At 40.5% G+C, this 72,089-nt stretch overlaps 1 protein-coding gene across 4 annotated transcripts; it reads left to right on the forward strand.

Moving 5' to 3' along the window:
* Positions 1 to 5,673: 5,673 nt before the first annotated feature.
* LOC307004277 (uncharacterized protein) lies at positions 5,674 to 45,846 on the forward strand. 4 transcript variants are annotated; one of them, XM_079623376.1, is made up of 3 exons: positions 5,674 to 6,124; positions 6,823 to 7,248; positions 43,931 to 45,846. In XM_079623376.1, the coding sequence occupies exons 2-3, from the start codon at positions 6,882 to 6,884 to the stop codon at positions 44,482 to 44,484; spliced, it is 921 nt and encodes a 306-aa protein (XP_079479502.1). In that variant the 5' UTR covers positions 5,674 to 6,124; positions 6,823 to 6,881; the 3' UTR covers positions 44,485 to 45,846. The 4 variants fall into 4 exon arrangements, with proteins under 4 accessions (XP_079479502.1, XP_079479501.1, XP_079479504.1 ...); XM_079623375.1 differs by lacking the exon at positions 43,931 to 45,846 and adding an exon at positions 18,036 to 19,056 and having other exon boundaries at positions 5,698 to 6,124; XM_079623378.1 differs by lacking the exon at positions 6,823 to 7,248 and adding an exon at positions 27,120 to 27,378 and having other exon boundaries at positions 6,105 to 6,124.
* The last annotated feature ends 26,243 nt before the right edge of the window (positions 45,847 to 72,089 follow it).

Here is a 72,089-nt window from a genome sequence, read left to right on the forward strand (position 1 = left end):
CGTAGTGATGACGCAAGTGCCATCGCGCGACTCTAGGAAGTTTGTGTTCGTCTGTCATCAACAAAGAAAGAATTAAAAAATGTCTGCAAACTGGAACGAAGCAGAGACCAGGAGCTCCTTACTATCCGCGCTCCTTACTATCCTGACGTCACGTGTCTTTATGGGATCTTACCGGCATGTGTGTGAACGCACTCACAGATCCCGGAAAATCACTGGCAGTGTGAATGAACCAAAATCCCGGGTCACATTATCCGTGTATTTTCCGGAATCTGTGTGAAAGGGGCTTAAAATGAAGTAGACGATACAAATCCTGTGAATTTGTTTGCTGGCCCACAGCGATGCAGAGGACGGCGCAAACACTGTAGTTATCAAGGTGGACTCAGGTTCATACGAAAGCACAATCACTGAAGAAACGAGAGGGAAATCGTGCTGAAGACCAGAAAAACGGTCCAGAGAACAAGAGAGAAGACCCACGCCTCACGAACGCCTTAAAGGAAGCGAGATGTTACTAGTGTTCTTTCCACTAGAATTTCCCAGCCATCTTACATGACACTTACCAAAAGAGGAAATCACCCCACATATAATTCCCGCAGGCTACTGTTTACAGCAGTCATCAAAACGCTGATTAACTGGGGTACAGGAAGCAACACATTAACCCACTATACCGCACACCCTCCTGACCCACCACTCAATACAGAGACAGTTTACATACCTGAAGGGTGGGCAGACACCTACTCTGAGCTGATGAAATGCACCGTCGGAAAAGTACTGATGGAAACGCTACAATTCAAGGAGATGACAACACATCAGTAGCGTTCTAAACACAATTTAAACCGACCACTACCAGCACATACCTGAGGCGCTAGTGGATGACGCAGGAGGGGAAGGACAAGACGTGACGCATCTCAGGGTACAGCCAACCAGCATTAAAGGATTAGTTCACTTTTAAAGTGAAAATTCTGTCATCATATACTCACCCTTAAGTTGTTTCAAACCTGTATGAATTTCTTTCCTCTGCTGAACACAAAGGAAGATATTTAGAAGAATGTCGGTAACCAGACAGTTTTTGGTTCCCAATGACTGCCATAGTAGGAAAAAAATATACTATAAATGGGGTCTGGGGTGGCGTAGTCGATTATACATAGTACACCTTGACTAAGACAAGATGATAAATAAAGACTAGATACTGACTTGACGATGTCTAAACAGGAAAAAAACAGCAAACTCACTATTCTCATTAAACAGGATTCAGACAAAGTACTCACAAGACTGTCACAGACATTAACACACAATGAACCGGCACAGGACAGCAAACACAAGGGGATTAAAAGGGCGAAACTAATGAGGGGAACAGGTGACACTGACTAGGTAATAATGACAAGACGAGGATAACAAGGGGGCGGGGTACGTAACGAGACAAGACAAGCACATGGCCCAAACAACAGGCCATGCGCTTGTACACAAAACATGGGTCTGCCATGATCCTGCCACAAGACCAGGAAAAACAAGGACATGATGGCAGAATCATGACAGTAGCACACTGTAGTAAGCTAGATCGATATTGAAATGCCATATCAATAAATGTGGTCTCTACTGGATTACTGACGTGCAAAACAACATGTAGTGAATAAAAAAGATGCAGGAAAACGGCTGTTTTAGGATTAGTGAGTATAATTCTGTGACATTTTATGATTTACACAGACCCTAGTTGTTACTCAGAGTAATGTTGTAACTTATCTCCGTGGTGGAACATTTTATTTTAGTGAAGCATAAATCACAACTTAGTAATAATTTACGTTGTAATTAAGCGACCTTTGAACCTACACACAGCTGGTGCAACAGGCTGCAGAATAACATCTGAAGCTATTGCGTTTGTTGTGATTATACTTTATACCACATTATCTGAAAACCTTTTGAATAAGTTTTGTGAAAATAATAACCTAGGCATGTGAATGTTTGAACTGCAATTTGCCATAAGATAAGAATAGAAGCTGCCATACATTACCACAATTACAGAATTAATGTCATGCATGTATCTTGTTTGAAATCTTGAATGCAATTCTGTGTTTTTGTGTTTTCATAGGTTAAACACAGTCAGAAGTTAAGTGCCCCACCGCTGCGCCCATGGGTTACTGCCCAGAAGGATGGCATTATCTTGGCTGCACACTGCACCTGCATGGCGGGATTAGGCGAGACATGTAGCCATGTTGGAGCGGTTATTTTCGCCATCAAGGCAGCTGTTTTGCTCCGTGAGTCCCAAACTGTGACAGAAAAAACTGCATATTGGTTACTTCCAAGTGGACAACCAAAGGAAAAGTACCTTGAAGTAGAAAACATTGACTTTCATTCAAAAGCTACAATCAAACACAGACTGGACACAACATTTTCAGAAGGGAAACCAATACAATACAAGGACAAACAAAAGCTACCTGATGTGTCAGAGCCAACAGATGCTGAGATCGCTACTTTCCTGGGAGAGCTACATGCTACAGGTGATAAACCAGCCTTGCTGTCTGCCATGAAAGACTATGCAGAGTTCTATGCTCCAGTGTCAAACACCGATACTGGCCAGCCCCGGAGTGAGCTATTCGATGAACAGTGCATTTCTATGATAAGCGAACAGTTACTCTTACATTGTAGTACCTGTCACGGTGTGGGTTTTGTTCCCTGTTGTCTGTCATGTGATTCCCTGTTTGCCATGTGTCTTGTTAATTGTCTGATCATTGTTCCCATGTGTTTCTGATTAGCCACGCCCCCTTGTTATCTTGTTTAGCTTGTTTGTCTATGTATTTATACCTCTGTGTTTCAGTTGTTGGTTGTCGGTCGATGTTTGTGTTTGCTGTAGCTTGTAGATGTTTCCTGTTCCTTTCCTGAGTTTCCTGTTCTGTTGTTTATTAAAATAAAGTAGTGCGTGCACGTGGATTCTCTCTCCCTGACGGAGACACACAATTTGTGCTGCTGGATTCATCTTGTGGTCGGTCGATCTGTTACGCTGAGGCATAGATGAAGCGAGAGAGAGAATCCACGTGCACGCACTACTTTATTTTAATAAACAACAGAACAGGAAACTCAGGAAAGGAACAGGAAACATCTACAAGCTACAGCAAACACAAACATCGACCGACAACCAACAACTGAAACACAGAGGTATAAATACATAGACAAACAAGCTAAACAAGATAACAAGGGGGCGTGGCTAATCAGAAACACATGGGAACAATGATCAGACAATTAACAAGACACATGGCAAACAGGGAATCACATGACAGACAACAAGGAACAAAACCCACACCGTGACAGTACCATTGCAGTTGACATTTCTCAAAAGCAAGCTGACACAATAGAACAGCAGACAAGGGAACAGTCTAAAAGTAAAGCCTGGTATAGATTTAGGGCTGGCAGAATTACAGCCTCACGCATGAAAGCTGCTTGTTCCACACCACCTGAGAATCCATCACAAAGCCTCATCAAAAATATTTGTTACCCTCTAAGCGCAGGCTTTACAAGTAAAGCAACCACTTGGGGGTGTGATCATGAACAGCAGGCACTAACTTGTTATCGTCAGCAAATGCATTCACACACCAATTTCAGATGCGAGACCAGTGGTTTTGTAATAAATCCAGAACTGCCTCACATAGGTGCTACACCAGATGGGATAGTACATTGCGACTGCTGTGGTGATGGTGTAGTGGAGGTTAAATGTCAGTTTTGTGCACATGATAGCATAAGCCTCAAAGAATGTGTTGATGGCAGATTCTGTTTGGAGGAATCTAATGGCAAATTACAGCTCAAACATTCACATGCCTACTATTTTCAGGTCCAGACACAGATGCTTGTATGCAATAAGGAGTTTGCTGATTTTGTTGTATGGTCAGAAAATGATGTACACATAGAGAGGATAGAACCAGAAATTGGACTTTGGGAAGTAATCAAATCAAAATGTAGGGATCTTTTTTCCAAAGCCCTTCTCCCAGAGCTTGTGGGCAAACTTTTCTCAAGGCCATGTCCATCAGCAATGCCGACTGACACAGCTGATGTGACTGAAGTGGATCCCTCTGAAAACCAATCCCATCAGACATAATCTGTGTGTGCAAGCAACCATACAAAGTTTGTGCCCGTGTGGTGCGTTGTCATAGTGAGGACTGCCTTCATATATAGTTCCATCTCTCATGTATGAACATGAAACGTATGCCTAATAAGGGGAGCAAATGGTACTGTTTGGTGTGTAGAGCTAAAGTGTGATGGTAGGTACAGTATGACACATGAAATGAGGATTTGATGTAACAAGTTTTTATTATAATTTGTATGTGTATTTACAGTTCATTGTATTCTGTCATTCTATAACATAAAATAAAAATTCAGTACCATTTTTAATGATTGCCTTAAATGTAATGAATGCTAAAATGTAAGATGACTATTAAATAACTTTGTCTTATTCCATACTGAACCTGACTTTTGTGATTAAGATGTTAAGGTAACACTATACATGTATTAACAATCCGTTTTACAACCAAACACATCTAATCAAAAGGTACAACTGATATGCCTATAATGGTCTTTAGGTGTATTTTTTGTTTGCTATTGTGTTGCTATTCGCACTGAATAAGCTTCTGTTGCGACGCAGTTTCAACTTTTGTAACTTTTGTTTCATTATTGTACAGGGAATGTCAATAGCTATTTTTTTATTTTTCATGTTAGCGTTATTTGGAAATGACAATAGTTGTAGTATTTCATCCTTACTGTTAATTGACATTAGTCCCACTTACGTTTCAAAATACAGCAATTGCTGCTGTTTTGCCAAATGTGCCTTTGCGCCACCTGGCGATCATTTTGCGAATTACTTTGAAATGCGACTGGTTTATTTTTGCCACGGATAGGCATTCTGGTTGACTACCTACTGTACATGACATCATGACTTTGTATCTGTACATGATATCATGAGTATCGCCTTTTTGTTACATTTAGTGAAACTGACTGAACATTAATTGAATAAACACACACACACACACATATAATGTATATAACATATAACACATCACACAACGCATTTTCGATAAAGGTCACATAATGTTTCTACATTTTTTCCCCTATAAAGGCTTTTGTGATGGAACAAGAGAATGATGACATTTTTCCCCTTAAACTTGTTTCTTCTTTAACTGATCAACTCTTTTACTTTTGAAAGAAAAATGTTTATTTAAATGACAAATAAGCTGAACTTAAGGTTGAATCTTACATTTAAGTTGGAATCTTAATTTGTGCATGTATTGATACACAGCCAGCCTGTGTAAACCATGAAACCAATACAGATTTATAACAGATTTATGTTTTTGTGAAGGAATAAGAGAATGTCCCTTTAGATTGTTTCTTCTCCCCTGTTTTTTAAATAAATCTCTCAGAAGGCACAGATGATGCAGTGATCCCAATATATATATTTTTTCCGCTAGTTTGCTGAGATATGGGAAGTTTTGTTCATGATTTCTCCACCAAACTAATTGTGTTATTGCTTTAATCTTTTTATTATTATTTAATTAACTGTATTATTAACTTACCATTGTGTTATTAAATGTATTTCGCCAATACATTCAGCTCTGAATTGGGGCATTTTTTATATATTTTTTTTCTACGTAAATTTCTATGCACTTTTGTGTTTTTAGACAGCAGCGTGTGAACAGGACTTTTAGTAGATTGAGGTGTGGGTTAAATTATTCTCTGTGCATTGTAGGAAAGCATGTTTCTGGCTTGTGTGAATGTGGGAGTCCTGAGACAGTAGCTCTAGCATGTTTTCTTGGAATGCAGAGGGTATAGGGCAGAAAGAAAGATATTATTTATTAAACTGTCAGGACTTGGAGTAAAAGGCTTTTTCTGTTTTATCTTTGTTTGGACACAGTGACGAGAATAGACTGATCTCCAAGGCAGTTCTTCAATTCTTGCATGACACAGGATTGTATGTGAAAATTTAGTACAAACTTTGACCTGTGGAGGGCAGTAATACGCTTTGCAGCGTCTACACTGCCGGAATCTTACAAGAAGAAGAAGAACAGGACTTTTAATTTGGTATCCGAGTGTCGCGACGTCACAAGGCTGCGCCGCGGTCTCGCATCTGGTGTGATTCGGCTGAAGAAAGGTTTGTGTTTTAAGTATTTAAGATGTTTAAAGTGATATAAACCGTTTATGCTGGGTACACACCAAAAGATAATCGGGCTGATTTTTGAACCCCGAGGACAAACGCGCGCACGCTCTGGAGATTATCACGTAAAACGAAACAAAATACACACACACACACACTTGCAGGAGAGTGTTAAGGGTTCAGTGCGGTTCTATAAATGGATTAAACAACTCTTTTTAAAGAGACAATAACTCCAATAAAGAATAAATAAAGAAAATAAGCAGGGTACAATGTTTTTTTCACATGTATTTTCTGTGAAAATCATTTCAAACACTATCATAGCAATTTCTTCCTGCATTGTCTGCCATGCTTGTTCTGAAATCTCAAGATTTCCTGTGTTCACAGTCGAGACTCGGGTTGAAAATCTGTTCGTGTGGTGTGCTCTCTTTGTCACATCATGGCACACAACACACTATAAGGAGCAAAACGGTTACATCTAGGATTTTTTGTCCTCATGTTTGTGGTTTATCACATTTTGAAAATCTTATAAAAAATCTTTTGGTGTGTACCCAGCATTAGCCATCTTCAAAGTTTTACAAGCGACACCTAATGAATTAGGCAATATTAAGTGTAACATTGCATTGTTTTATGTAACATTTATTATGATTTAGTTTGGATTTATTTTTCTTTCTGTTAATTATTCAAATTTTAAACAGGACAAACACTGAAAAACTTCTGGTGAAGCAACTGAGGTCCACGTGACACTATTATAAAGATGGTGTTTATTAAAGTGGAGAGTGAAGACATGAGGATTGAAGAAACATTTAGTGTGAAACAAGAAGAAACTGAGGAACAAACAAAGATGCCGTTTATTAAAGAGGAGAGTGAAGACATGAACATTGAAGAGACATTCAGAGTGAAACATGAAGACATGAAGATTGAAGAAACATCCAGAGTCAAACATGAAGACATGAAGATTGAAGAAACATCCAGAGTCAAACATGAAGACATGAAGATTGAAGAAACATCCAGAGTCAAACATGAAGACATGAAGATTGAAGAAACATCCAGAGTCAAACATGAAGACATGAAGATTGAAGAGACATTCAGAGTGAAACATGAAGAAACTGAGGAACAAACAGGTTAGTTTCATTCTCAAAGTTGAACTCAAGTCATCTGATCCCTATAAAAATGTCCAGCTCTACAGAAACTATAAATTATATTTTTTAGAGGTGCGCCCATCCGATATTCTGTATAAATTATTTGCGGTATCGGTCAGACGAGACAGATCCAAATCCGGTATTGTGCCAGTGTTTCCCATAGGAGGAGAATTTACTTGTGGTGGTGGGCATGGGGAAGCGGCGCAGCGCCGTGTTTATTGAGCGGGTTCAGAATAAACTAGTCAATATTGGCTACTGTTTTACATAATAATAATAATTTGCTAATTCAATTCAATGTTTGTGTGGTAGGTAATAGCCATATATTGTCAATATTATAATATCAAGCAACCATAGATGAATCTGCAAATTTGAAAAATCGATTTGCATTATAGCCTGAGGCAAGACAGTTTCTCCAGAAAAATAAACAAACATGACTATCAGCCTGCAGTCATTAGTAGGGCTGTAACGATTTACGATATTAAACCGAAATCGCGACACTCAGATCCACGAACCTGTGTCGCTGTTTGAGAAGGCAGATCGCGATCGACACACCCCTTCCCAGACTTCCCAGTCTTTATCGTCCAGAATAGATCCTAGGGATGTGACGGGGTCTTTTACATATTAGGTATGGGAATTTCAAGCAAAAATAATATTCGAAGATCGCTGTGTATCATTTGATTATTATTCAAAAATCGCACCTCTCCCCCCCCACACACACACACACGCGCGCAAACACCAGAGCAAGTGAGCAAAGCGTGCGGTGTGTGTGTGTGTGTGTGGCACCGGCGCGCGCGTGAACTGGAGCTCACCTCATAAACGAATCGAAACTTATATAGAAAGCTTGAAATACTTTTACTTGATTTAACATTAATTCAAAACATAAAGAAATGGCTGCTTAGGCTAATTCGTAGGAAGTGTGCATTTCTCTATATAGGCGCGTTCACTTTGTGGCAAGCGTTATTCCTGCGCTTGAGATGCGGGTCATGCGGAATAGGCAATATATTATCTGTGGTTTACAGCACAGACAGTAAGCCTCGGTTACCTCAGAAGAATTTTTAACATGCTCGAATCATCTCCACAATGGAGTATAGTTCTGTTTGTTTTTCAAAAGTATTTTGTTACAAGAAAACAGAGTTATAGCTTTAGCTATTTATTTATTTGGCTTTTAAAATCCTCCCTCCTCGCAAGAATCGCGGTTTGTATCGAATCGTGGGTCAGAAATCGGGATACGAACCGAATCGTGGGTTTGCTGTATCGTTACAGCCCTAGTCATTAGGATAGTTATCCTAAAAGATGATTTTGTCCATCTAATCATGTAGCCATTACTAGTCCGACAGCATGACGGCCAAGTCAGCATCGGTCCCTCCTCCTCCTCCTTTAGCTCACGCCAGCGAGCGAACGCTGGACCAATATTGATCCTCGTCCGGCCTTTGATTTTATCACTCTCCCTTTTTCTCTTCCTAGTCTCCTCCAACAAAACCTTTGCCTCCTTCGGTTTAGTTGCTGCTTCGGCCATGACAACAACATACAGATGCTACCAGCCGGCAAACAAACGCTAGTTGGGCTCTCGCGTCCGAATCAGGGTTATTATAGTTTTGCATTATTCATTAGTTTTTATTTTTATTTCGTTTTAACTTTGTGTTTTCAAATTCAGTTTAGTTTTAATTAGTTTCTAACGTGGGTTTGCTAGTTTAGTTTATTTTTTATTTTTTGAAAATGCTTAGTTTTAGTTGAGTTTTAATTAGTATTAGTTTTAGTCTTTGTCTCCGACAGGCTGCAATCGGGAGCCCGACGCGAAGCGGAGGGATCTTGAGCAGCCTGAAGGGGTTGTATTCCCAATAACTACCGACTCGCTATACATTATCCCGCTAATTACATGGCTACCTATCAAATAAATCACTACTTTGAAACAAAATATTGATTTAAAAAGGAGTTTATTGATAGTTTGATTATTGCTTCTGCTAAGCTTCCGCCAAAGAAAATAGTGCGCTCCGTCTACGGTTAGAATTCTGTGAGTCCATATAGCAACGCTCTGTTTTTCATGGCAACGGTCTGTTATACTCCGCAGCGGCAGCGGTCTGTTATCAAGAAATAACAGACCGCATTCTACATTGGAATTCAACCAAGCCATGTAATAAAACAAAATATAAACTTAAAAAGGATGGGACAAATGGGCTGCCAATGTAGATCAGAAGGCCGTTGAAAAAGAAAAGAAATAAAGTATTAACGTTAAATCCCGAGATGTATCGAATCAAAAGGTACGTCGGTCCATCGGGCAATTGCCCGAAATGCCAGATTACCATTCCAGCCCTGCAGCTTATAACGTTAGTGTTTTGACAACGACAACACAAATGCATTTTAAGTTACCTCAAACTTGCGACTAGTTAACTTTTTAAAGAAGGCCCAATTGCTTCTCATATGAACATTATATTCAGAGAATATAAAATATTTGTATACCACTTGTTATGTGTGTGATTGTGTAAGTGATTGTGTAAAGGTGTTTATGAGATACCAACCTTTTGCGAACTTGCTTCAACTTCGCGTCGAACACGTTCACATGGAGACGTTCTCTGGAGTGTGTGTGTGTGTGTGTGTGTGTGTGTGTGTGTGTGTGTGTGTGTGTGTGTGTGTGTGTGTGTGTGTGTGTGTGTGTGTGTGTGTGTGTGTGTGTGTGTGTGTGTGTGTGTGTGTGTGTGTGTGTGTGTGTGTGTGTGTGTGTGTGTGTGTGTGTGTGGCGCGCATGCAAGCGAGTGACAGAGAGACGGAGGGAGAGCAGAGCAGGGAAAGGAAACACAGCTGAGCGAATTCTCTGCGTGTTTTTAAATAGCGTCGAAGGAAAGACATTGACAAAGACGAAAACTAAGGACATTTAGTCTAATTTTATTTTATTTTAGTTAGTTTTGTCAACCACACATTAGTTTTATTTAGTTATCGTTTTTTTTGTTTTGCCTCGTTTTTATTTTTATTTCAGTTAACGACAATGTTTTTTCCCATCTAGTTTTCGTTTTTTCATTCGTTTTCATTAACGATTATAACCCTGGTCCGAATTTGAGGAAGTGAGGGGTGGTGGGAGAAGTGAGGTATGCCGTAAAGCAGTCGAATATTATAGTTCTTTCTGTGCTTGGGTTACTACCCGAACCCCCAAGTTCCGTCGTGCCAGTAAAAGCGATTCGTGTCATTCAACCTATTGTAAGTCGATGTACCATCACAAGGGTCTTGGAAATAATTATGAAGGTTGAAAAACTACTTGGTGTTGCTTTAAAGTCAAAATTAAAAATTATGTGTTCTGAGTTTGTCACACCACAGAAAAATGTGTTATTAGCCACCCAGACAAATTTGAATGATAAAAAAAAGCTGCCAAGTATATAAATAAGCTATCAAAATCTTTTATGTTGTATTCTCTGCTCTCAAACACTGGGGGCGTGTCCGCTGGCGGCGCTGAAACCACGGGAGGATGAAGGCCGAAGCGGGATATAGTTGTTTCAGCCCCATTCACCAGTAACGGCGGTTTCCTTTCGAGAACGGTCACTTCGTATTGCGTAGCTATACGCAGTGGGGGAACTCCTTTCCTCAGATTATTGAAGCTTTTATGTAAAACGCATTGCAGCTGCACAGAGAGTGACTGCTCACTCATTGGCTGTGTTCCAGCAACTGCAAATCGAATGGCGAAGGCGCCTGCCCATTCCTGGCCCAGTCACCCCCTGTATGCATTTCCCCCCGTTTCCATGTTTCCCCAGGTCATCAAACGGGTGAGGGAGAGCGGATGCCCAGTCCTCCTAGTGGCCCCTCTCTGGAAAACCAGACCTGGTTCAGATGGTGAACAAAGTCCCATGGCCTGTCCCACTGAGGAAAGATCTTCTCCCACACAGGCGAACGGGACGATCTGGCACCCCTGTCCCGACTTATGGGCCCTACACGTGTGGCTCCTCAACGGGTACCCTGGGACCTCCATGAGAAGGGCCTGGACACAATTTCTCAATTTCATTCCCCGTCCACGCTCAAAGTATATGTGGCAGCCATAGCAGCTTATCATGCTCCGGTGGTTGGCCAATCACTGGGAAAGGAACGACTTGGTCGTACGGTTCCTGAAGGGAGCAAGGAGGTTGAATCCTTCCAGACCCCCTTCTATACCGTCTTGGGACCTCTCCACGGTCCTTAGGGCCCTGAGGGGTCCGCCATTTGAACCGCTTCAGTTGGTTGACCTCAAACCACTTTCGCTAAAGACTGCTCTCCTGATGGCACTGGTGTCTATCAAGCGAGTGCATTTTTTTTTAATTGCCTTTACATTATATATATATATATAGGGTGTAACAATACATCGATATGGATCGATGCATCGTTCAAATGTCTATCGATACGATGCATCGATGCCACACATAAAATATCAATATACGGTACCTTTATTTTGACACTCTTCACATCCTCACTTTTCTCAGCTGAAATAGACGCCTGACAAGATTGACTGAACCTTTTGTCACAAAAGCCAGTATTTTCCACTGTCAAGGCATCGGAAGTTTATGTTTTACAGCAGAAACGACAAGACCCGAAAAGTCTGTTTTAGCGAATCGGTTTGCAGTATTCAGGTCAGGTGACAAGGCTGCTAGTCACTTTGAAAAGACGCGCTAGCTGGGAGGAGTTTCGTCAAAGCTGACTTAAAGGATTAGTTCACTTTAAAAAAACTTTTGCTGATTATTTACTCACCCCCATGTCATCCAAGATGTCCATGTCTTTCTTTCTTCAGTCGAAAAGAAATTAAAGTTTTTGATGAAAACATTTCTCCATATAATGTACTTCACTGGGGACCAAACGGTTCAAGGTCCAAATGACAGCTTCAGTGCCGCTTCAAAGGGCTTTAAACGATACCAGACGATGAATAAGGGTCTTATCTAGCGAAGCGATCGGTCATTTAAAAAATAAATAAAAAAAGTTTAAGTTTTATAAGCGCAAATGCTTGCCTTGCTCTGTTCTGTGATGCGCGTTCGTGAGGTCACGTAATACGCAATTACGTTGAAAAGGTCACAAAAAAAACTCCATCTTATCTTCTCCTCTAAGTTCAAAATCGTCCGACATCCTTGTTTTAAAAGGTAACTTTCTTTTTTTGTAAACGCCGTTTGACTTTGTTTGCACGTTCAACTTGTAAACACTGACTCGGTACTTCCGCCTACGTCAAGCGTGACCGTTTCAACGTAATTGCGTATTACGTGACGTCACGAACTCAGCTGCAGTTTGATTGATATTCAAATACCCCAAAAAAAAACATGATATGAACATGAACAAGAATGGAGTTATCCGGTTTTGCAAATGAACTCTTCTGTTATAGATTTCATTTGCAAAAACAACGGATTACTCCGGTCATGTTCATATATCATGTTTTTTTTGTTTTGTTTTTTACTTGTAACTTGTAACAAACCACTTGTAAATGTCCCAATTGGGAGAGAATTTTCTTAGTTTAATTAAACTTTCATGTTATATATTTTTGGATTCATTTGTAATAAACAATAACTGGTTGTGTACACTTGGCACATAATATCGATTAATCGATCGATATAGCCCTGAATCGAATCGTAATTGTATGGCAGATTCTTTTGAGGTATCGGCAAATATCGTATCGCTGGCTGAGAGAAACGATATGGTATCTTATCGTGATGAACTGTCCGATTTACACCCCTAAAATATATATATATATATGTGGGATACCTCAAGGGTCCATTTTGGGACCCATTTTGTTTTCGTTATACATGCTTCCAATTGGCGCTATCTTTCAAAAACATAGAGTATCATTCCATTGTTATGCGGATGATACACAGATATATGCCAGTAAAAAAGGAAGATAATTCATTAGGGCCTCTTTTAGCATGTCTGAATGATTTGAAAACCTGGCTGGCTGCTAATTTTTTGCATCTAAATGAATGCAAAACTGAGATGATTGTGTTTGCACCCTCTATTGTATCTGAGTTCCCCTGTGTTGATTTAGCCCCTTTATCGATGTATGGTAAATCCATGGTGAAAAACTTGGGGGTAATTTTTGACAACTCCCTAAAATTTGACAAACAAATTAACGCTGTTGTACGATCAGGCTTCTTTCAATTGAGAACCTTGACAAAAGTCAAACCATTTTTGTCATTTGAGGATTTAGAAAGAGTGATGCACGCATTTGTGACCTCACGTTTAGACTACTGTAATGCCCTGTATGCAGGGATTAATCAGTCGACGTTGACACGCTTGCAAATTGTTCAAAATGCCGCGGCTAGATTGCTGACAGGTTCTCGAAAGCGGAACCATATCACTCCAATTTTGCTTTCATTACATTGGTTGCCAATCCGTTATAGGATTGATTTTAAGATTTTGTTGTTTGTTTTTAAATCTCTAAATGGTATGGCACCACCCTGTCTCTCAGAATTGTTGCAGATATACTCACCATCAAGATCACTTAGGTCTTCTGACCAGAAACTCTTAACTGTCCCAAAGGTCTAGACGCAAATTTTGGGGTGATCGTTCTTCTTCAGTGTTCGCTCCGAAACTCTGGAGTAGTCTGCCTTTGCATATTAGAACTGCCTCCACAGTGGTATCTTTTAAATCTTTTCAAATCTCATATTTTTTCTCTGGATTTTTAATCTAACTCTAATTGCTGATATGTTGGTAGCTTGTTTGCTTTGTGAGAGTTGATAGATGTATTACACTGTATAAATGTTTTGTACATTCGCTTATTGAATGCTTCTACAAATTGTACAGCACATTGGTCAACTACTCGTTGTATTTAATTGTGCTTTATAAATAAATTACCTTACCTTACTTAAATGGTAAGAATATGACTAATGACTACTAATAAATAAACATTAGGCCTTTTTATAAAGCTGCAGTCGGCAGGTCTGGCAGATTGAGTGGATTTAGCCAAAGTTTTGAATGTTTACAACTCTCATGCCCCTCCCCCACTACCACCGAGCACCCTCCCATCGAGTTTGTGCTCGTCAGTGCGTGTGCACCCGATTTTCTGTGAACGCGCGCCCGTCTCTTCAGCATCGATCAACACCATGGAGTACTTACCATGTTTTCTTTTCCTTGGTTGTTTTGGACCGACCTCCTAGCTCTGGTTGTTAACCGAGGAATTGAAAGCTTGTTAGTAGATTTTCTCTCCGCCATCACGCTTCGCACAAGCCAACACACCTGCGAACTTCAGGCGTGTGCATGTGATATTGTAACGTGGGGGAGGGGGGATCTGTGGCATGCGCACGAACTGTGATTGACAGTCATATCTCACACCCCCCTGTGCTGACTGGACCAGAAGAATCGGGAGCGGTGGATTTTTGCAAAACAAATAACAGGCTCCAGGTGGAGGTAGAAGCGCGTTTTTTTTCCTTCTAAAACTGGCTGATTTGTTGTTCTGTCGAAGCATAGCTTCGGTTTCAGTGAATATGATAGAAAAAATCTTGCCGACGGCAGATTTAAGCTACTAAATAGCAGTCCCAAACTAGTTAATGTTAATACAATGTTGGTATGAGCCACCAATATCATTTAAAAAAAAATAACACAAAGTGAAAATAAAGTGGCATTTTGGGGTTAATATGGAAACGACAGTTACCATGGTGAATACACATTACTAACAAGAACTGTTAATGAAACATGGAAACTGCTCCTGGTGAATAGAATGAGCATCATACCTGCATGTAAATCCTTCTCAGCTAACACACAACGTACCAGTAACGTGATTTATTGGTATTTTACTTTTATTTCGTAACTTTCTAATTTACAACGTGACGACGTTGCATGCTCAGTTTCTTTTGCACTTTATATACAATGAAGTAATATAAAGCGCGTGCCGCCTCATTTGCGCGTGCAATTGAAGTGCGCGCTACGAGCACAGTATAATGGCGGACAGGACAGGAAAGTGCGTTTTTCTGAGGTGAAAGACTTTTTTTATTTCAGCGTACACTTACGTCATTGTCTGGTAGTTCCTGTTGTGCTGGGTTTGTCTGAAGTAGTCGTGATTCGCCTTTCATAACATTACATGCTCTAAACTACGGAGCCCCTAAAGGGACGTGGTGGTGGAATTGTTTTTAGGATGGGAGAAAATTTTTTTTTTTCAAATCTTTTGTGTTCCCTCGCAAAACTTTTGCGTTCCCCCAAGAAACTTTGCGTTCCCACGCAAAACTTTTGCGTTCCCTCGCAAAGAAATTTGCGTTCCCACGCAAAACCTGTTGTGAGCTCGGACAGACACTTCCTGTTTAATGTCCCGCTGGCAGTGTTTCAGAGCTCCGTACGTTAATGGAGCGTTTCATAGTGTTTGAACTTGGACTCAAATATAAAGAAATGCAGTCAGTGCTTAACTCAAGGAGATCAGTGAAGTTAGCAATATATTCACATAGGCTACTCGAACTTCCCGGATCAATATTCTTGAGCTAAACGTTGTTAAAACACAAACGACACCTATTTACAATCACCGTAACCTAGACAACCAGCTACAACCCAATTCTCCATATAATTGTTAGGCATTGTTACGAACTTTAAAAGCCTAGGGAATGTACCGTAACATTTACATATTGATATGCTGCTGGATGTGAAGTGAGGTGGAAGAACATGACAGACAATCTTTGAGAGAGAAAAACTACTGGTTCATTTATTCACATAAAAGCCGAAGCCAATAGATCCAGTAAAAACAATGATATGTACTATGTACAATGCAAGGAAAAATAAACAAGTATCGATAATTGGGAAGAGAACAAAAAGTGGCGCCAAAGGAAAGAACATAATATAACAAAACAATCCTTAAGCTAACCCTCATCCTACCCAAAGTAAAATGTGGAAAAGAAACCGAAATCTTCACGCACGCGGCGCTTAACTAACTACCTACACAACAAAAGTACAAAGGATGGCGCTCACCCCTAACCTAGTGTGTATAACAGAGGTAAGACATCCCGATGGGCAGTGTATACCGCGGCACACTGACCTACCGTTCATCTTCCCATAGATCATCGTAATGCCTCTGTGTGATGAAGAGAAGAGTAAACAGACAATAACAAATCTTTCAGATGCTGAAACAAATCAAGTACTCATAACACATCTGAACAAAAACACATAGCACACCACTCAGTTCGCTGCAGAAACTCGGTTCACTACACAAAGCTCAGCACGCTACGAGAGAGAGCATGAATGAACGCGCCATCCTTTTAAACCAGCTGGACGGCCTTTGATTGGTTCTTGAACGTCGCCTCAATGATGACTGACGTCCGACTCAGCCAATCAAAGCAATCCTGCGAGCAGAGATAGTGAGCTAGAGACAAAAGAGAGACAATGAACATAATGGCCAACAAGTGCGAATTACCCCAACGTATACAAATCAGTGAAAACAAAACACACGTGGAACGTAACAGGCATGTCCATAATAATCGTATTGTATCTCAGCCAGTCCGCTGTCGATAGATGAGATGTTTTCTGGTTTCTCACTCAACTTGATTCTATTGGACCCTGGTGCGTTTGTGTGCATATTACGTCATCGCAAACGTGCACGGCGCATGATAGAAAACAGAACGCGGGTCAATATATTGTGTTTTATATTAATTTGGTGTTATTATGCGCAGTTGAGTGAACAAAGGTTGGCTTCTGCTGCTTGCAAACGGACTCTTTTGAGGAGACAGTGGATTTCCAAATTTGTTTCCCTGATTCCACGCGCTATGCGTGAATACACTGCAGGCTCACTCTCGCTCGTATCCAAGGTAAATCATCAACACTACCATCCCTTACATGCGTTTAATTTAACTAAGTACATCATAATCCGCTAAAACGCATGCGCAGGTCACTTTACTTCCTGAACAAGCGCGCACCCGAGTCCATGTTGCTTTCACATTCACGCGAACCGCGGCACGATTCGAGAGCAACCGAACTCAGACCACCTCCTCCAGGTAGTCTCTGGTTCGGTATGCCAGTGCGCACCCGGCTCCGCATGACAGCGTTCACATTAGTCATGCGAAATGTGCCCGTTCCGAACCAAACTTCCAGTGTGAAAGTCCACCAGTGCTCTGCAGAGCTTTCTCACTCTGGCTGCTAACGAGTATCAGTCAGTCCCTCTCTGCCGCTTCTCATCTCCCAGGTGGCTTTAATGGTCTCTTCATGCCAATTACTGAAACAAGACACAGGTGTTTGTCATTTGCACTTTGACCCACTTATGCCGCTCTTGTCTCCCGATTCTCTCTCCCGTCACAGACCTCGCTGAACCACGGCCCCCTTGCCACATTCGCCGGGGAGCCGTCTGGCCTGCACCCCTTTTCTTTGGATAGAGGCGATAAGGGGACACGCCTGTCAGTACCCTTTAAGTTAAATCCAGTTCCGAATAAACATGAGCGGTGCTCAGCCGAACAAGCAGTTTGTCAATCCGCTGCATTGGATACGCGTCAAACTTAGTTCCACCAAGTCAGCATTATAACATATTAAGAGAAGGACTGTTAAACAGATTGTAAACTAAGGAAGACAGAAGGTAGTGGCGAGTGCTCAGGCTCTGGCATTCTCTGTGCTGTCAATATAAAAGTTTGCCACCCTGTCAAAAATAAGTCCCACACAACAACCAGAGAGGCAGGACTTTTGTGAAGGCATACTTCACTTCTGAGTTCATATTGATGGTACAAATGCAACCTGGAAACCCTTCAAGAACTAAGTTTGGCACCCCTGGTGTATAGGATCTAACATGCATGTTATTATTTTTAATGTTTTATGAGTCTAAATGTTTGTGCTTTGTGGCATTGAACTGGGATTAACTTTTCTATCTTTTTTCACCTCAGACCTGATGCCATTGAAAAAGGAGAGTCAAGATCGGAATGAAATGCAAGAGAAAGATCAGTACAAGACACATCATGATTTCATAACTGAAGAAAAGTCTTTGAATTGCTCACAGGCTGAAACAACTTCCTCACAAAAAGCGTCTCAAAAGACAGGGAATATTGGTAATTTCACCTGCCACCTGTGTGGACTAAGATTCAAAAAGCAGGGAAACCTTGACGTTCACATGAGAGTTCACACTGGAAGGAAGCTTTACCCCTGCCAAGAGTGTGGAGTAGTTTTCAATCAACAAGGAAACCTTAAAGTCCATATGAGAATTCACACTGGAGAAAAGCCTTTCACCTGCTCTCAGTGTGGAAATAGTTTCAGGCAAAAAGGAAACCTTAAAAACCACATGAAAGTTCACACTGGAGAGAGCCCTTACACCTGCCAACTGTGTGGCATGCGTTTCAGGCAAAAAGGAAACCTAACTTACCACATGTTAATTCATACTAGAGAGAAGCCTTACACCTGCCAACAGTGTGGAATGAGTTTCAATAAGAAAGGAAACCTTACAAAACACATGATCATTCACAAAGAAAAGAATCATTTGATATGCGAACATTGTGGAAATACTTTTAATCAACAAGGAAACTTTAAAATCCACATGAAAATTCATTCTGGGGAGAAGTGGAATAAAGAAAAGTAAAATTAACATTTGTACATTAGTGTTTATACAAATGCAAGTATGCCAGGCCGACACTTAACGTACTGATACAGTCATTAATAAATGTTTATTTGCTTGAAAACTAATAAATGACTCTTCTTTAAAACATTTCTTTAACACTTGCATGTTTGTGGTTTTGAACACAGACCTTACGTCACGATGCATCAATAAATTATACTGATGATTTACCATTGGTTTGTTCATGATTAACCATTGATTGAGATGATGCTAAAACAAGTTTGACATTAACCCCCAATTTCCACCAGATGCGTTACGGCTGCAGAACGACTCCGCTGCGTGACAGCTCCGTGTTCCGTCGTCCGTCAATACCCACCAGGTCTGGATTTGTTGCAGGACGGCTGCGGCCGAGGACCAACGAGATCTCGCTAATTCACGTGTGATCGCGCGATATGTAGTTTCGATAAACAGAACCACCAAACCAGGAACAGTTTTCCGCAATGATCATCATATTTTCCGCCAAATATGATCCGCCATGATCACGGTGTATTTTATTTTGAAAATTAAACGGATATTTTATTTTGTTTTGTTCTGTTTTTTGCTCGACTTCCTGTCCTGCGCACTCTGCCCTGTAGTGCTGCGGAGCTCTCCGGCATCCGGCAAAAATAGAAGCTCTGCGTATCAGCTCCGGAGGGCTGCGGATCGCCGGAGTCGGAACGCAGCTGTTCTGCATTCAGTGGAAATACACACATTGACTTTAATGGAAACCGATTGACTCCGCCGCCGTGCGTGAGCCGTAACGCAGCCGTAACGCATCTGGTGGAAATTGGGGGTAAGACCTCTTTCACACGGTAGGTCTTGATGCCCAATTCTGATTTGTTGCATATATACGATTTCTTTGAACGTCCGTTTACACGTTCTTTCTATTTTTACCCATATCCGATTCATGTGTTTACACTAGCCATACTATCTGAAACATCACGCATGCTTAAAGGGGGGTTCTTGCACCATACACAATCCGAGATGGACGAACGCGCAATATGTGTAATGCTAGCTCTGCGATATATGCAAAGTTCGCCAAACATCCCCATGATTTTGAGGCAGAGGAGGTGGAAAAGGGCCATAATTGCATATTGTGGCGGGCTTTAATGAGGAGCATTGAATTCGAAATTTTAGGATGAGCAAGCCAACGTTTGATATGCAGTGTCAACGTTTGTCCATATTCCTCTCCTACGACGACACAACGTTTCATCTGGCTATCCCTTTGTAGATGCGCGTTGGGGTTGCTCTCTGGTGGCTTACAACGGGTGCGGGCTATCGCACATTGGCACACCTGTTTGGGATAAGCAGCGCATCGGTGTGCCTGATAGTCAACGAAATCTGTCAAGCCGTGCAAAACGATTTGTGGCGTGAGTACATCCAGCTTACGCAGCTGGGAGAGCTGCATAACGTCATAAGAGGTTTCAAAGTCCGCTTGGGTTTAGCTATTAACAGACTAGCTCGTGTCACATGGGCTTACATGTAAAAATTTTTACATATATATATATATATATATACAATAATTTTTTTTATATTTGGTTCGTATGAGTCACTTAGTATTTAATTATAGAATATCGAATAGGTTGTGCTATAATTGTCTAAAAAAATCTCTGTTTTCAGTGCTGATGCAGTGGTTCATGTAACATGTAAGGGTGGCGCTGCCAATAAAGCACCTAAAAGCTGTCACAAAGAACCGACAAAAAAGTAATGATTATGAATATGTAAAATATAGCAAGGAGACATTTTAATTGTTTATTAATAAACAAGCGTTTTCTGTGTCGGCTGCAAAGATGAAGTTGGCGATGCTGACTCGTGATCTTCGCAGTAGTGAACGCGCCAGAGAGAAATGCACATTTCAAACGGATTATATAGTTTTCTTTCATTTTGAATGGTTCTGTTTAAAAGTAGAGATTTCAAGCGTTCTGTAGATAATGTATATATTTCTCAGGTCTGTGAGGCAAGTAGGCTATGCTGAGTTTCGGTTAATTTATGAGATGAGCTGCAGTTCAGGCGCCGGCGCCTCTGTGTCGTGTTTATCTATTGTCTGCTATATTTACTTTTTATTTATTAAATCCAGGTAATTGGTTGATGAAACATTGATTCAAATTAAAATACAATTAATACAAAACAAAATTCACTTTGTGGTTTCTGTTTGAGGTCTTTGTAAAAGTTTTAAAGCAGTCTTTTAGTGCCGCTTTCAGGGAACTGTCACGTCCGTAACATTGTTTTTTCCTCATAAATGCGAAAAATAAAATAAATATTTTATGTTCTGTGGAGAGCCAACCCTTCTTCATCCGGTGGGTAGTATTACTTTTGGTTTGCGCAGTGTAATTCAAAGAATTACAAAAAAATATTTTGCCACCAAAAAGTTAAAGATTTTTTGTGTCATGTCCGTAACGCATTGTATTTCCCTCATATTAAATATAAAATACATGTGTAGACTTATAGTTTTCTGATGGCTGGACTCCTTTATTAAGGGAGTAGGATATATAAACAGAAGTTTCAATATATTAAATGCATTTTCTGAGCCCTTTTCACCATTTACAGTTGAAACTCGAAACATTTGAATGTTGTGCACAAGTGCATGTATTTCAGTAATTCAAATTAAAAGGTGAAATTATATAACTATATACATATCTATGATTATACTTTTCAGAAGGCTAACATTTCTGTATTTAAAATCCTTTACAAAAAATGTATTTCATGTAATATTCTAATTTTCTGAGATTTTGAATGTGGGGTTTTCATAAGCTGTAAGCCACAATCATCAAAATTATAACTTTTGCACGATATTCTAATTTTTCAAGTGTCACCTGTATTTTAGGAAGTTGTGCCAGGCTGTGCTCTCTTTTCTGTCATGTGTGACAGCAGTGAGACAGACACAGCCTCTGAGTCAGGATTTCACCAGCAGTCAGGGAGAGCAGGGTGTTCAGGGAGAGGAACTCAACGTGTTCAGACGCTTAGCTCAGCCCCACAGTGAGCATGGTAGTGCTCTGAGCTGTCCAAAGTGCACAACATTTTATGATGCCTTCATTAAACTGAACCCAGATCAAGTGGTGGAACTAGAGAGAAACACTAGAAAACAGAGCATAGAACCGCTCTGGCATGATGCACGCAAGCTACGCATAACAGCAAGCACAGCCAGCAAGGTGCCTCAGCGTGAGACAACTGACCCGGCTAAGTTTCTCACTGAACACCTCTTCCCAAAGTTCCAGGGGAGTGTGGCCACAAGGTATGGGAAGGAAAGCGAGGGACTTTCTAAGGAGCAGATTAGGGAGAGGGGCTGCATAGTGATGGACAAAGGGTTGGTGGTGTGTGCAGGAGACCCATGGCTGGCACCAAGCCCTGATGGTATCATTGATGACAAGCTGCTTGAGGTAAAATGCCCTATCACACTCATTGCTTGCACATAATAATAATAATAATAATTAGTTACATTTATATAGCGCTTTATCTGAGACCTCAAAGCGCTTTACATGGAAGGGGGAATCTCCTCAACCACCACCAATGTGCAGCATCCACTTGGATGGTGCGACGGCAGCCATATTGCGCCAGAACCCCCACCACACACCAGCTTGGACAGAGGCCAAGGGGCAAATTTGGCCAGGATGCCGGGGTTACACCCCTACACTTTTTCAAAGGACATCCTGGGATTTTTAATGACCACAGAGAGTCAGGACCTCGGTTTAACGTCTCATCCGAAGGACGGTGCTCTTTTGACAGTATAATGTCCCCGTCACTATACTGGGGCATTAGGACCCACACAGACCACAGGGTGAGCGCCCCCTGCTGGCCTCACTAACACCTCTTCCAGCAGCAACCTGGTTTTTCCCAGGATTCTCCCATCCAGGTACTAACCAGGCTCAGCCCCGCTTAGCTTCAGTGGGAAACCAGTCTTGGGCTACAGGGTGATATGGCTGCTAAGCTGCCACTCACTGCCACAAACCAAGACATCAGAGTGGAGGGCGGGCAGTACATTGTCAACCCAAAAGGCCCCAGTGGTTACTACAGGCAGATACAGTTAGGGATGCACTGTCTCGGGCTGAAAACATCCTGTCTTGTTATTTGGACCCCAGTACAGCACCTGGAACTTGATGTGCCTTATGACAATGGTTTTGTCTCCACATATATGCATAAGCTACGTAGCTTTTACTTTAAACACATGCTGCCAAAAGTTGTGGATGCATTTGTAGAGGGAAGACTGCAGTTGAGTGACAGCTACATGAAAATTGTCTCAAACGCAGCTTAATAGTGCTGATCTGAAATCAGTTTTACAAGAGAAATTGTTCTTTTTCTTAAAGCATAGGTTGTTCTTGCCTTTTTGATCACTTTTTTCACTTTTTACAGCAAATACATAAGTACATTAAAAATGGAAATCGTAGTCTACAGTACTTTACTCATCAGTCATTAAATCAGTTAATCAATAGTTGTTGGTGTTCATTACTGAACATATCATTTCATTTTATAATTACAATGCATGTGAAACATTATGATACAAGTGCAACACTACAAATATCAATGCATGTGTTTGGTATTTTAATATATTTAATAAAAAGTAATCCCGTAGGTAAAAGTATAAAATTAAAGGGATAGTTCACCCAAAAATGAAAATTCTGTCATTAATTTCTCTCCCTCATTACGTTCCAAACCTGTAAGACCTTCGATCATCTTCAGAACATAAATGAAGATATTTTTGATGAAATCCGAGAGCTTTCTGTCCCTCCATTGACAGCCTAAGTAATTAAAAATAGCTTAATTTGTGTTCCGAAGATGAACAAAGGTCTTGCAGGTTTGGAACGACATGAGGGTTTTTAGGTGAACTATCCCTTTAAGTTGTGGTTAAGTCCTGCTTTATTTTGGTACAAGTGGTTTCCCCAGATTTGAAAGTGCTGCACAAACAATTAATATTTTATCTATTGTGCAAAGACTGTTATCATTTCTCAGTTTGACCATACTGACTGGCAGGGTGTTCCTGAATGTCCTCAGTTTTCCTATGGCCCTTTCCATGTGGATTCTCACTCGGGACATTTTTCTAGAGTGTGTCACATCTAATCCTGTCAATTGTTTTCTTACCTTTGTAGATGCTGGTACAAGAAGATGAACACATTTGGTGGCAAAATATTCAGGAAAATTGAAGCCCCGATCAGCCATTACATGGTCTCCTTGTTCAAGAAGGTCAATTAACCCTGAATTTTTTGTTATGACCTTGTCACTAGCATGACCACCCCAGACTTTTGATAAAAATGTAATAGCTCCTGTTGGACTAATACCAACAAGGAACTTCACAGTATTATGTGATTTGTAGTGGGAGTATGTGACTGCCCGTGTTTGTAAACTAGTTGGGCTCTCAATGAATACTTCAGTACAGTCTATTATACATCTAACTTGTCGGAAACCTGTAGTCTTGAAGAGGGTGGGGAGATTTCTTCTGATATCTTTCCTGGATGGCCACCGGACAAGGCATTGTAACTCTTTAGCCATTACATCGAGCCAACGATGTTTGAGACCGTTCCACAACTCACTCTGAAGCGAAAAGCGAGGTCTTGATGAGTTAAGCCTAGACGAAGCTTCATCAGGACCACAAGAAACTGCTCGGGAAGGGTAAGTATGGTTGATGATGCGTTGCATGTTGTTGTCAGGTAAGTGAGGAGGGTGAAAAACACAGAAGCAGACGGTAGACCAGTGTAAAAATGAGTGTGCTTGTCATCATTTAAAATAAAATCGGACAGACTGCCAATCATACGATCTTGTAGTTGTTTTTCTTGAGATTCTAGTTTCTTCTCCAGTGAAGCCATTTTTCTTTTTAATTCACTGTTTTCAATTTGTAGCTGGTCAATGTCTGCCATTGACAGATCTGTACCCACAGCAGTGCATCCTTCTTCAGGGTCAGCATGGGTGACCTCTAAGGAAGGTCAATCAATATACTCAACCACAGATGGTCTCATCTGTCTCCTCTGGTATCGCTCCAACTTCTGTGAACCATCAATGGTGTTTTTATGAGCGAAAAGTGATGGAACATAATCTGGATGGCATGGGTCCACTGATGGCGCACCTAAAATAAAGACAGAAAGGGTTTGTGTTGACAGTATTGCACCTTGCTAAGCATCATACATACATGCTTTGCATAATCCATAACTTTTCTGGTTTCATGTGCATTTCTATGATATTGATTAACTTAGAAAAAAATATTAGTAGCCTACTAGTACAATGAAATTAGGTCAAAGGCAAATTTATTTCACAATGCACATTGTTTTAAAGCAGCTTTACAGATAAAGTATATCAGTGAAAATGTAGTAAAACTTGGATTTTCCAAGCCTATATGGCTAGGAACTACTCTCTTTCCGGCGTAAGAATCAAGGAACTGTGCGGCCGTACCATGGGTGCAGCAGGCGTTATGATATGACGAAGCACCTGAAAATAGTCCCCAGCTCGGTAACTTCCAACATGACCGGGACTAAGTTTGTGTATTTTTTAGGCGGCAAATTAGGTTTCCTGTGCGATTAGCCATGGTTCTGAGCTCATCTTCAGTGTATTCCGGTTCAAATAAATACGGTTCGGGATCAGCACCAAAGTAAATGTCATCTAAATCGTCTCTCACAAATGTCTCCATGCTACAAGGCTCCCTGTGCAAGCAGGTTGTCACGTTGGTTTGTTGACGGCAAGTGCTTCGTCATATCATTACGCTGCTGCACCCATGGTACGGCCGCACAGTTCCTTGATTCTTACGCCGGAAGGAGAGTAGTTCCTGCCCATATAGGCTTGGAAAATCTCAACTTTTCATTTTCCGTCGATCTTAGTACACGGTTTAACTACAGAAGAGTCAAGTTTTAAATAGGAAAAATATTGAAACTCGTTGGTCATTTTGAAAGAAATGCTACTGGACTCATCAGAATCAATGATCTATGCTAAGCTATGCTAAAAGTGGTACCGTCAGACCCGGAGTAAACGGTAAGACTCAACTGTTTAATTCTGGGGGAGTTGTAAAATGAGCCTATTTCCAAAAAAAGTGGAGTATCCCTTTAACCTATGTCTTCGTCTTGGTCGGATTACTGCTCCCATTTCACCAGGAGGCATATGCCAGGAAACCCGCTTCCTAAGTTACACCTGCTTTTAAGAGGTGGAGAATTTTAAGCTCAAAATAGAGGCACGGTTTCACCGGCTTTTTCTGTACATAACGCGGAATACATAATTAGGCGCAGTTTAAGCTTCCCCTCCCATTTTCGCTCTTTGTTGGGCATTGCTAGTTACAAGCCTTTTTCGAGGGGGTGCCATATTAGTTATTTATTGAAACTGACTGAACATTAATCGAATAAACACACACACACACACACACACACACACAAATACGGTTGAATCTTTAAGTTGGAATCTTAATTTGTGCATGTATTGATACACAGTCAGCCTGTGTAAACCATGAAACCACTACAGATTTATAACAGATTTATATGTTTTTGTGAAGGAATAAGAGAATGTCCCTTTAGATTGTTTCTTCTTTGACTGATCAACTCCCCTGTTTAAAAAATAAATTAAAAAAATCTCTCAGAGAGCACAGATGATGCAGTGATCCCAAGATTTGTGTTGTTGTTGCTGCTAGTTTGCTGATGGGAAGGTTTGTTCATGATTTCTCCACCAAACTAATTGTTATTGCTTTAATCTTAATTGTTTTAATTGTCAAAGTGAACTGTATTATTATTAACTTACCATTGTGTTATTATTAAATGTATTTCACCAATACATTCAGCTCTATTTTCTCTGTCATCTTATATATATCATTTTTTAACGTAAATTTCTATACACTTTTGTGTTTTTAGACAGCAGCGTGTGAACAGGACTTTTAATTTGGTATCCGAGTGTGACGTCATAAGGCGGCGCCGCGCTCCCGCATCTGTTGTGATGTGATTCGGCTGAATAAAGGTTTGTGTTTTAAGCATTTAAAAAGCGATAGAAAATCGTTTTCAAAGTTTTGCAAGCGACACCTAATGAATTAAGCATTATTACGTGCAATATTGCATTGCTTTATCTAACATTTATTAAAGTCGTGTGAGCAAAATAACAATGAAAACTCATGAGTAACCAAAGGTGTTTCAGTTCGTTCACTGGCAAGCAGTAACTTTTTCAAAATGATTCGAAGCGTTATATTTATATCTCTGTCTCTAATTCTACAAGTCATTGAATAATCAAACTGTCAAATATATTAAGTGTCTTTATAATTTGCATTATTTTATTAATGTGTAGTGCTAATTTGATTTAATAAACTGTACATTCATTCTGACTGACTCCCTTACTAGTTTGCTGAACTACCTAGCTAGAGCTGATTGAGACACACACAGATATTTAATTTTGATTTATTTTTCTTTCTGTTAATTATTCTAATTTTAAACAGGACAAACACAGAAACACTTCTGGTGAAGTGACTGAGGTCCACGTAAAGATGGCGTTTATTAAAGAGGAGAGTGAAGAAATGAGGATTGAAGAAACATTTAGTGTGAAACAAGAAGAAACTGAGGAACAAACAAAGATGCCGTTTATTAAAGAGGAGAGTGAAGATGTGAAGATTGAAGAAACATTCAGAGTCAAACATGAAGACATGAAGATTGAAGAAACATTCAGAGTGAAACATGAAGAAACTGAGGAACAAACAGGTTAGTTTCATTCTCAAAGTTGAACTCCGTCATTTAATCCCTATTAAAATGTCCAGTTCTACAGAAATTATATTTTTTTTAGAGGTGCGCCGATCCGATACTCTGTATAATTTTTTTGCGGGATCGGGTATCGGTCAGACGAGACGGATCCAAATCCGATATTGTGCCAGTGTTTCCCATAGGAGGAGAATTTACTTGTGGTGGTGGGCATGGGGAAGTGGCTTAGCACCGTGTTTATTTAATCAAACAAAGGTTTATTAAATATTTATTTCAGAAAATACTCAATATCATTAAATTCATATTATACATAAATTAATATTCATTAAAGTATGCTACAAGCATGATCAAATATTTTCATAATGAAATATTCAGATTTCCAAAACTATTTACAAAGGTGACAGTTTCTGTCTGAGCAATGCCATTTTCTCTGCTTTGTAAAAACAACAAAAAACTTTATAAGTCCTGCCTGTATGGATAGGCTTCAGGGCAGGTCCGTTTATACTTATCCTTAAAGGATAATTCCGGTATTTAACACCTTGAGTCTATATTGTAGTTTGTTTTGGATGAACGAGTTTTTGACTATAATAGAATTGGCCATGGACCCATTTAACATTGGAGTCAATGGGCATGTCCGAAAATGTCATTAAAACAGCCAATAATGTTCGTTTACAAAACTGTTAAACTCACCGAGTGGTTAGTGGTGTTAGTTGATGATTATAAACAATATATCGTCGCAATATATGATTCCAATCCGTTTATTTTGCTATAGTGGAACTATTTTTTCAGACACTTCACAACTGTGTAACTTCCGCTCAATATTTGAATCTGAAGCGTTAGCACACTCCCGACCACTTGATGGCGATAACCGATGTTTATGTCTCGCGGGACACTCACGGTCACAGTCGAGTTCAACTTCATATTGCACTGGTCAGTGGTCACGTCTTTCAATATTTCCAAGGTTTTGTTTGTTTATTTCGCTTACTCTCCCGGAGCACAGTTACTCTGCTCGCTAGCCTACATCGACTACATCGACCAAATGTAAACCCCCTTTCCGTTTCCGGTAGCGCATTTATATTAACGAGCACTCAGTCCTTCAACAGAATTCAATGGGATTTTACAAAATGACGAATAAAACACGACAGAAACTGTATTTCGCAACACTTTTTGTTTCTGGAACATCAACTAACATCACTAATCACTCGGTGAGTTTAACAGTTTTGTAAACGAACATTAATGACATTTTCGGACATGCCCATTGACTCCAATGTTAAATGGGTCCATGGCCAATTCTATTATAGTCAAAAACTCGAGAGAGGAACCATTGTCAAAAAAATGTTGTCCACCACTCTTGTTCATCCAAAACAAACTACAATATAGACTCAAGGTGTTAAATACTGGAATTATCCTTTAAGCAAAGTGCTCTCCTTGGAAGTTTATTTCGCATGTCAGTTTTGATCTGAAATCGAAACAAACATGCATAACCATTTTGCAGTGGCGGGCCGTGCATTTCACACCTAGGCCTTCAGTGATGTCCACCCTGAATTAATAACTTTTAATAATAGTGTAGCAGCGCACGCACATACTCTATAATTGTTGTGAAATTCCTGTTTTTATTTTGCACCGGCAGTTATAGGGTTAATGCGGTGAGTTCGCGAAAGGCCGGGTAGAGAGAAACGAGCAATTGAGTTCGGCTTTTCTGTAAGTTACAGTGGTTCTTGCGTTCCGATTATAAATTCAGAAACGGATCCTCATCTCTGTCTCCTTCAATGGCTATAGTATTAATGTTTGAAAAAAAAGAAGTTGTTTCGATCATAAATTTACAAGAAAAATTAGGAAGAAAATCATATTCAGCACGGACAAAAACAGGGGCAAAAAATGCATTATAATGATTTTTTGGACATACTCTCCAAAACTGATTTTTTTACACAAAATCCATCCTAATTTATTTCCTCAAAAAGACTTGAATTACTTGGTTGTACAGGTTGTCTGTGCTTTTCAGTCCCAACAACCTTTTCTATCGCCATCGAGGCTAATGTGCTGAAAGTCGAGTCTGTCCCGTCGTATTTCTGTCATAAGTTTTAATTCGCGTTAGTGCTGAGAGTGTCTGCTCGACAGAAGCAGTAAGTTAACGTTAAACAGGGAAAACACAGCAAAACATGACGATGTGTAACGTTACAGCCGACACAAGCTCTCACACAGATTATTGAACGATATCATTGAGATCAGCGGGACTTTTGCCTTCAAAATTAGTCCTGGCATAACTTTACATTGCAGTCAGTTCTGTTTTTACCCGGGACAGATCGATAGAGATCCGTGACTCTGCGTAAGCTGAATAAGGGATTTTTTCCGGTAGGTTTGAACCTGCCGGTGGTCGAGGAAGGAAATAAACATTATCTTGTGGGTTTAAAAACTATTAAATCTACAGGTATTTTAGTTTACACAGTTCGCTACAGATGCGGTTAGCTAGCTCTGACTACCAGTAATAATAGTACACGCTCTGACCATCCAATCAAAGGGCGTGAAAATGCTTACGTTATTGTATGCCTGCTAGATGGCCCCGGTGCAGTCAACTCGAAATCTGATTGGCTGATCAAATCTGACCGATTATCTGATTGGTTAAAGCAACAGTTTCATTGCCATTCATTTAAGCTACAGGCGCCCGCACTATCGATTCTGAAGGCCTCGAAGCAGATATATTTGACCCTGGCAACACATGATGGCTGAAATATGATTGGATAAAAGCACTAAAATAAATATACACTACTGGAAGCAGCGCAACCAAGAGAAAAGCTATGACATTATGAGAACGGACTATTGGGAATAATTTAATACTCATTCATAAAAAAATATATATTAAAGTGCAAGTCAGTGATTCTCATAGTGTTTAGGCCAGCAGAGAAGGCCTTGCTGGCCCTGACGGCCCACCACTGCCATTTTGTAAGATAGGACAAGAGAAAATGAACTGACGAGTCGGTATCGTGCGCTGTCTGAGAGAGCGCTTCTGTTGTGTGTCATTCAGCGCGAGACCACATTGAGTTATTTATTCACAACTTTCTCGGTGTAATAACGTGATAAACACTTTGTGAAGAGCCTGGTTGACTATACAGGCTTTGACTTCTCCGCGTCTGACTCGATCTCCTCCAGTTATCGATAGCAAATTGTGATTGGATGGTAATTTTGTTTTGTCGCGTGACAAACTACTACTCGCTTTTATATGATAACCTAGCAAAGACAATTTAGGAGGGAAGAAATACAGGACAAAATATGATTTTTTCATAATAGGTCAGGACAATAAAAAATATAGCTGAAAGACTGTCATACAGGAGATGAAATACAGGAACAGGACTGTCCTTAATTTACCTCAACGTGACTTTCATATGAAGCTTAAGTCAACCATTTGTATTTTTTCATCAGTCAGCAAACAAGAGAAAAAAAAGAGAAAAAGCACGGACTTACTAATTACGAAACTTTGATGTGGTTGAACAGGTACACAGTCACACAGTCACAAATAATCACAGTCACATGGTTTCAGCGCGTCCTCTGATTGCAGTGTTGTGACGGAAATAGTGCACGGGAGCACATGCGCTAAACAGTTTTGTAAAATGATATATGATCAAATAAAAATTATTGATATATAATTTTACAAAACTGTTTAATGCATGTGCTCCCGTGCGCTATTCTGTCTAGGCCTATACTTTCTGTCGTGCACTGGAGGATATGTCTGCTGCATTACTCCAAAACCAATCACTTAATGTATGGAGCTCAACCCAGCCATGGCTATGTGTCTGGTTCTCAATTGTTTGACGGGCGTAGTAACAATAACTGAGTGGCGCAAATAAAAATAGCCTACACAACATAATATACAAATGAAATAAACAGTGCTTTATTTTTTCAGCTAGGTGTATTTAACAGTAGCATTCAAATTAAAAGAAATTAAATGAACAAATATAAAAATAAAACACTACATAGACATCACTGTATAAATTATACATTGATTCTATTAAAGCTACTTTTAAAGTTCTCAGTCAAGAGCAGTGAGTGATTTTCTCTTTGTGTTTTGCTGTTTTATTAACATTAAAGGATTAGTTCCCCCCAAAATGAAAATTGTCATCATTTACTCTCTGAAGTTGTTTTAAACCTGAATAAGTTTCTTTCTTCTGTTGAAAATAAAAGTTATGTTGAAGAATGTGGGTATCCAAACAGTTGCTGGTCCACAGTGACTTCTATAGTTGGCTATATTTTCTTCCCTATGGAAGTCAATGGGGACCAGCAACTGTTTGGATAGCCACCTTCTTCAATATATTATCAATATATATATATATTTTTTTTTGTTCAGCACAAGAAATAAATTAATACAAGTTTGGAACAGCATTAGAGTGAGTAAATCATGACAATTTTCATTTTTGGGGGAACTATCCCTTTAAGGACAAGCGGCAGCATGTTTACTATTAGGCCTACTGTCGCTTTAAGACCGGCGCACCTAATGGACACGCACCCTATTTTCTCTCAAATGTGTGCTTTCACTTTAGCATACCTGCAAACTAGTCGCTTTTCGGCGAAAATCGCCGTTTTGAATGGGAAAATGTCATCCACGTGAATCGTGTAGATCCGAAGAGTTGGTTTTTTTTTGGGGGGGGGGGGGGGGTCGTCTTCACACGAGTCATTTGGCCAATCACAGTCAAGATAACGGCAGCGCCCGCACCCCTAGCTGCAGCTTTCCCGTGGATGAATTCATGCTTTGGACACTGATTACTTTTGAGTTAGCCTAAGTCCTGTTATCTGTCAACAATATAATTGTTTTCTCTAACGTTGTTGTTAGTTAACATGTTTAACATTAACGTTATATTGGTAAGTAAGTAAGCTTGTCGGCTAGTCAGCTAACGTGAGATCAGCAAATTGTGTTGTTACTGTTAGCCTACAATTTGTAATGTAACCTTTTTCAGACCTTCTGAGTTTGCAGGTATGCTTTAGACATAACCAACTGTGTTTATGTAAACCTTGTGTGTATGTATTTGACAGTATTTACGCAATAAGACTTGAAAGATAACTTGGTCCAGTAGTCAGGCACGGGTGTATGCGCTCAGAAAAGCGCATGTTAGTTAGAACTGCGCAACAGCACGCAAATTAAATGTTTGACAGGCAAAGCTTTAATGTACAGGCAAATGATGAACTTGTACTGCAGTGTCCCGTGAGTGTAACTCTACCGCTGCATTAACATGTGATGTGTGAATGTATGTCGCGTTGAGATGGAGGTGCCAGAACTGAACTGATAGAATGCGCTGTAACACGATACTACGATATTTCTTCAAAAGCAGATCGTGGAGGCATTTTAATCGTCCACGATCAAAAAACGTGATATCGCACACCCCTAGTGTGACGTCACCGTCGGCTGAAGTGACTACAACCACCGAGTGTCAAAAACACTGAGCAGCCTATGATTTTCAGCGTGAATGCAGTGAAAAACAAAACGCATCTAAAACGGGACATTGACTGTACAAATAGATTTGACAAGAAATCTGAGGTATATTTTTACACTGCCAAAAGCTACAGAACAGAGAAACAAATGGATCGCTGCAATTCATAGAAACAACTGGACTCCAGGCAGCAAAACGTGGATTTGCAGTTATCATTTTGTCAATAGGGTAAATTGCCCTAATGTGGGATATTTTTTGCACTTCAGACTTCGGTGACATATTGCGATGTGTAACCAAAACATTAAATCCACACCCAAAACCATTTTTAAAAAACCAGTATGTCCTAATCAAATCAAAAGAGAAAATTCAGATAACCCATTCATTAGAGAAATTATAGACATATTAGTGCTCTTGTTGCAAGTCTGAGACAATCTGCAGCTTCCTAATGTGGGACAGTTGTGTCCCCAATGTGGGACACTGAAAAATCCATGATAAAAGACCAAAAATCACATTGATACATGTAGAATAGTAAAGTCTTATTTTATTTTAGATTCTCTCTTAAATCTTAGTTAGTAATTCTCTTGGTTATGGATGGATGAAACATGGATAACTGAACATCATCAGACCAATAGTACAATTTTATCTAGTTCAGTTTACTTAACAACAAACACAGCTTGAACAAACTTTAATTCATAAACGTGCTGTTAACTCCAGTTGAAAATGTTTAATCCTAACAGTCTTTTTCTCCAACCTGAACTGCCTTAATAAAAACAAACTGCAGAGGTTTACTTTGGACTCCTACAGTTCTGGAAACAAGCAGTCCTTGCATGTCAAGACACCTTTATCATCTATAACCCCATTGTTCTCTGCACAGCTTTCGTGGAACCGTTGTGAACAGACTGGACAAGAAAGCCAGTTCTATGTTACCGTACGAATGCTGGCAGATAGCACAAGCATCCTGGTTCACCTGTCTGGTGTTCTTTGTAGTTTTTTGCTTTTCCCCCTTGTTCCCTTTGTTCTTAACCCTTCTCTCTTTGATGAAAGAAAATTGGGCATCGCTAGTCAAATCATAGGAGGGAGGCTTTGTCCTCCGGCGGCTGGTAGTAGGGTAACTCTGTCACTAACCTTCGGATGGTCTTCACAAGGTGCCTCCTGTTTGATGATTGCTCCACCCTCAAATATGATTGGACATTTGATAGGTCATGTGATTTTGATCACATGACACCACAGCTTTGTCTAACCCATAGTTTCACTGTCAATCATGTATTTATGGGGGACCTACAAACACTAGACCTTAGATGTCCCACATTAGGGCAATTCACCCTTTGTTGAATTTTTTCAGATAAAATCATTCCCTCTGTATAGTATTGTCATGTATTTCAAGTGTAAATGAACACTTATTTCCCGGGCGTTGAAATCAGGCACATGAACGTCAACACGATTCCTGGCTCCATGTCAGTATCCATGGACCACTGGATTGTAAGGAACACTATATTGAGTAATCATTTGTTTTACTCCCGTTTTCGCAGTTTCCTCTATTAAATCCAGTCATGCAGCAGCTTTTTTACCACTCAGTCTGGCTGAGGGGGCGTGTTACAGTGGGGAAATTATGTCAATGCATACCCTCTATTAACTAAGCACTATATATTTTTTAATACGACTAAATTTGTATTTAACATCACAATTTAATAAAAACATTCTAAGTTAGTAATTAAAACAATATATCGGCACTTTTATGTGTTAGTAAGGCCTCAGAGAGGGCCTAAACTTTTGTAAAATATTTACAAACTTATAAACAAGTTTAATTAATAATAGTTTTTTAATAAAAAGCCATCAGTTCTAATGTTATTTTAGGAATTTATGACCTGACACTAAACATCTAAATCTTTTTGAGTAAATCAACCCTTCAAATCTGCCTATTTATTTGTGAAGATGTCCATTTTCTCCATGTTAGACCTTTTCAGCTCTGTGATTATTTGTCCAGCTATTAAACTGCCCATATTATGTCATTTGAAAGGGGGCTATTGATAAAGTAGCTAGCGCTATTGGCTATGGAAAACGTCACGGGTTACTTGCGTAACCCATGTTCTCTGAATAGTAGGGGTGTGACGAGACCCTTATTTCACAACACGAGATTTTGCACAGTATTTTATATAAACCCTCAATGGCAAAATTCATGACTGGAAAAATAGTCTGCCGGTGCATTTTGAAATGTTTTAACTAATCATCTTGTAATGATTTATTGTATTTCAGTTATATTGTACGAGTATGAATGTGTCTCTTCAGACCTGACTGTACATGAATTATGATCTTTCAGAACTTCTGATTGAGGCTGTGTGTGAACTCCTAATTTAACTTTATCCACAAATTGAACAGAAATATAAACAGTATAAATAATACATGTATTAACAGTTTTTTCTTAGTCTTAAGTGCAAACAGATGATGCAACCATCATCAAAGTACTCTCTTGATATTTAAAGTGCAAAACAGAGAGCAGAGCCACAACTACACTGTCCAGAGATAGGTTTGATATTGGGAGGTAGGCTATTGTATGTAGCCTAATTTGCGTGCATCAGGGAGCTCACGTTTTACTTTCGGATTCGTGATTGTGGGTACTGCTCCGTGTATAGGGAGTGGCGGTGCTGAGCGTGCATTCTACAAGATAAAACATTTATCAGACGCTTAGGTTTGGTTGCGCAATGAATCCTCCGCCATCTTCATGCGATCAGTGAACGGATTCCTGCTGCAAAGTGTCAGAGCAGAAAAATGTGTTGGTTGAGTGAACGCTGGCGTGTCTTGCTGCCGCTGCTCACCGGACGTTTGTTTTGAATTACAGCTTGGACTATATGCTAAGTAAACTATTAAACTTGAAATACCTCTACCGCTGTGGTATTTGCGGTCTATGTTTGGCAATATTCTCGGCTTACCCTGCTGCTGACTGCTTCCACGTCAACTGTAAACGCCGCCTGTCTACTGCCTGCTGTCGGAGCCTTTTGGCGATCCTGCAGCATCATCAAGGCGGCAATATGTGGACGTTTAAAATGCTACTATGGATTATCCTGCCATTGGATTATCGTAATTCCACGGCTCTTACTCAGCAGCAGAACTCCACCGGCTTCGATTACGCTCCACGGGATCTTTTTCTGTCTCAGTCATCGTGACATTCTCCGCCGACCAAAATGCATCCACCGTGGATCCCGCAGGAACTTCTCGTACAATAACTCTAATTCCATCAGCTCCTTCTGGTCTACTGGTCCCCGCACACCCCACAACATAGAGAGAAAGGTTAACCATAGTGTTTTAGCTCCTCTGCTAGCTAGCTCCTCTTTAATGCCCGATCTCTCTCCAATAAAGCCCTGTTAATCGCGGACATCATCTTGGATTCAAAACTCGACTTTCTGTGTCTTACTGAGACCTGGCAACAGCCCCTAGGATTACTTCCATCTTAACCATGCATTACCTACTGAGTTTGTTTACACCTGCAAACCACGCCCCGGTCTCGCTCTAATCTATCGCAAGAAACCCAGTTTCAGTCTCAAAGCCGTCCTCGTTTGAAATCCTGACCGTTCAACTGAATGGTCGTACCCCAACTCTTATTGGCCCTCATTTATGAAAAGTGCGTACACCAAATTTCCAGCGTACACCCAAAACCACGGTGACTTTGCGATTTATCAATATGGACGTTGGCGTACGGCACGCTCAAATCCTACGCCAGCTCAGGAGGTGGTGTACATGTACGCACGTTTTGAGTTAGTGCTGAAATGCGCAGAAAAACAATTCCTAACACCACAAAACGCACTGACAAACTAAAGATATGATATATTATGACCCACTGTAAAACAACAACAACATAGAAATTATAAACTTCAGTGTTTATTTTTGTGAGTTAAGCCGGCAGGTGCGCACGGACTGGGTTCAGTAATGAAAGGCTTTCAATGACCAAAACATAATTCAGACTGACAAAATAATTAAAATGACATTCTTCTTCTTTTAAATAATAATACTAATACAAATAATAATAATAATAACAACGACATTCTTCTTCTAAATAACAATAAGCGTCATTAATAATCAAAATCATAATACTAATAAGAAGAATATTACAAATTGTCATGCAATTATTCACATCATCATCACTATTGTACACCCCATTACATGTGACGTCATGCGAAATTCAACGCTAATAGTTTCAAAACACGTGCTGTAAAATAATGCATTGTGATAGGTAATTTGCTCAACCAACCAGCGATTTAAACTGGGTTTCCACCGGAGAAGTTTCTCCTCCTCTCCTCTCCTCTCCTCTAAATGTGATAAGGTGGAATCACATTTCCACCTTAGTTAAATGACAGGCAAAATATGCATTTAAACCCTATATAACTAGAAAAAGGTGAGGGATTACATTGGACATAAAAAAATTAAAATCTTTTACAATTTAATGGGGTACAATGTTTAGATGGTACCTACAATTTCTGGTAAGCTATGGTTTTGTATTATTGCTTGACACAAATTTCACGATTTCAATTCAATTCTTGTGATTTGATAATATTGACTCATTTGGATAAATATTAGGTACACAAGATGGGTGTTCATTTTCTTAAGAAAAAACCCCCTCACCTAATGCTGTAAATATAGAGCCCTATAACAGCTGGTAGTAGCCTATAATTTAAGGTTAAAAATAACTCAAATTAAATATAATGCGTTTATTATAACAACTTTATTTAATGATGTAAAAAAATATATAATAAATATGTAATATAGTGCACATATTTAGCAAAATACTCTATATAGCTCTTTTTTCTAGCCAACGAACGTTCTATATATGGTCATTAAATGGCTTTCCTGAGGTAAATGTTATGACATAATTGTTCTCCAGCTGTTATTGACCTCTTTTCGCAGTTGAAAAACACTGATTGATCGATATTATGTATGAGTATGAGGAATATACATTTCGGTAATTTGTATGTATCTCTCAACATTGTTCATTCGTGTTTATTCACTAGTAGCCTAGAGATGACCGGTTCACGTGCCGCTTGAACTGATGCACTATAGGATATGTCACGTCACATTTACAAGCGGGAAAAAATATTGTTTGAATTTCGTAATAAAATTGACAGAATCTGAGAGCTGAGACTTTTTATATCATAAGTAACCTGCTCTGTCTTGTCTGTCGGTCTCCGTGTCCTCTTTGCTTCGCGATTTTTCTGTGCGTGAGGAAATGGATGTGTGGCGTGTGAAAGTGTAAGGGTGCGTTCACACCGGACGTGAATAGCGCGTCAGGCGCGAGTGATTTCAATGTTAAGTCAATGCAAAGACGCGTTACGCGCGTAAAAAATAGAATCCATATGAGATCTCACACTGGAGAAAAGCCTTTTACCTGCCAACGGTGTGGCATAAGTTTCACTCAAAAAGGAATCCTTAACAGGCACATGAGAACTCACACTGGAGAGAAGCCTTTCACCTGCTCTCAGTGTGGAAAGAGTTTCAGGCAAAAAACAAACCTTAAAACCCACATGAGAGTTCACACTGTAAAGAAGCCTTTTACCTGCCAACAGTGTGGAATAAGTTACAAGCATCAAGGAAAATTTTTAATCCATATGAGCATTCACACTGGAGAAAAGCCTTTTACCTGCCAACAGTGTGGCATAAGTTTCACTCAAAAGGCAGCCCTTAAGGTCCACATGAGATCTCACACTGGAGAAAAGCCTTTTACATGCCAACAGTGTGGTATGAGTTTCACTCAAAGAGGACACCTGAACAATCACATGAGAAATCACACTGGAGAAAAGCCTTTCACCTGCCAACAGTGTGGAAAAAGTTTTGGCCGAAAAGGAATTCTTGACCGGCACTTGAGAATTCACTCTTGAGAAAAGCCTTAAGCAGGCTAAATTGTTCATTTCATATATTTTTGTTGTTGTTGTATTTGTCCTATTGCTTTTTATTTATTTACTGAACTTTTCAACTCACTGTCGTTTGTTGAGTGTACACTTAGGGCCCCCAGAAGTCTAGGACCAGCACTGAATTCTGCGCACGTATTTTGAACTTTGTTTTACCCCTAAATGTAGAAAGAAAAAAAAACTTTGCCATAAGTATATTGCGAAGTTCTTTTTTCTTGTCAACAAACAACAGTGAGTTTAAACGTTCAGTAAATAAATACAAAAAAGCAGTAGGACATTGAATATTTTGTTTGAATGAAAAGTCAACAAAGCCGTCAAGAACAAATGATGATTAAATCCGCTAAAGTCTCGGAGAAGGCTCTGGAAGCTAGCTACCTTGTAGCTGAAATAGTAGCTAAAACAAAGACGCCTCACACTATTGCAGAAACTGTAATTATGCCAGCATGTACAGCAATAGTGCTAGGGCCTCAAGCTGCAAAATAAATTTCAAAGGTCCCGCTGTCGGATTGTACAATAGGGAGGCGAATCAATGACATGTCTGTGGACATTGAAGATGTCGTTTTGGGGAAAATCAAGACAAGTGGACATTTTTCTTTACAACTTGATGAGTCAACGGACGTGAGTGGGCACGCTCAGCTCTTGGCAAATGTTCGGTTTGTGGATGGGGACCGTATTAGAGAGAATTTTTTATTTTGCAAACCGCTGACAAACAAAACAACAGGAGAAGAAATTTACCGTGTGACAACTGAGTATATTGAACAGGGAGGATTGAGTTGGAAGAACTGTATTAGTATCTGTACTGATGGTGCAGCTGCAATGACGGGCTTTGCCAAAGGTTTCATTAGCAGGGCCAAACAGCAAAACCCTGACATCCGAACTTTTTGAACAAGAACTTTCGGACGTGCTTGATAGAGCAGTGGACATTGTTAATTTCATAAAGGCGCGCCCGTTAAAGAGCCGTCTGTTTTCGATTCTGTGCGAGGAAATGGGGGCAGAGCATCAGTGCTTGTTGCTACACACGGCAGTCCGCTGGCTGTCACGGGGGAAGGTTTTGGGCCGATTGTGCGAGTTAAGAGAAGAACTCAGAGTCTTCTTGACAGAAGAAAAATCTGCATATGCAGAGCTGCTCGCAGATGAGGAATGGTGCCTAAAACTTGCGTATTTGGCTAACATCTTTAAGCACCTCAATGAGCTGAACATTAAAATGCAAGGCAAAGAAGAAAACCTCCTCTCCTCGTCTAACAAACTGCGTGGCTTCAGATCTAAGCTCACACTCTGGCGTTCCTTTGTGGGACAGGGCAGGCTGGATATGTTTCCCCTGTGCAATGTGCATGTAAACATCAGTACACTTTCTGATCTCATAAGCCAGCATCTGAAATCTCTCGATGAGCGATTTAATCATTATTTTCCATCGGAGTCTTATGCACAGTTTGACTGGGTCCGTGATCCTTGGAGTTCAAGCGCGCTGGAGACTGCAAAGGACTGGCCACTGCCAACACAGGAGCAACTGATGGAGATCAGGGAAGACCGCACATGGAAAATTAGATTTGGTGACATGGAATTGGACAGGTTTTGGATTTTCAGTGAAAAAAAAGTGTATCCAGTGGCTTCAAGTAGCGCTGTTGCTATTTTGCTACCCTTCTCCACAACTTATCTGTGCGAACTGAGCTTTTCAAGCCTGACGTACATCAAGAACAAGTACAGGGAGCGACTGAGGACTGTGGACCAGGAGCTCCGTGTCTGCCTCTCATCCATCCCTGCCAGGATAGGGCGGCTGTGTGCGTCGCACCAGGCTCACGTCTCTCATTGACTGAAAAAAGTTTGAGAAAGGCTGGTCTAATGTACCATCTAATGTAATGTCTTATAACCAGTGGTAGGCCTACTTAAAGGGATAGTTCACTTTGAAATTAAATTTTGGTATGTTTTATCTTACCTCAAGGGCATCCAAGATGTAGGTGTCTTTTTTTCCACAGTAGTTTCAATTTTGATATTTTTAGGTCAAACCGTTCTTGTCTGACAGTCATATCATGCAGGTCTACGGTCACTGTCTCAAAGAGCATGCACAGAGAAGTCCAAATTAAAACAATTCCCCATCGTAAGTACACATTGATGGCCTAAGACACGAAATGAGCGGTTTGTGTGAGAAAACGAACAGTATTTATATCGTTTTTACCTCTTATACACAGCCAAGTCCAAGTGATCTGAGGGCGCGGGCGCTTCTTTCTGTGTGACGTGTGCGCAGACTGGTGCATAGATATATATATACACTAGATTTCGCATTAAAGACATTCGTTCCAATGAACTGCCGTAGCCAAGGCGACATCTAGTGTATACATCTATGCACCAGTCTGCGTACACGTCACACACCAGGATGCGCTCGCGCCCTCAGATCACTTGGACGTGGCTGTTACACGTGGCTCCGTCTCCGTAAACTTTTTCTAGTGCACGTCTCTAAACTTAAACAAAACTCAGCGAATACTATTCACTCAGACATGAGATATATATCTCTATAATCATTTAAGTGTGTAGTTTTAAATTATCTCATTCAAAACTAAAACAAATATTCTCTGTTTATGTAATCTATATAAAAAGAGAGAGAGATCAGCCGTTCTCATTATCGTTCTGGCAGCTCATTACTCTGCTAATTTGACACGCCCATGGAGAGCGCGCGCTATTCAAACGCAGATAATCTGAGGCAACACATGCAAACCAGTCAACGCCCACAACCGCTGGAAAACACACTCGCTGTGAGGAATAATAATATCATGATAATCCTGGAAATTTTACCTCAAACGTGCTGGAGTAGCCTAACAACGGATCCAGCTGCAGATCATCAGTAAGTGCTTTGTTCTAATCGCGATATGAAATGGTGTCTGTAAACCGCAAAAGACTGTTTAAATTTGAATCGCGTTTCTGTGTTTGAATGAATGCACGGCACATATGCATGCGTTTGTTTACTACAGCTCGCGCGTGTCTGTGTGTGAATGAATTAACCTTTAGTTTAGCTTTTAGCAAACTATCTATATTGCCTACTGAGATGAGTAAAAATCGACTGAATACGTTGAAATAAAATGTCTTTGTATAAGCAACATATTAAACTGCAAATTAACATTTATGCCCTAATATATATTATAAAAGACGATATGTTACAGAGGAAATATGATTTTTTTTCCATTTTGGATAGATTTTTTTTATTTTTGTGTTTTATTAGTGACAAATTTGAGGAGAGGATAGCCTACATCCAAAACTTTCTGAAAATACGAATGAGAATTAACTGCACAATTACTAGAAATGTTTACCTTGGATATTATACAATTTGCAAGCATACACAGTTTGTGGAAAAATACACTTTTTTTCAAGATGTTTCCAACTCTGAACCAATTCTGTAGTAATATATATATATGTGTGTGTGTGTGTGTGTGTTGTCTTTGCATTCTTTCTTGTGGCTCAGTGACACCTGAATGAAATGCTCATTAGTATGCAGCATTAGCAGGTCTTTGTCTTCAGGTGTGAATGAGGACATTATTCATGACCTTGTTGGATCATTCACGCCCACCTGCATATTGCCTTTCCAAACAAAAAGTGTCTAACAAAATTTAAATCAATCTATTGTTTAATGTGAACGATTAGCCCGATTGATTTTCAGATCATTTTGAAGTAAACACTCTAGGCGACAACATCCATTAGTCAAAAGTATTGTGGGAATATGTGAAGTTGGTCGTTTGTGGTCTTACATCAGAAAATTTAAGTTTGAGTTTTTTGAATAACCACGCATAAATAATATTCTCTCAAAAATGCAAACATGTATATGTTGCTCACATATTATGATAGCCATGTTGGTGCTAAATAGAGTGTAATTACACCTTTGCCATTAATATGTTTATAAGCAACTGAAAAAAATACAAATATCAGGGCATATCAAAACATCTCAAGGACCCCAAAAACACCTTAGACTCCAGAGGGTTAATAATGTGTATTTGTAACATTTGCTGGTCAAGACTGGAATGGTCCCCAGAGGGTTAAAATAAATCACATGTACACATAATGTTTTTGTTTTTTTTTTACAGTTTTTACTGTTTTCTTGGGGTTTCTTAATTTTAAACTAGTTGTATAGCTGTAGTTATATGCAGCGTACGGAGCCCGGGAAGTCACCTGTGGGAGAGGAAAAAAACAATCCGTGGCGACGGTTTTGCAATCTGTCCGCACAGTTTACAAACCGTACTCACGAATTCTCAAACTGTTCCCTCGGTTTAACAAATCGTGCCCACGGATTAATAAATCGTACCACGAGTTTCTAATCCGCGCTCTCAGATTTGTAAACCGTGCATTCAGTTTTTGCAATCTGTACCCACAAATTCATAAACCGTGCCCAGGCTTTCGCAATCCGTTCCCACGGGTTTGTAATCTGTACTCACAGATTTGTGGCCCCTCCCCCAGTCTGTGTCCAGACTCATTCAACCAGGCCAACTGTTTAGGTGCAGGATGCAGTGCATTGCGTTTAAACTTTTTTTTTTTTCAAAAAGGAAAATTTCTTGCATTTTCAAAAAAAAAGACATTTATTTGTATCTTTTAAAGTCCTTTTTTTAGGGGAGAAAAAAACCCTCAGTATAATAGAATAAGCAACAAAAAAAAAGACATAAAAAATTACAAACATTTCCAAAACTGTAAAAGGTTAGGTATAAAAATAAAACATATTACTGTCTTAAGTAATTTAAAGTTATAAACGCTAATAATAATAAATAGCCTATCATTATTATTATCAGTCTACAAGGCTACATATTTAGAAGACGCTTTTATCTAAAAAAGGAACAAAACAGTCAAATGTCAGTCATAATACAGGTTAGACCATAATACATCATTGAGTATCACAAATAAACACAAGATTTTGACGCATATCCAATGGCGCCTGAAATGAAGTGGAGTTTCAGTCTTTCTCAGCATGTAATTGGCTGTTCGCTACTGATGTCACACCTAACAACCTAAACTCAGGATCAAAGCCTGAGCTGACAGAAAAAGTTGATGATCAGCATCATGGTACCAACAAAGCCTGGTTTGATTGGTTTGGTTTTGTCAACTCGAAACTAATCCTGTAACCCTGAGTTTGTTCAACTACCATCATGGTACAGGCCCCTGGTGTATAGGATCTAACATGCATGTTATTAGTTTTAATGTTTTATGGGTCTAAATGTTTGTGCTTTGTGGCATTGAACTGGGATTCACTTTTCTGTCTTTTTTTCACTTCAGATCTGATGCCGTTGAAAGAGGAGAGTCAAGATTGGAATGAAATGGAAGAGAAAGAAGAAAGGTCTTTGAATTGCTCACAGACTAAAACAACTTCCTCACGAAAAATGGCTCAAAAGACCGGGAATATTGGTAATTTCACCTGCCACCTGTGTGGACTAAGTTTCAAAAAGCAGGGAAACCTTGACGTTCACATGAGAGTTCACACTGGAAGGAAGCTTTACCCCTGCCAAGAGTGTGGAGTAGTTTTCAGTCAACAAGGAAACCTTAAAGTCCATATGGGAATTCACACTGGAGAAAAGCCTTTCACCTGCTCTCAGTGTGGAAATGGTTTCAGGCAAAAAGGAAACCTTAAAAGACACATGATAGTTCACACTGGAGAGAGCCCTTACACCTGCCAACAGTGTGGCATGAGTTTCACTAGCGAAGGAAACCTTACAAAACACATGATCATTCACGACGAAAAGAACCTTTTGACATGCCAACGGTGTGGAAATACTTTTAAACAAATTGGAAACCTTAAAGTCCACATGAAAATTCATTCTGGGGAAAAGTAGAATAAAGTAAATATTTCTACGTTAGTGTTTATACAAATGCAAGTATGCCAGACCGACACCTAACGTACTGATACGCTCATGAGATCGCGTTACACACATTATTTGTAACAGCAAGATCTATAAATGATATGATACATGTTTATGTGTGATGAATAGTTTAGGCTTGAGATTAGGGGATGCAGAAAGCTTTGTGTAATGATTTATTCATGCGTTTACTGCAGTGTAAGTGCAGACTGGTGAGGGTCTTCTCCGACACACATGTAGTCTTTAACCACTGTGCACCTGATGTGAGCTTCAGTGGAAGGTAAAACTGGTTCACATTATCACTAGATCCCACACAGAACAAGTCTGTGCTGAAGAGTGAAAGGACTTAAAGGGTAAGTTCGGTATTTTACACTTAAAGCCCTGTTTACAGATCGTATCTGATGAAATATAACGGTTAAGATTAAAATTTGGACACATGCTCCTGTCCCGAGAATTTTAGTTTTATTTAGCTTTCCCCCCCACCCCCACAATGGTTGTCTATGTGCACTGGCAGATTCCTTCCTAAAACACATTAAACTTTCGTTTACAAAGACGTGAAACTCACCGAGTGGTCAGGGGTGTTCACTGATACGGTCCCAAAAAAAAACGCTGAAAAAGATGCATTCCAACAGCTTTTATCGTAGTGTTTGTCCAACTCCATTGATTGTATTGAATGTGCTGTGTGAGGTACGTTATTCCTCCGCCGCTTCTTCTTCTGCTTTTTCTGTGTATTAAATGAAATGCCAGCGGTTTGCTTGCAATCGGCAAAGGTGCATTATCGCCACCAACTGGTGTCTATTATTCAAGCTCTCAACGGAAGAATCTGGGTGTGACGCGTTTGGCAAAATAGGTCCACAAACGCTAAATAAAACTAAAATTCTCGCGACAGGAGCATGTGTCCAAATTTTAATCTTAACCGTTCTATTTCATCAGATACGATCTGTAAACAGGGCTTTAAGTGTAAAATACCGAACTTGTCCTTTAACATAACCCACTGCAATCCCCTGACTGCAAGTCATTCATAAATGTTTATTTGCTTGGCAACGAATGAATTACTTTTCTTTAAAACATTTCTTTAACACTTGCATGTTTGTGCTTTTGAACACAGACCTTCTTATAACTTTATGATGCATCAATAAATTATATACTGATGATTTACCATGAGTTTGACAATTTTTTAACCATTGATTGAGATAATGCTAAAACAAGTTTGACATCCAGAGATTAATAGATCAACTAGGAGGACTAATAACGTAACCATCTACTAATGATCTGATTTTATTTATTTCATGATTTTACTATTTTTTTAAAAGATAATTTAAAACATATTTGTAAATAATTGGCATATCACTTAGTAATAATTTATGAATGTATAGTCATGTTTTGACCACCCACCAGGCTGATGGAGGACAGTGTTGAGTCATCATTAAAGCAGTACTCGGTTAGGCAAGTGGTTATGAAATAACAAACACAAAAACTTGGTATTGCAGTGGTGTGGAAAATGACTGCTTTACTTGAAATGTGGTCTGTAAAAGCCTCATAAGGAGTCTTTTTTTTATCATACACTGTTGAAAAGTTCTCACCAGTCAGAATACAAAAGTTTGAAAAACTTAATTTTATGACCTTCTATAGACCCTTTTACAGCCCACGTGATCAAATAGTTGCGCGCGCATTTTGGCAACGGAAGTGGAAGTAATAACTTTACAAAACTTTGAAGCTATTTATAACACATTTTTTTCATTATGACAATAATTAATTCTTCATTTACAATAAACTGCAAGGTGTAAGCTTTCAAATGAGATCATACTTGTGCTTTTCGTGCAAAGGGTTCATGAACTGTATCTGTTTCAGTTTACGTATGCCATTTCTGGGGATTTTTCAAAAGTGGCGTTGCAGCTTAACAGGTTAATGGTTTCAGAAAATGAAGCAAGGTTTGCCCTCGTTCATGGTATTACACACTCCTGTACAGTTGGTGGCGGTATACTACAAAAGAGTCATCTGCCTAGAAGAAGAAGAAGAGTCAATGGGGCTGTAATCGTTAGGCGATAGGGCTAAATAGATCTGTGTGTCGTCTGCATAGCTGTGGTAAGAGATTTGGTTCTTATTCATTATTTGGCTCATTGGGAGCATGTACAGGTTGAATAGGAGTGGTGCAAGAATTGAGCCTTGAGGGACTCAGCATGTCATGGATTTCCACTGAGACGTATGGTCTCCTATACTTATGTAGTGGTGGGCAGATCGAGGCTTCGTGAAACAATGAAACAGTTGAAGCAAATGTTTCATATTGTGTCGAGGCTTCGTGAAACAATCCGACACCCGTCTCAACGGTGACACCAAGTGGTCATTTGCAGGTGTTGATCTGAAACAACATTGACAACTAACCCATTAAAAAATGAGTTTTTTTTTTTATTATTGTATTTTTCTAATATGCGAAGCTTGTAACCTGTAGGCTCCTCACTGTGCATAATGTTATTTTGGTCATGAAAAATTAATATTAATAAAAGAAATCAAGCCACAATGTCTAACCTTTTCATAGATTTTTATTCAAAAATATTCATTTATCTGCTGTGAAAGGACTTAGCCTACTTCTTTTTTTTTTACAGATAATTTCTCCAGCCTTTGAAAATATCCTCTCACAAGGGACACTTGTTGTTGGCATACAAAGATATTTTTTTGCAAGGACCTACAAATGAGGAAGCCTATGTATCTATCTATTAATCTATGTATGTATAAATCTATCTATTGATCTATCTATCTGTCTATATATATATTTCTATCTATGCATCTATTAATGTGTCATTATATATACTCTGTCTGTCTCTAGCCTATCAGTCAATGTGTAAATTTAAATGTAAGCCTAAAACTAATCACTATATCACCAAAAATCCGCTATCTCAAAATCAAACTCCTCTCACAAAAACCCATGAGGTCAATATGCGTTGATTTCACTTTTATACAGATGTGTGGTCTGTTCCCGACCGTGTCAATCAAACGCTGATTCGGCGGCTCACACCTGATGAAACACTTCGAGGCTTCGTTTGGCCATAGTCACGTGACATGGGTGTTTTGAATCACGCTTCGGATCAGTGTTTCGAAACATCTGCGCTTCGGGATCTCGAAAAGCTTCTGAACGACTGTTTCGCGTCAGCCATCCCTATACTTATGGTCTTTTATGCTAAAGCTCTGTTTGCTAATTGTTAAACTGTGTGACAGGTGTTTAAACATGTGATGAGTCAGTGTGCATATTTGAATGGCAGTGTGTTCCTTGTGAAAACTAGTATAGAGATTTTCTGCATTGAAATTGTCCCAAATGCAGAGAATTGTGTGTAGTGTTTTGAAAAAAGTTTTAGAACTGCAATTTGAGTGTAAAGCATGAATTGTGCTTGTAGTTTAGCAGAATGGGTTCAGGGGGTTGGTGCATGAGTTACATGTTGTGGTCATTGTTTCTCAAGTTACCAGTATTTGTGTGTAAACAATTGAGAAAAACTGTAATACTGAAATGCTCACACTGTGTATGTTTTGGAAGGTGGTGTCATCCTCAATTATGCGCTGCTGTATTTCTCGTAGCCTTATGGAATTATTTGCAATCACCATATTGATTATATCTTGTTCTGGAGTGAACATTCTTCCTCTGCCCCCACAGTGTTTCCTCTAGGATTTTTTCCAGCTGTGGTGGCAGGCCCATTACCCCAGGGGGAGGGGCGCCGCCCATGAGTGATATTCCCATGGTCCACGCCCCCTTGCCCCAGGTGTTTAAACCTCCCCTAAGTATTATAATTAGGGATGGGTATCGATTCAGATGTTCCAATTCGATTTCAATTCGCAAGCTCTCAATTCGATTCAATTTCGATTCTCGATTCGACTCAATGAATATAGATTTAACACAAAACCTATATTTATAAAAAAGAACAGTGAACATAAGTTTACGAGTGGTTAATTAATAAAAAGAAATTAAGAGCCAGTATATTAAACTCTTATTATTTTAGGTACACTTGGGTACATTAAAACAGAACCCAACCATATACAGTCCCCTCCAAAAGTATTGGAACAGTGAGGCCAATTCATTTATTTGTTTTGTAGACTGAAACCATTTGGGTTAGACATCAAAAAATTAATATGAGACAAGAGAACAACATTTCAGCTTTTATTTCCAGGTATTTACATCTGGATCTGATACACAACTTAGAAGATATAACCTTTTGTTTAAACCCACCCATTGCTCATGCGACCAAAAGTATTGGAACAGATTAACTTAAAATAGATTAAAGTGAATAAGACTTAATATTTAGTTGCAAATCTTTTGCTTGCAATAACTGCATAAAGCCTGTGACCCATTGACATCACCAAACTTTTGCAATCTTCTTTTGTAATGCTTTTCCAAGCTTCTTTCAGTTGTTGTTTGTTTTGGGGGGTTACTACCTTTAGTCTCTTTTTTTTAGCTGGTAAAATGCATGCTCTATAGGGTTTAAGTCTGAAGATTGACTGGGCCAGTCTAAAACCTTCCACTTCTTGCCCTTGATGAACTCCTTTGTTGTTTTGGAACTGTGTCTTGGGTCATTATCTTGTTGCATGATGAAGGATCTCCCAATCAGTTTGGTTGAATCTTTCTGTAAATTGGCAGACAAAATGTTTCTGTACACTTCTGATATCATTTTGCTGCTGCCATCATGTGTTCCATCATCAATAACGATTAATGAGCCCGTCCCAGAAGAAGCCATGCAAGCCCAAGCCATGACAATACCTCCACCGTGTTTCACAGTTGAGCTCGAAGCCTCTGTACTTTTGTTCATGAAGTCTTCTGTGAACAGTAGATTGAGATACCTTCACTCCTGCCCTCTGGAGGTTGTTGCTGATGTCACTAACAGTTGTTTTAGGGTCTTTCTTTACAGATCTCACAATCATTCTGTCATCAACTGCTGATGTTTTCCTTGGTCTACCCATTCGAGTTCTGGTACTTAGTACACCAGTGGTTTCTTTCTTCCTCAGGACATTCCAAATGGTTGTACTGGCTATGGACAATGTTTGTGCAATCGCTCTGATTGATTTTCCATTTTCTCTCAGCTTCACAATTGCTTGTTTTTCGCCCATAGTCAGCTCTCTGGTTTTCATGTTGGTTACACGTCTAATTATAAATGTAGTCTTTACAGGCAAAACCCAAATCTGAAACTGAGCGCAGACATTCAGTGCTATTTATTGTTTGAATAATCAATGTAACAGGACACACCAGGGCAACAAAACACACCTGTCAGTCATATGTTCCAATACTTTTGGTCGCATGAGCAATGGGTGGGTTTAAACAAAAGGTTATATCTTCTAAGTTGTGTATCATATCTAAATGTAAATACCTGGAAATAAAAGCTGAAATGTTGTTCTCTTGTCTCATATTAATTTTTTGATGTCTAACCCAAATGGTTTCAGTCTACAGAACAAATAAATGAATTGGCCTCACTGTTCCAATACTTTTGGAGGGGACTGTATATCAAATGCATACAATGCATAGACAGGATTTTGATGCAAGATGAAAAACAGTCTCATGCCTTGATCAAACAGGATCAGGTTCTTTTATGTTTAAGATAAAACAAACACAAAATCTCACTGCATTAGAGTAACATGGAGGCTGCAAGCCTATGAAGTGTAGGAAAACTAATACTGGCTTTTGGGTGATATATAAATAAATATGGGGAAAAAAATCGATTCATAGCCTTTGAGAATCGATATTGAATTGACCACATTTAAAAAAACGATGAATCGAAAAATAGTTTTTCTAGTTATAATATGAAAGGTTTCAATTTACAGCGGCAAAGCGATTATGTGCATCCCGTGCGCCGAATGATGCACTTGAAGCAACTCGAAGTCAGTTATTGAGCCTTTTCTTTTAACAGTTTTAAATTTCAGTTACAGTGCGCATGAAGAACAATTCATAGTGCTCTCTACTCCAGTGCTGTAATCTAACAGAACTAACGCAATAAACTCCAGTAAGATAAAGTCATTTTATGCAAACCATAGACCTTTATCTACAAATAAAGTATAATAATGTGAACATTGATCTTAGAGAGTGTCATCGTGTTACTCGTAACCGAACGCGACGCGCTGTTTGAATTGTGAATGGAGAATGACTAAGGAGAGATGAGTTTTCATTAACTTTTACTTAATTTCATTAACTTTAACATTATGCTATCGAATGACTTTAGAAGTCTTGGAATATAGTGCAGGAAAACTTTATGGTGCTTCACAATGTTTTTTATGCCTTTTAGTGGGGCTTAACAATAACACAATAGTATGCACAATATCGGAGCTCACTGAGAAGCTGCAGCCGTGGCGGGAGGATTTTTGGTGTGGCGGCCCACCACGGCAGAATGAATATAGCGGAAACACTGCCCCAGCATCTGGACGTCTAGCAATTCTGTAAATTAATAATTTCAGTATTTTTACATGTATGGTATTGTTGTGTTTCTCATTAGACTATGGCAGTGCTACAAAACTTAGTGAAAAGTGACTGTACTAACCGATTCTCATTTCAAAATGTCCTTATGATGCTTGCTACAGTGTAGCGCCTCCAGTTAGGCTGAACCCGTTGGCCAGCTTCCCTCAGGGTCATCCCATGGTTGATTACATGGTCCACTATTGTAGCTCTGATGTCATCAGTTATTCTATTTCTTACTCTTCTTACCCTTCCTCTTCCCCCTTCTTGTCCTCCTCTTGCTCTAACTTCACCTCCTTGTCATCCTCTCCCTCTCGCTTCTTCACCTCTGCGTCCTCTTCCTCCTACTTCTTCACCTCCACGTCTTCTTCCTCCTCCTCTTTCTCCTACTTCTTCACCTCCACATCCTCTTCCTCGGCCTCCTCTAATTCTCACTCTTCCTGCTCCCTCCATTTTACTCCACACGGACAGCTTACCTGTTGCTTATTTATAGTGCTAAGATTGCAAAGTGACCTAATTATCCAAAACAGTTTTCACATGTGTAAATAATAGCCATAAATGTGTATAGTTTTGCTAGGAGTGTGTTGATCATTTGGAAATTGAGTGTAAAGCAGTGAGTTGTGTTTACAGTTCCGCAAAAAGAGTGCTGTGCAGTGGATTGTACGTACACTCAAACTGAGTGAGTGGTTTTGCTATAAGTATTAATAGTTATAGAAATTGTGCTATAAGAATCACAGTTAGGGTTTAAGCATTCAGAAAAAAACTGTAAGAAAATACTTGCGCTCAAAGAAGAGACAGTTTGACCCCAACGTGATTTGAACATGCAACCTTCTGATCTGGAGTCAGAATTTAGCAATAAGGATTCCTGAAATTAATAAAAGTTGAGCTCAAAGAAGAGACAGTTTGACCCAAACCTTCTGATCTGGAGTCAGACGCGCTACCGTTGCGCCACGAGGTCCTGCATTTGTGTGAATTTTGTCCTGAAATTCTGTGAATTTGTTTATCTAATTATAGGATTTAGCAATAAGGATTCCTGAAATTAATAAAAGTTGAGCTCAAAGAAGAGACAGTTTGACCCAAACCTTCTGATCTGGAGTCAGACGCGCTACCGTTGCGCCACGAGGTCCTGCATTTGTGTGAATTTTGTCCTGAAATTCTGTGAATTTGTTTATCTAATTATAGGATTTAGCAATAAGGATTCCTGAAATTAATAAAAGTTGAGCTCAAAGAAGAGACAGTTTGACCCAAACCTTCTGATCTGGAGTCAGACGCGCCAACGTGATGCGCCACGAGGTCCTGCATTTGTGTGAATTTTGTCCTGAAATTCTGTGAATTTGTTTATCTAATTATAGGATTTAGCAATAAGGATTCCTGAATTTAATAAAAGACTTGAGCTCAAAGAAGAGACAGTTTGACCCCAACGTGATTTGAACACGCAACCTTCTGATCTGGAGTCAGACGCGCTACCGTTTTACCACGAGGTCTTGCACTTGTGTGAAACCCAGGACGAGCGGTCAGTCTGTGAATACGACAAGAGCGAGGCAAGTGGGTTTTTTCTTAATATCCAGTTCTCGTGTTGTTCAGTGTATTATTTTCCAGAAGGTAGGGCTATTTTCGATTCTCTCGCTATTTGAACATTTTTACCTTCAAACAAATCTGTATTTTAATTAGACGCATTCCTACTTTAAATAACAGCCGCGTCTGAAAAGTATTGCAGTTTAAATTTTATAGCACTTAAGTGTAGCGCTGTCCAACAGGCAGTTTCGATTTCTCCCATTTTCGGATTATTTGCTTTTGCTGTGCTAATTACTTGGAGAGACAGCTGTCCTCACTCAGGCGTTTGAAAGCACTATATTTCTGCAGTGTGCGCGCTGTCGCGGAAGCGTCAGCGGAAGCGTTCAGCTCTCCTCGTGTGAAGACCGACTCGGGTAAAGACCATCGACTCTACCTGCGCGACTCCATCGAGCAAGGACACCTAAAAGGCACTTAAGTATCCTATTCTCCCTCTTCCTTTCACTCTGGTATAGTATTTCCCTTACTCAACGTGCTTTCAATACATTCCTGTTGTCTCTCGACAACGCTCTCTCATCACGCACAGAAGGCAGCGAAATACTGCTAATCTGCGTCCCATTCTCTCATCCTCACACACACCTCTCTCTCTTTCTGTGGGTCTATGGAATTGTCAGTCAGCAGTCAACAAAGCTGACTTCATTCCAGCCTTTGCATCTCACTCTACTCTTAATATTTTAGGCTTAACTGAGACCTGGATTCGTCCAGAAGACTCAGCTACCCCTGCTGCTCTCTCAAACAACTTCTCTTTCTCTCACACTCCTCGCCAGTCTGGGAGGGGTGGGGGCACAGGTCTTCTCATTTCTAACAATTGGAAATACTCAACCCTCTCTATGCAATAACTACTCGTTTGAATATCATGCTATTACACTTACAACTCCCATTAAGATCCATATTGTAGTCATATATCGCCCCCCAGGTCAACTGGGAAGCTTTGTAGAGGAGCTGGATGTGCTGCTGTCTTCTTTCCCTGAGGATGGCACCCCACTTGTCGTCTTTGGTGATTTCAACATTCATCTAGAGAAGCCGAATGCAACAGACTTCATCTCTCTCCTAGCCTCATTCGATCTCAAACGGCTCATCACCATAGGTACTCACAAATCAGGCAACCAACTGGACCTGGTATACACACGCAACTGCATCACGGACAACATTTTGGTGAAACCTCTCCACGTTTCTGATCATTTCCTCATAACTTTCAATATTCAACTCACTACCCATGCTCCACCAACCCCCCTACCAGTTACTTTCAGAAGAAACCTGCGCTCACTCTCTCCCTCCCATCTTTCCTCTGCTGTGTCATCTTCTCTCCTCTCCTCTCACACTCACAATTCTCATCTCTGGATGTTAATACCGCAACAGATACTTTATGCTCCACTTTAACTTCTTCTTTAGACAATATCTGCCCTATCTCCTCCAGGCCAGGACGTACTACTCCCTCTAACCCCTGGTTATCCGAGGTTCTTCGTGAACACCGGACTAAACTCAGGGCAACAGAGAGGAAATGGCGCAAATCAAAAGACACAACTGACCTTAGTATGTATCAATCTCTGCTCTCTTCCTTTTCTGCTGATGTTCATGCTGCAAAATCTTCTTATTTCCACAACAAGATCAACAGCACCGCTAACACACAAACACTTTTAAGTCTTTCAACTCTCTCCTCTGTCCACCTCCACCACCACCCACCTCCTCTTTAACTGTTGATGATTTTGCTAACTTCTTCACCATCAAAACAACAACTATCAGCAGTCAGTTCTCAGCTCCACACACACAGGAACCCAGTCCAACCTCTCCCACTCCCAAAAACCTTCTCTCCTCCTTCTCTCCACTAACCGAGGAAGAAGTATCTAAACTTCTCCTCTCCAGTCACCCTACCACCTGCCCTCTAGATCCCATCCCCTCACACCTTCTACAAGCCATCTCTCCCACACTTCTACCAGCACTCACACACATCAACTCATCCCTCCACACTGGCACTTTTCCTACAGCATTCAAGCTGGCTGGGGTAACTCCACTGCTTAAGAAACCGACATTAAACACATCACTCTTAGAGAATTACAGACCTGTCTCTCTCCTACCATTCATTGCGAAAACACTTGAACGAGTTGCCTTCAACCAAGTATCATCTTTCCTCGCTTGCTTACAGATCGACCACAGGCTCAGCTCCCTCCTACTTTCACTCGCTCTTACGAGTCTACATCCCTACCAGAAGCCTGCGATCGGTCAATGAGCGACGGCTCGTGGTACCATCACAGAGAGCCACAAAATCACTCTCCAGAACATTCTCATTCACGGTTCCATGCTGGTGGAATGATCTCCCTACCCTCATCCGGAATGCAGATTCCCTGACTACATTTAAAAAGACAACTGAAAACTCATCTCTTCCGTGAGCACTTGACATAAAAAAATAAAATAAAATAAAAACCTTTTCCTTTAATCCTCCCTTTTTTAGCTTATGCTACTCTGAGCAATGCCTGAACTTTGTATTTTGAGCACTTCTTGCGTTATTTTTTGCCTCTTCACGATGACTCGCTTGCTGTAGTCCTCAGTTGTAAGTCGCTTTGGATAAAAGCGTCTGCTAAATGACTAAATGTAAAGTTGCGCCAAGAGTTCCTGCACTTATGTGAATTTTGCCCTGAAATTCTATGAATTTGCTTATAGGGTCTAGCAGTAAGGATTCCTGAATTTTATAAAGTCTTGCACTCAAAGAGGAGACTCTTTGACCTCGACGTGATTTGAACACACAACCTTCTGATCTGGAGTCAGACGCGCTACCGTTGCACCACGAGGTCCTGAAATTCTGTGAATTTGTTTATCTAATTATAGAATTTAGCAATAAGAATTCCTGAAATTAATAAAAGACTTGAGCTCAAAGGAGAGACAGTTTGACCCCAACCTTCTGATCTGGAGTCAGACGCGCTAACGTTGCGCCAAAAGTTCCTGCACTTATGTGAATTTGCCCTGCAATTCCGTGAATTTCCTTATCTAGTTATAGGGTCTAGCACTAAGGATTCCTGAATTTTATAAAGTCTTGTGCTTAAAGAAGAGATCCTTTGACCCCAACGTGATTTGAACACGCAACCTTCTGATCTGGAGTCAGACGCGCTACCGTTAAGCCATGAGACCCAGCGCATCTGAGAATTTGCTTATCCAGTTATAGGGTTTAGCAGTAAGGATTCCTGAATTTTATAAAGTCTTGCTCTCAAAGAAGAGATTCTTTGACCCCGACGTGATTTGAACACGCAACCTTCTGATCTGGAGTCAGACACGCTACTGTTGCGCCACGAGGTCCTGCACTTGTGTGAAATTTGCCCTGAAATTCTATGAATTTGTTTATCTAATTATAGGATTTAGCAATAAGGATTCCTGAAATTAATAAAAGACTTGAGCTCAAAGAAGAGACAGTTTGACCCAAACCTTCTGATCTGGAGTCAGACGCGCTAACGTTGCGCCAAGAGTTCCTGCACTTATGTGAATTTGCCCTGCAATTCCGTGAATTTCCTTATCTAGTCATAGGGTCTAGCAGTAAGGATTCGTGAACTTTATAAAATACTTGCGCTCAAAGAAGAGATTGTTCTGTGAATTTGTTTATCTAATTATATAATTTAGCAATAAGGATTACTGAAATAATAAAAGTTGAGCTCAAAGAAGAGACAGTTTGACCCCAACCTTCTGATATGGAGTCAGACGCGCCAACGTTGCGCCAAAAGTTTCTGCACTTATGTGAATGTGCCCTGCAATTCCGTGAATTTCCTTATCTAGTTATAGGGTCTAGAAATAAGGATTCCTGAATTTTATAAAGTCTTGCGCTCAAAGAAGAGATTCTTTGACCCCGACGTGATTTGAACACGCAACCTTCTGATCTGGAGTCAGACGCGCTACCGTTGCGCCACGAGGTCCTGCACTTGTGTGAAATTTGCTATGAAATTCTGTAAATTTGTTTATCTAATTATAGGATTTAGCAATAAGGATTCCTGAAATTAATAAAAGACTTGAGCTCAAAGAAGAGACATTTTGACCCAAACCTTCTGATCTGGAGTCAGACCCGCTACTGTTACGCCACGAGGTCCTGCACTTGTGTGAAATTTGCTATGAAATTCTGTGAATTTGTTTATCTAATTATATACTTTGGCAATAAGGATTCCTGAAATTAATAAAAGACTTGAGCTCAAAGAAGAGACATTTTGACCCAAACCTTCTGATCTGGAGTCAGACCCGCTACTGTTACGCCACGAGGTCCTGCACTTGTGTGAAATTTGCTATGAAATTCTGTGAATTTGTTTATCTAATTATATACTTTGGCAATAAGGATTCCTGAAATAATAAAATGTGAGCTCAAAGAAGAGACATTTTGACCCAAACCTTCTGATCTGGAGTCAGACCCGCTACTGTTACGCCACGAGGTCCTGCACTTGTGTGAAATTTGCTCTGAAATTCTGTGAATTTGTTTATCTAATTATATAATTTGGCTATAAGGATTCCTGAAATAATAAAAGGTGAGCTCAAAGAAAAGACAGTTTGACCCCAACCTTCTGATCTGGAGTCAGACGCACTACCATTGCACCACGATGCCAAGCTCATCTGAGTATTTGCTTAACTAGTTATAGGGTTTAGCAGTAAGGATTCCAAAATTTTATAAAGTCTTGTGCTTAAAGGGAACCTATTATGACATTTAAAATGTTCCTAATGTTGTTGTGGGAGTCCCCAACAACAGTTTTACATGCATGCAATGACAAAAAACACTTTTGTTTTCGTATAATATACATTTATTTTTACCTGATTTGCTCACCGACTCCCAAATGATTCGTTCAACGACTCGTTTTTCAAACCCCTCCTTTGCGCGACGCTAATCTGCGTTGATTGGTCAGATGACCCAGCAGTGTTTACAGAGATAATACTTATTTTTAACACGGAGTGCAATGATGCTTTTATCAATTAAATTATATTATAATAATGATTATAGTCCACTGCTTTATAGTTTGTAGTAAAAAACGAAAAATAAGATAAAGAATTTAATGTTATGTTAGCGAGCATAGCCCAGAGTTCATATTGTAAAAGCACAATCAGTCTTTGTTTGCATTAGCCCGATGCATAAACATAACGTTTTTACAAAAAAAAAAAATGCAGTTACGTTACTACGAGGTATTAGTAGCCTACTCTATTCTTTAGACAACTCCGAAAACAACGACAAACACTTCACATATCTCAATACAATTGCCATTGAAGACCTAGAAGCTAAACGGTGCTTACACAACAAACAAAATAATTATTAAGCATGCTACATAAAATATAAAAGCAAAAATTATTAATAACACTTACAGGTTGTGATACGGAGGAGGAAACTGATGCAAATACACTTGGAACTGAACCTTCCTTCAATATCAGCCAGCTCGCGAATCCAAGTTTGATTGCATTTAAAAAGCAATCGTCTTCAAAATGACGCGAACAATGCACAAGGCTCGGACTATACTTCTGTGGTATAGTGAATTGTAGCCACTTAGTCTTCAAATGCTCCTCCTTGGGCAGATGAAAAAAGTTGGCTTTTGGGAGTCGCACTTCAGAACACAGCGTCTCGTCGCCATGATGTTTTCAAGTTTCCCTGCTGGCCTTGGAGCGCAATAAGTGGGCGTATCGTATTCAAATAACTTGACAAGTTGACGTCATCCAGTCAGAGAAAAAGCTTCGGTCTTCTAACGATTCATAAAAATGACTCAGAGTCGACTCTCACTTTTGAAAGACAATAACTTTATATACGGTGCACTTTCATATTTCAAACTTTGCAGGATGTTTTTGTTCACTTAGATCTATGTTACACACTACATGAAAGGTAAATTTCAAAATTCCATAATAGGTGCCCTTTAAAGAAGAGATTCTCTGACCCCGACGTGATTTGAACACGCAACCTTCTGATCTGGAGTCAGACGCGCTACCTTTGCGCCACAAGGTCCTGCACTTGTGTGAAATTTGCCCTGAAATTCGATGAACTTGTTTAATAATTATAGGATTTAGCAATAAGGATACCTGAAATTAATAAAAGACTTGAGCTCAAAGTAGAGACAGTTTGACCCAAACCTTCTGATATGAAGTCAGACGCGCTAACGTTGCGTCAAGAGTTCCTGCACTTATGTGAATTTGAGTCTTGCGCTCAAAGAAGAGATTGCTTGACCCCGATGTGATTTGAACACACAACCTTCTGATCTGGAGTCAGACGCGCTACCGTTGCGCCACAAGGCCAAGCGCATCTGAGAATTTGCTTATCTAGTTATAGGGTCTAGCAGTAAGGATTCCTGAATTTTATAAAGTCTTGCGCTCAAAGAAGAGATTAATTGACCCCGACGTGATTTGAAAACGCAAGCTTCTGATCTGGAGTCAGACGCACTACCGTTGAGCCACGAGGTCCTGCGCTTGTGTGAATTTTGCCCTGAAATTCTGTGAATTTGTTTATCTAATTATATCATTTGGCAATAAGGATTCCTGAAATAATAGTTGAGCTCAAAGAACAGACAGTTTGACCCAAACCTTCTGATCTGGAGTCAGACCCGCTACTGTTACGCCACGATGCCATCTCATCTGAGTATTTGCTTAACTAGTTATAGGGTTTAGCAGTAAGGATTCCTAAATTTTATAAAGTCTTGTGCTTAAAGAAGAGATTCTCTGACCCCGACGTGATTTGAACACGCAACCTTCTGATCTGGAGTCAGACGCGCTACCTTTGCGCCACAAGGTCCTGCACTTGTGTGAAATTTGCCCTGAAATTCGATGAACTTGTTTAATAATTATAGGATTTAGCAATAAGGATACCTGAAATTAATAAAAGACTTGAGCTCAAAGAAGAGACAGTTTGACCCCAACCTTCTGATATGAAGTCAGACGCGCTAACGTTGCGTCAAGAGTTCCTGCACTTATGTGAATTTGAGTCTTGCGCTCAAAGAAGAGATTGCTTGACCCCGATGTGATTTGAACACACAACCTTCTGATCTGGAGTCAGACGCGCTACCGTTGCGCCACAAGGCCCAGCAGATCAGAGAATTTGCTTATCTAGTTATAGGGTCTAGCAGTAAGGATTCCTGAATTTTATAAAGTCTTGCGCTCAAAGAAGAGATTCATTGACCCCGACGTGATTTGAAAACGCAAGCTTCTGATCTGGAGTCAGACGCACTACCGTTGAGCCACGAGGTCCTGCGCTTGTGTGAATTTTGCCCTGAAATTCTGTGAATTTGTTTATCTAATTATATCATTTGGCAATAAGGATTCCTGAAATAATAGTTGAGCTCAAAGAACAGACAGTTTGACCCCAACCTTCTGATCTGGAGTCAGACGCGCTAACGTTGCGCCAAGAGTTCCTGCACTTATGTGATTTTGCCCTGCAATTCTGTGAATTTCCTTATCTAGTAATAGAGTCTAGAAGTAAGGATTCCTGAACTTTATAAAATACTTGCGCTCAAAGAAGAGATTCTCTGACCCCGACGTGATTTGAACACGCAACCTTCTGATCTGGAGTCAGACGCACTACCGTTGCGCCACGAAGTCCTGCACTTGTGTGAAATTTGCCCTGAAATTCTGTGAATTTGTTTATTTAATTTCAGAATTTAGCAATAAGGATTCCTGAAATTAATAAAAGACTTGAGCTCAAAGAAGAGACAGTTTGACCCCAACCTTCTGATCTGGAGTCAGACGTGCAAGCATTACGACAAGAGTTCCTGCACTTATGTGAATTTGCCCTGCAATTCTTTGACCCCGACGTGATTTGAACACGCAACCTTCTGATCTGGAGTCAGACGGGCTACCGTTGCGCCACGAGGCCCAGCAGATCAGAGAATTTGCTTATCTAGTTATAGGGTTTAGCAGTAAGGATTCCTGAATTTGATAAAGTCTTGCGCTCAAAGAAGAGAATCTCTGACCCCGACGTGATTTGAACACGCAACCTTCTGATCTGGAGTCAGACGCGCTACCGTTGCGCCACGAGGTCCTGCTTTTGTGTGATTTTGCCCTGCAATTCCGTGAATTTCCTTATCTAGTAATAGGGTCTAGAAATAAGGATTCCTGAATTTTATAAAATACTTACGCTCAGTGAAGAGATTCTTTGACCCCGACGGGATTTGAACACGCAACCTTCTGATCTGGAGTCAGACGCGCTACCGTTGCGCCACGAGGTCCTGCACATGTGTGATTTTGCCCTGAAATTCTATGAATTTGTTTATCTAATTATAGAATTTAGCAATAAGGATTCCTTAAATTAATAAAAGACTTGAGCTCAAAGAAGAGAAAGTTTGACCCAAACCTTCTGATCTGGAGTCAGACGCGCTAACGTTGCGCCAAGAGTTCCTGCACTTGTGTGATTTTTCCCTGCAATTCTGTGAATTTCCTTATCTAGTAATAGGGTCTAGAAGTAAGGATTCTAGAATTTTATAAAATACTTGCGCTCAGTGAAGAGATTCTTTGACCCCGACAGGAATTGAACATGCAACCTTCTGATCTGGAGTCAGACGCGCTACCGTTGCGCCACGAGGCCCAGCGGATCAGGGAATTTGCTTATCTAGTTATAGGGTTTAGCAGGAAGGATTCCTGATCTTAATAAAACTTTTGCGCTCACAGAAGAGATTGTTTGACCCCGACGTGATTTGAACACGCAACCTTCTGATCTGGAGTCAGACGCGGTACCGTTGCGCCCACGAGGTCCTGCTCTTGTGTGATTTTGCCCTGCAATTCTGTGAATTTCCTTATCTAGTAATAGGGTCTAGAAATAAGGATTCCTGAATTTTATAAAATACTTGCGCTCAGTGAAGAGATTCTTTGACCCCGACGGGATTTGAACACGCAACCTTCTGATCTGGAGTCAGACGCGCTAACGTTGCGCCAAGAGTTCCTGCACTTATGTGATTTTGCCCTGCAATTCTGTGAATTTCCTTATCTAATAATAGGGTCTAGAAGTAAGGATTCCTGAAATTTATAAAATACTTGCGCTTTAAGAAGAGATTCTTTAACCCCGACGGGATTTGAACACGCAAGCTTCTGATCTGGAGTCAGACGCGCTACCGTTTCGCCACGAGGTCCTGCACTTGTGTGTATTTTGCCCTGAAATTCTGTGAATTTGTTTATCTAATTATAGAATTTAGCAATAAGGATTCCTTAAATTAATAAAAGACTTGAGCTCAAAGAAGAGAAAGTTTGACCCAAACCTTCTGATCTGGAGTCAGACGCGCTAACGTTGCGCCAAGAGTTCCTGCACTTGTGTGATTTTTCCCTGCAATTCTGTGAATTTCCTTATCTAGTAATAGGGTCTAGAAGTAAGGATTCTAGAATTTTATAAAATACTTGCGCTCAGTGAAGAGATTCTTTGACCCCGACGGGATTTGAACATGCAACCTTCTGATCTGGAGTCAGACGCGCTACCGTTGCGCCACGAGGCCCAGCGGATCGGGGAATTTGCTTATCTAGTTATAGGGTTTAGCAGGAAGGATTCCTAATCTTTATAAAACTTTTGCGCTCACAGAAGAGATTGTTTGACCCCGACGTGATTTGAACACGCAACCTTCTGATCTGGAGTCAGACGCGGTACCGTTGCGCCCACGAGGTCCTGCTCTTGTGTGATTTTGCCCTGCAATTCTGTGAATTTCCTCATCTAGTAATAGGGTCTAGAAATAAGGATTCCTGAATTTTATAAAATACTTGCGCTCAGTGAAGAGATTCTTTGACCCCGACGGGATTTGAACACGCAACCTTCTGATCTGGAGTCAGACGCGCTAACGTTGCGCCAAGAGTTCCTGCACTTGTATGATTTTTCCCTGCAATTCTGTGAATTTCCTTATCTAGTAATAGGGTCTAGAAGTAAGGATTCTAGAATTTTATAAAATACTTGCGCTCAGTGAAGAGATTCTTTGACCCCGACGGGATTTGAACATGCAACCTTCTGATCTGGAGTCAGACGCGCTACCGTTGCGCCACGAGGCCCAGCGGATCGGGGAATTTGCTTATCTAGTTATAGGGTTTAGCAGGAAGGATTCCTAATCTTTATAAAACTTTTGCGCTCACAGAAGAGATTGTTTGACCCCGACGTGATTTGAACACGCAACCTTCTGATCTGGAGTCAGACGCGGTACCGTTGCGCCCACGAGGTCCTGCTCTTGTGTGATTTTGCCCTGCAATTCTGTGAATTTCCTCATCTAGTAATAGGGTCTAGAAATAAGGATTCCTGAATTTTATAAAATACTTGCGCTCAGTGAAGAGATTCTTTGACCCCGACGGGATTTGAACACGCAACCTTCTGATCTGGAGTCAGACGCGCTAACGTTGCGACAAGAGTTCCTGCACTTGTGTGATTTTTCCCTGCAATTCTGTGAATTTCCTTATCTAGTAATAGGGTCTAGAAGTAAGGATTCTAGAATTTTATAAAATACTTGCGCTCAGTGAAGAGATTCTTTGACCCCGACGGGATTTGAACACGCAACCTTCTGATCTGGAGTCAGACGCGCTACCGTTGCGCCACGAGGTCCTGCACTTGTGTGATTTTGCCCTGAAATTCTATGAATTTGTTTATCTAATTATAGAATTTAGCAATAAGGATTCCTTAAATTAATAAAAGACTTGAGCTCAAAGAAGAGACAGTTTGACCCAAACCTTCTGATCTGGAGTCAGACGCGCTAACGTTGCGCCAAGAGTTCCTGCACTTATGTGATTTTGCCCTGCAATTCTGTGAATTTCCTTATCTAGTAATAGGGTCTAGAAGTAAGGATTCCTGAACTTTATAAAATACTTGCGCTCAAAGAAGAGATTCTCTGACCCCGACGTGATTTGAACACGCAACCTTCTGATCTGGAGTCAGACGCACTACCGTTGCGCCACGAAGTCCTGCACTTGTGTGAAATTTGCCCTGAAATTCTGTGAATTTGTTTATTTAATTTCAGAATTTAGCAATAAGGATTCCTGAAATTAATAAAAGACTTGAGCTCAAAGAAGAGACAGTTTGACCCCAACCTTCTGATCTGGAGTCAGACGTGCAAGCATTACGACAAGAGTTCCTGCACTTATGTGAATTTGCCCTGCAATTCTTTGACCCCGACGTGATTTGAACACGCAACCTTCTGATCTGGAGTCAGACGGGCTACCGTTGCGCCACGAGGCCCAGCAGATCAGAGAATTTGCTTATCTAGTTATAGGGTTTAGCAGTAAGGATTCCTGAATTTGATAAAGTCTTGCGCTCAAAGAAGAGAATCTCTGACCCCGACGTGATTTGAACACGCAACCTTCTGATCTGGAGTCAGACGCGCTACCGTTGCGCCACGAGGTCCTGCTTTTGTGTGATTTTGCCCTGCAATTCCGTGAATTTCCTTATCTAGTAATAGGGTCTAGAAATAAGGATTCCTGAATTTTATAAAATACTTACGCTCAGTGAAGAGATTCTTTGACCCCGACGGGATTTGAACACACAACCTTCTGATCTGGAGTCAGACGCGCTACCGTTGCGCCACGAGGTCCTGCACATGTGTGATTTTGCCCTGAAATTCTATGAATTTGTTTATCTAATTATAGAATTTAGCAATAAGGATTCCTTAAATTAATAAAAGACTTGAGCTCAAAGAAGAGAAAGTTTGACCCAAACCTTCTGATCTGGAGTCAGACGCGCTAACGTTGCGCCAAGAGTTCCTGCACTTGTGTGATTTTTCCCTGCAATTCTGTGAATTTCCTTATCTAGTAATAGGGTCTAGAAGTAAGGATTCTAGAATTTTATAAAATACTTGCGCTCAGTGAAGAGATTCTTTGACCCCGACGGGATTTGAACATGCAACCTTCTGATCTGGAGTCAGACGCGCTACCGTTGCGCCACGAGGCCCAGCGGATCGGGGAAATTGCTTATCTAGTTATAGGGTTTAGCAGGAAGGATTAATAATCTTTATAAAACTTTTGCGCTCACAGAAGAGATTGTTTGACCCCGACGTGATTTGAACACGCAACCTTCTGATCTGGAGTCAGACGCGGTACCGTTGCGCCCACGAGGTCCTGCTCTTGTGTGATTTTGCCCTGCAATTCTGTGAATTTCCTTATCTAGTAATAGGGTCAAGAAATAAGGATTCCTGAATTTTATAAAATACTTGCGCTCAGTGAAGAGATTCTTTGACCCCGACGGGATTTGAACACGCAACCTTCTGATCTGGAGTCAGACGCGCTACCGTTGCGCCACGAGGTCTTGCACTTGTGTGTATTTTGCCCTGAAATTCTGTGAATTTGTTTATCTAATTATAGAATTTAGCAATAAGGATTCCTGAAATTAATAAAAGACTTGAGCTCACAGAAGAGACAGTTTGACCCAAACCTTCTGATCTGGAGTCAGACGCGCTAACGTTGCGCCAAGAGTTCCTGCACTTATGTGATTTTGCCCTGCAATTCCTTGAATTTTCTTATCTAGTTATAGGGTCTAGAAGTAAGGATTCCTGAACTTTATAAAACACTTGCGCTCACAGAAGAGATTGTTTGACCCCGACGTGATTTGAACACGCAACCTTCTGATCTGGAGTCAGACGCGCTACCGTTGCGCCCACGAGGTCCTGCTCTTGTGTGATTTTGCCCTGCAATTCTGTGAATTTCCTCATCTAGTAATAGGGTCTAGAAATAAGGATTCCTGAATTTTATAAAATACTTGCGCTCAGTGAAGAGATTCTTTGACCCCGACGGGATTTGAACACGCAACCTTCTATTTTGCCCTGAAATTCTGTGAATTTGTTTATCTAATTATAGAATTTAACAATAAGGATTTCTGAAATTAATAAAAGACTTGAGCTCAAAGAAGAGACAGTTTGACCCCGACCTTCTGATCTGGAGTCAGACGCGCAAGCGTTACGACAAGAGTTCCTGCACTTATGTGAATTTGCCCTGCAATTCCTTGAATTTTCTTATCTAGTTATAGGGTCTAGAAGTAAGGATTCCTGAACTTTATAAAACACTTGCGCTCACAGAAGAGATTGTTTGACCCCGACGTGATTTGAACACGCAACCTTCTGATCTGGAGTCAGACGCGCTACCGTTGCGGCACGAGGCCCAGCAGATTGGAGAATTTGCTTATCTAGTTATAGGGTTTAGCAGGAAGGATTCCTAACCTTTATAACACTTTTGCACTCACAGAAGAGATTGTTTGACCCCGACGTGATTTGAACACGCAACCTTCTGATCTGGAGTCAGACGCGCTACCGTTGCGCCACAAGGCCCAGCGAATCAGAGATTTTGCTTATCTAGTTATAGGGTTTAGCAGTAAGGATTCCTGAATTTGATAAAGTCTTGCGCTCAAAGAAGAGAATCTTTGACCCCGACGTGATTTGAACACGCAACCTTCTGATCTGGAGTCAGACGGGCTACCGTTGCGCCACGAGGCCCAGCAGATCAGAGAATTTGCTTATCTAGTTATAGGGTTTAGCAGTAAGGATTCCTGAATTTGATAAAGTCTTGCGCTCAAAGAAGAGAATCTCTGACCCCGACGTGATTTGAACACGCAACCTTCTGATCTGGAGTCAGACGCGCTACCGTTGCGCCACGAGGTCCTGCTCTTGTGTGATTTTGCCCTGCAATTCCGTGAATTTCCTTATCTAGTAATAGGGTCTAGAAATAAGGATTCCTGAATTTTATAAAATACTTGCGCTCAGTGAAGAGATTCTTTGACCCCGACGGGATTTGAACATGCAACCTTCTGATCTGGAGTCAGACGCGCTACCGTTGCGCCACGAGGTCTTGCACTTGTGTGTATTTTGCCCTGAAATTCTGTGAATTTGTTTATCTAATTATAGAATTTAGCAATAAGGATTCCTGAAATTAATAAAAGACTTGAGCTCACAGAAGAGACAGTTTGACCCAAACCTTCTGATCTGGAGTCAGACGCGCTAACGTTGCGCCAAGAGTTCCTGCACTTATGTGATTTTGCCCTGCAATTCTGTGAATTTCCTTATCTAGTAATTGGGTCTAGAAGTAAGGATTCCTGAACTTTATAAAATACTTGCGCTCAAAGAAGAGATTCTCTGACCCCGACGTGATTTGAACACGCAACCTTCTGATCTGGAGTCAGACGCACTACCGTTGCGCCACGAGGTCCTGCGCTTGTGTGAATTTTGCCCTGAAATTCTGTGAATTTGTTTATCTAATTATAGAATTTAACAATAAGGATTCCTGAAATTAATAAAAGACTTGAGCTCACAGAAGAGATTATTTGACCCTGACGTGATTTGAACACGTAACCTTCTGATCTGGAGTCAGACGCGCTACCGTTGCGCCACGAGGCCCAGCGGATCGGAGAATTTGCTTATCTAGTTATAGGGTTTGCAGTAAGGATTCCTGAATTTGATAAAGTCTTGCGCTCAAAGAAGAGAATCTCAGACCCCGATGTGATTTGAACACGCAACCTTCTGATCTGGAGTCAGACGGGCTACCGTTGCGCCATGAGGCCCAGCGGATCAGAGAATTTGCTTATCTAGTTATAGGGTTTAGCAGTAAGGATTCCTGAATTTGATAAAGTCTTGCGCTCAAAGAAGCAACCTTCTGATCTAGAGTCAGACTCGCTACCGTTGCGCCACGAGGTCCTGCTCTTGTGTGATTTTGCCCTGCAATTCTGTGAATTTCCTTATCTAGTAATAGAGTCTAGAAATAAGGATTCCTGAATTTTATAAAATACTTACGCTCAGTGAAGAGATTCTTTGACCCCGACGGGATTTGAACACGCAACCTTCTGATCTGGAGTCAGACGCGCTACCGTTGCGCCACGAGGTCCTGCACATGTGTGATTTTGCCCTGAAATTCTATGAATTTGTTTATCTAATTATAGAATTTAGCAATAAGGATTCCTTAAATTAATAAAAGACTTGAGCTCAAAGAAGAGAAAGTTTGACCCAAACCTTCTGATCTGGAGTCAGACGCGCTAACGTTGCCCCAAGAGTTCCTGCACTTGTGTGATTTTTCCCTGCAATTCTGTGAATTTCCTTATCTAGTAATAGGGTCTAGAAGTAAGGATTCTAGAATTTTATAAAATACTTGCGCTCAGTGAAGAGATTCTTTGACCCCGACGGGATTTGAACATGCAACCTTCTGATCTGGAGTCAGACGCGCTACCGTTGCGCCACGAGGCCCAGCAGATCAGGGAATTTGCTTATCTAGTTATAGGGTTTAGCAGGAAGGATTCCTAATCTTTATAAAACTTTTGCGCTCACAGAAGAGATTGTTTGACCCCGACGTGATTTGAACACGCAACCTTCTGATCTGGAGTCAGACGCGGTACCGTTGCGCCCACGAGGTCCTGCTCTTGTGTGATTTTGCCCTGCAATTCTGTGAATTTCCTTATCTAGTAATAGGGTCTAGAAATAAGGATTCCTGAATTTTATAAAATACTTGCGCTCAGTGAAGAGATTCTTTGACCCCGACAGGATTTGAACACGCAACCTTCTGATCTGGAGTCAGACGCGCTAACGTTGCGCCAAGAGTTCCTGCACTTATGTGATTTTGCCCTGCAATTCTGTGAATTTCCTTATCTAATAATAGGGTCTAGAAGTAAGGATTCCTGAACTTTATAAAATACTTGCGCTCAAAGAAGAGATTCTTTAACCCCGATGGGATTTGAACACGCAAGCTTCTGATCTGGAGTCAGACGCGCTACCGTTTCGCCACGAGGTCCTGCACTTGTGTGTATTTTGCCCTGAAATTCTGTGAATTTGTTTATCTAATTATAGAATTTAGCAATAAGGATTCCTTAAATTAATAAAAGACTTGAGCTCAAAGAAGAGAAAGTTTGACCCAAACCTTCTGATCTGGAGTCAGACGCGCTAACGTTGCGCCAAGAGTTCCTGCACTTATGTGAATTTGCCCTGCAATTCCTTGAATTTTCTTATCTAGTTATAGGGTCTAGAAGTAAGGATTCCTGAACTTTATAAAACACTTGCGCTCACAGAAGAGATTGTTTGACCCCGACGTGATTTGAACACGCAACCTTCTGATCTGGAGTCAGACGCGCTACCGTTGCGGCACGAGGCCCAGCGGATTGGAGAATTTGCTTATCTAGTTATAGGGTTTAGCAGGAAGGATTCCTAACCTTTATAACACTTTTGCACTCACAGAAGAGATTGTTTGACCCCGACGTGATTTGAACACGCAACCTTCTGATCTGGAGTCAGACGCGCTACCGTTGCGCCACAAGGCCCAGCGAATCAGAGATTTTGCTTATCTAGTTATAGGGTTAAGCAGTAAGGATTCCTGAATTTGATAAAGTCTTGCGCTCAAAGAAGAGAATCTTTGACCCCGACGTGATTTGAACACGCAACCTTCTGATCTGGAGTCAGACGGGCTACCGTTGCGCCATGAGGCCCAGCAGATCAGATAATTTGCTTATCTAGTTATAGGGTTTAGCAGTAAGGATTCCTGAATTTGATAAAGTCTTGCGCTCAAAGAAGAGAATCTCTGACCCCGACGTGATTTGAACACGCAACCTTCTGATCTGGAGTCAGACGCGCTACCGTTGCGCCACGAGGTCCTGCACTTGTGTGATTTTGCCCTGAAATTCTATGAATTTGTTTATCTAATTATAGAATTTAGCAATAAGGATTCCTTAAATTAATAAAAGACTTGAGCTCAAAGAAGAGACAGTTTGACCCAAACCTTCTGATCTGGAGTCAGACGCGCTAACGTTGCGCCAAGAGTTCCTGCACTTATGTGATTTTGCCCTGCAATTCTGTGAATTTCCTTATCTAATAATATTGTCTAGAAGTAAGGATTCCTGAACTTTATAAAATACTTGCGCTCAAAGAAGAGATTCTTTAACCCCGACGGGATTTGAACACGCAAGCTTCTGATCTGGAGTCAGACGCGCTACCGTTTCGCCACGAGGTCCTGCACTTGTGTGTATTTTGCCCTGAAATTCTGTGAATTTGTTTATCTAATTATAGCAACCTTCTGATCTGGAGTCAGACGCGCTACCGTTGCGCCACAAGGCCCAGCGAATCAGAGATTTTGCTTATCTAGTTATAGGGTTTAGCAGTAAGGATTCCTGAATTTGATAAAGTCTTGCGCTCAAAGAAGAGAATCTTTGACACCGACGTGATTTGAACACGCAACCTTCTGATCTGGAGTCAGACGGGCTACCGTTGCGCCATGAGGCCCAGCAGATCAGAGAATTTGCTTATCTAGTTATAGGGTTTAGCAGTAAGGATTCCTGAATTTGATAAAGTCTTGCGCTCAAAGAAGAGAATCTCTGACCCCGACGTGATTTGAACACGCAACCTTCTGATCTGGAGTCAGACGCGCTACCGTTGCGCCACGAGGTCCTGCTCTTGTGTGGTTTTGCCCTGCAATTCCGTGAATTTCCTTATCTAGTAATAGGGTCTAGAAATAAGGATTCCTGAATTTTATAAAATACTTGCGCTCATGCAGTGAAGAGATTCTTTGACCCCGACGGGATTTGAACACGCAACCTTCTGATCTGGAATCAGACGCGCTACCGTTGCGCCACGAGGCCCAGCGGATCAGAGATTTTGCTTATCTAGTTATAGGGTTTAGCAGTAAGGATTCCTGAATTTTATAAAGTCTTGCGCTCAAAGAAGAGAATCTTTGACCCCGACGTGATTTGAACACGCAACCTTCTGATCTGGAGTCAGACGCGCTACCGTTGCGCCACGAGGTCCTGCACTTGTGTGATTTTGCCCTGAAATTCTATGAATTTGTTTATCTAATTATAGAATTTAGCAATAAGGATTCCTTAAATTAATAAAAGACTTGAGCTCAAAGAAGAGACAGTTTGACCCAAACCTTCTGATCTGGAGTCAGACGCGCTAACGTTGCGCCAAGAGTTCCTGCACTTATGTGATTTTGCCCTGCAATTCTGTGAATTTCCTTATCTAGTAATAGGGTCTAGAAATAAGGATTCCTGAATTTTATAAAATACTTGCGCTCAGTTAAGAGATTCTTTGACCCCGACGGGATTTGAACACGCAACCTTCTGATCTGGAGTCAGACGCGCTAACGTTGCGCCAAGAGTTCCTGCACTTATGTGATTTTGCCCTGCAATTCTGTGAATTTCCTTATCTAATAATAGGGTCTAGAAGTAAGGATTCTTGAACTTTATAAAATACTTGCGCTCAAAGAAGAGATTCTTTAACCCCGACGGGATTTGAACACGCAAGCTTCTGATCTGGAGTCAGACGCGCTACCGTTTCGCCACGAGGTCCTGCACTTGTGTGTATTTTGCCCTGAAATTCTGTGAATTTGTTTATCTAATTATAGAATTTAACAATAAGGATTTCTGAAATTAATAAAAGACTTGAGCTCAAAGAAGAGACAGTTTGACCCCAACCTTCTGATCTGGAGTCAGATGCGCAAGCGTTACGACAAGAGTTCCTGCACTTATGTGAATTTGCCCTGCAATTCCTTGAATTTTCTTATCTAGTTATAGGGTCTAGAAGTAAGGATTCCTGAACTTTATAAAACACTTGCGCTCACAGAAGAGATTGTTTGACCCCGACGTGATTTGAACACGCAACCTTCTGATCTGGAGTCAGACGCGCTACCGTTGCGGCACGAGGCCCAGCGGATTGGAGAATTTGCTTATCTAGTTATAGGGTTTAGCAGGAAGGATTCCTAACCTTTATAACACTTTTGCACTCACAGAAGAGATTGTTTGACCCCGACGTGATTTGAACACGCAACCTTCTGATCTGGAGTCAGACGCGCTACCGTTGCGCCACAAGGCCCAGCGAATCAGAGATTTTGCTTATCTAGTTATAGGGTTAAGCAGTAAGGATTCCTGAATTTGATAAAGTCTTGCGCTCAAAGAAGAGAATCTTTGACCCCGACGTGATTTGAACACGCAACCTTCTGATCTGGAGTCAGACGGGCTACCGTTGCGCCATGAGGCCCAGCAGATCAGATAATTTGCTTATCTAGTTATAGGGTTTAGCAGTAAGGATTCCTGAATTTGATAAAGTCTTGCGCTCAAAGAAGAGAATCTCTGACCCCGACGTGATTTGAACACGCAACCTTCTGATCTGGAGTCAGACGCGCTACCGTTGCGCCACGAGGTCCTGCACTTGTGTGATTTTGCCCTGAAATTCTATGAATTTGTTTATCTAATTATAGAATTTAGCAATAAGGATTCCTTAAATTAATAAAAGACTTGAGCTCAAAGAAGAGACAGTTTGACCCAAACCTTCTGATCTGGAGTCAGACGCGCTAACGTTGCGCCAAGAGTTCCTGCACTTATGTGATTTTGCCCTGCAATTCTGTGAATTTCCTTATCTAATAATATTGTCTAGAAGTAAGGATTCCTGAACTTTATAAAATACTTGCGCTCAAAGAAGAGATTCTTTAACCCCGACGGGATTTGAACACGCAAGCTTCTGATCTGGAGTCAGACGCGCTACCGTTTCGCCACGAGGTCCTGCACTTGTGTGTATTTTGCCCTGAAATTCTGTGAATTTGTTTATCTAATTATAGCAACCTTCTGATCTGGAGTCAGACGCGCTACCGTTGCGCCACAAGGCCCAGCGAATCAGAGATTTTGCTTATCTAGTTATAGGGTTTAGCAGTAAGGATTCCTGAATTTGATAAAGTCTTGCGCTCAAAGAAGAGAATCTTT

Source organism: Phoxinus phoxinus, assembly GCF_949152265.1.
Source record: "Phoxinus phoxinus genome assembly, chromosome: 9".
Taxonomy (NCBI): domain Eukaryota; kingdom Metazoa; phylum Chordata; class Actinopteri; order Cypriniformes; family Leuciscidae; genus Phoxinus; species Phoxinus phoxinus.

What these genes read in the sequence shown, in the direction of transcription:
- LOC307004277 (XM_079623375.1), top strand. Translation starts at nt 6,882, where the DNA reads ATGGTGTTTATTAAAGTGGAGAGTGAAGACATGAGGATTGAAGAAACA. An exon ending in AGAAACTGAGGAACAAACAG is followed by an intron (nt 7,249 to 18,035) that starts GTTAGTTTCATT and finishes TTTTCACCTCAG; the next exon opens with ACCTGATGCCATTGAAAAAG.